The 60,948-nt window shown below is 46.1% G+C and overlaps 1 protein-coding gene across 1 annotated transcript; it reads left to right on the top strand.

Annotated features, from left to right (window-relative positions):
• Window positions 1-15,608: 15,608 nt before the first annotated feature.
• Window positions 15,609-57,385, top strand: Ttc12 (tetratricopeptide repeat domain 12). Its single transcript, XM_038323337.1, has 22 exons — window positions 15,609-15,621; window positions 16,971-17,043; window positions 24,865-25,025; window positions 25,519-25,540; window positions 26,234-26,311; window positions 27,048-27,169; window positions 30,181-30,240; window positions 36,262-36,333; window positions 37,673-37,733; window positions 38,162-38,350; window positions 39,549-39,618; window positions 40,921-41,009; window positions 43,433-43,601; window positions 48,314-48,406; window positions 49,747-49,807; window positions 50,468-50,605; window positions 51,051-51,149; window positions 51,594-51,662; window positions 52,923-53,024; window positions 54,216-54,315; window positions 55,322-55,547; window positions 57,310-57,385. Exons 2-22 carry the CDS (start codon window positions 16,986-16,988, stop codon window positions 57,383-57,385), a joined length of 2,115 nt encoding a protein of 704 aa, XP_038179265.1. The 5' UTR covers window positions 15,609-15,621; window positions 16,971-16,985.
• The last annotated feature ends 3,563 nt before the right edge of the window (window positions 57,386-60,948 follow it).

The following is a 60,948-nucleotide window of genomic DNA, read 5'->3' as shown; positions in this document are numbered from 1 at the left end:
ACTGACCCGAAAGAGCTGGTTTCCAATGATTCCTTCTTCCAAGTTCTTTTCCTCTCAGACCCACTTCAAGTGTGGTGCATCTCTAAAATGTAGCAGTGACCAAATCTGCTCTGATGGAAGCTGCTTTTACATATGAGGAACACACACACACAATCAGCTCCAGTGGAAGCTGCTCTTATGTTTGAGAGTACACACACGTGAACAATCAGCTCCAGTGGAAGGTACATTTATGTATGAGAGTGCACACACCACACACACACTCACACACACACTCACACACACACTCACAATCAGCTCTGGTGGAAGGTACATTTATGTATGAGAGTATATATACACACACACAACACTCACAATTAGCTCTTGTGGAAAGTACGTATATGTATGAGAAACATACACACACAATCAGCTCTGGTGGAAGGTACATTTATGTGTGAGAAACACACACACACACCCCAATGTGGTGGCTGTCAGGATTATTCACCAACACACTCATTCTGCTTTGCCTTCTTCCAGTCACATGGTGGCCTTGTACTACTCTGCTCACAAAGTAGGTATGACTGAGTGACTTACTTTGGCTGAAGAAATATAAGCCGAAGTAAAGTGTGGAATGCCCACATAGGGCTTCGTCAAGTCTTTCCCCCTGTATAGCAGTCAGCAATGCTGCAGGTATCATGACCTGGCCTGAGAGTGAGGAACGCAAACAGGAGATTTATGATGGGCATGGCTTGTATATATGACAGAAACAGGCTTGCAAATAGTTAAGAACAGATCAGGATAGGAGTGTATATTCATATGTTTAGTGTCAGTTTTTCTGATATAATTGTGGTGTGCAAATGAAGTACATGATACTGTAGAGAAACTTCAGACACCCTGTTGATTGAGAATTCTTCAATTCACTTGTGTTGAAGTTGTGTGTCTATAGTTAGCCTATAGTTCCAGTTCATAAATGGGTGTGTTTCCAATCTGAATATTCATTTATTTGCTTACTTGTATTAGGAAGATTTCTCTATAAGAACAGAACCAAAAGACCAAAAGAATCTTTATCTCTCTGTGTTTTGTCTACACACACACACACACACACACACACACACACACACACACACACACACGGTTTATTAGATTAGCTAACACAATAGGAACTGGGTAGTTTTAACAAAGTTAGACACTGAAGGAAGACAGAACCAGATGGCCAGTTAAGGAAGCAGGATGCTCGGCTAACCCAATCCAAAGCTGAAAGGTCCCTGGAGGATCTCAGGTGTTGAGTTCATGTTGAAAAGCCAAGGTAACTGGAGTCTGGTGACAGCAGGAGACACGGTCACTCAGAAAAGAATGGGACATACTGGCCTGTGCTCTCCTTGCTCCTCCCCCACTTCATTCCAGCACTTTGCCCATTCGAGGAGGAGTCTTCTTCCCCTAGCCAAGTTGTGTCTGTCCCTAGGAGTCACTGTCCAGTCTGTCAACCCTCTCTGGAAATGTCTTACTAGACACACAGGTACATTCCGTCAACCCTAGGAAGGTACCTCTCAGCCCAGGCAAGCTGACAGCTCAGACCAACCATCACACATATTTAAGCAAGGGAAAGTGAGATGTGAAGACTAAGTTCAGAACGCCACTCACATACCAGTGATATGAACAACTTCATTGCACTGCGCTTCGGTTCTGAGTATGGTATGTATTTTTTGGCTACTCTCTCAGTGTGTGTGAGTGTGTGCATGTGTATGTATGAGTGTGTGTGTGCTAGTTACATTGTAATGGGTGCCGACATGTCCTCCTTTAAAATTTAATGTGCATTGTAAATATTCTCACTTTAAGTACACACACACACAAACACACACACACACACATACACCTGATTTGTGGCTCTTACTGACTTTAGCAGTGTGCAAACAAGATGGTCGGCTCACCATCACTAGTCTTAAGTTAGGTAAAGCGCACACTGTGTGCGGCCACAATGTAATATTTCTCTCACACAGATACAGCAGCCATAAGTACCTGTAAGGGTGTAGATTACAGTACTATTCAATAATAATAATCATCTAATAGTGGTAGAATAATTAGGAAGCAATGCATAGTAATTACCGTTTATTTCATTTAGCTTTTCTAAAAAAAATGAAAATTTCCTGGAAATTAAACAATTGGTTCTCAGAAGCCAGTGCAAGCTGGTTAACCCCTACATTGTAATCGATTTAATTTGAGGACTTGTTACCATGGTATTATTTACCATATTATTTTGCTAAGTAAAGGAGCAGGGCTAGAGATGACAACAAATCCGAGGACGAGGGGCTGAGGATGTCACTGTTTCGCTCAGAGCATCTGGGATGGAACACTGACCCGCAAGAAGAGAGGACAAAGGCTGTGCCATCGTTTAAAAGACAGCGTCTCAGCACCAGAGGGAAGAGCACATGCAAAGGGCCTGAAGGGAGGACCTCGTTGCTATCTTTGAGGAGAAGCAAGGTGGTCATTGTGGTGAGATCAGACAGTAATTGATCTGGGATGGAAAATAAAAGCACAAGAAGGCCAGGGGTGACCAGGAACTAGATGATAACAGTCTGCAGACCTTGGCTCCACGTTTCCTTCTTCCTGCGAGTGAGATGGACAACCAAGGGAAATCCTGAAGCATAAGTTTGACCTGACTTGAGTTTTTTAATGATCGCTGACTGCTGGGTGGGTCACAGACAGCAGAAGAGCAAGAGAGGACAAGGAACAACAACGTAGATGGGAGGAGGTGGTTCTAGTGGAAGGGAGGCGGACAGTGTTGGACTTTCTTATACACTGAAAACAAAGCCAGGCACACTGGGTAACGTGCTGGACAGGGGTTTGAATGGAGGCATCACGGGGGACTTCCCAATGATGCTCTGGCTATTGAAGGATGGAGCTGTCATTTACCTTGTAAAGGGAATAAAGGAGGGGCAGACCGCAGGTGCCAGACTCAGACACTTTGAATCTGTTGACACCTTGGAAGAGATTCTGAGGTTTAGAACATGAATGCAGTCCCCACAGATAAACCCAGGAACCCTTCTCTTCTGGTTCCTTCCCTCAAGCTTGTAAAGTGGAGAACTGAAGTTTATTAATATTGTGTTTCTGTTCCGACCAGCTATTCCACACTGTTGTGGAAATTTAATCTCCATCAAATTAAGGCTCCACACTTCAACCTTCTTATATATTTAAACAAGATCTTAATCTATAACCCAGGCTGGGCTTAGACACATCCCCCTGCTTCAGCCTCCTGAGTGTGACAGGCCTACATCACACCCAGCGTCAACCCTCTTTGATGCTGCCGATAGGACCCCGGGTCATCTCTCTGTGGTGATCCATTTTAACTGTAAACTCGATGCGATTTAGACTCACCTGGGAAGTGAATTCAATGAGAAATTATCCAGATCATAGAGGCCTATGAGAATTGGGCTTTTTTTCTTAATTGTGTTGAATGAGGTCTGAAGACCCAGCCTGAATGTGGATAGCGTCCTTTCAGGGGCTGAGTGAAGAAATGGAGCCGAGCATGCAAGCATGTGTGTCGTTCTCTCGTTCTCTCTCTGCCCCGACTGTGCATTTGTTGGTCCAAGTTCTGGCCTTGAAATCCTGAGATGATGATGAACCGTAGCCTGAAACTGGGACCTAAAATAAACCTTCTCTTCCCGAGGTTTCTTTTGTCAGGGCTGCTTTTTATCAGAGCCTCCGAAATGAAATCAGGATGTTCTCCAAGCTCCTTCCTGTCACATCTATTCCCCTCACAGCCTGTGTCAAAGAATGATTGGATTTCTTTGGTTGAGCCCTGTTTTCTCCCCCAGTCTGGGGCCTTATATGCCCACATGCTTCTTGCTGTGTTAAAAACAGAACTTCCAGTTCTCCCAGAATGCCCACACCGGCCCTAGGTTCCACCCTTAGCTTTCAGCTGAAGTATCTTTCTGTCGTGCAAGTCCCCCACGCTGTCACTTGATCCAGGATCTGCCCCAGCTATCCAGCTGGCACCTTCCAGTCTGGGGGTCTCCGGCTGTTAAAATATTGAAGTGCTTTTCGCAGTTGTATGCAAGCTGTTGTTGCCCCGGCCACCTGATTCCTGCCATGGACATTTCATGTAGCCCCAAGACCCCACAGTTCAGCCAAGTAGCACCTGGCCTAGAGGAGGCACACAGTTTCATCTCCGGCACAGTGGCTGACGCTAAAGGAACGATCTAACACACCTGTAGCACGCCTTCTGCTGCCGCCCCAAGACCCTCAACTGTTTCATCTTCCACTGATGTATCTCTGTCCTCCTGAACTCCAGGCTCCTCCAGGGCATGTCCTACACCTGTCTTCTTCACGGATTTGATCCAGTGCCTCCATACACAACACCTGCCTCAAAGCAGAGCTTGATAGTTGCCGGCTTCATGATTGACGGATGAGATCCCTCCAAAATTAACATTGGAAACATCTGCCTACTGGTTAACGATTTTGAGGGGCTACTATGTGACGGAACAGCTTTATTTTCCAGTCTAGTCCTCTTAGATACACAAGTGATGTTTAATTCAGAACAAAAGAAGCCAAATGGCCTTTTCCTACCCATTCCTACAATAATAACTAGAGTCAGCAGTCTTCCACAAAATGCTCAAAGTGCTCTTCTTGGTAAGGATGCTCTACCTAGACAATTAACCTGGGACTGCACAGAAGATGATGCATTGGTGTTGCTTAGTCCGTTTGTGCCTTCAAATATTTCTTCTGTATGTTTTAAAAAATTAAGATAATCATGCAGCAGAAGTGAGGAGTGTGATGGAAACAGCCCGAGTCTTCTCGGGGGGCCCCCCAAAATAAGGAATTCTATATTAGCAAATCTGTTCACTCCCATTACATGACTTCTAGTTCAGACTTCTGTGTTTTGCAAATTAATTAATTAATTAAGTCATTGATGGCCTTAGCATAATGGGTGATGTCACCAGCCCAAGACCAAACCATCATTACAAACTATAGCAGTCAACCTGGCTTTAAAAGAGAACTCTAGAGTCTCTTAAGCAGAGGGAGGCAGCCACTGCTCAGAACTGAGAAGAGGCTGGCCAGTTGTATGACTGGAGACTTTATTCTGTTTCTAGATTCCTTTGATAGCAGCCAGACTGAGCTGCCACTGCAGTCTGGAACCCTGAACCCAAGAAAGCAAATGCCAACATGATGAGGGGCATTGTTCAAGGTCACCTACCAAAGTCCAGGGAGTTAACTCGATTGCAAACAGTAGTTGGTAAAGGTCAGACTGCACAGGGAAGCTAGAGGGAGAATGGTGTGTGATGCTGAAGGACCTGAAAAAGAGCTTCAGCCATCAACTCAGCACTTGGTCCCAGAGAAGCCACAGCTAGTCACTCCCCCAAGGCAAGAGAATGTGGAATTTACGCATGCTCATTAATCCATAGTATTTATCAAGCACAAGGCTTATATTGGCATTGTGTTGGGTAACAAGGGCATAGTGATGGATCTGTGGACAGTGTCCTTGCCTTGATGGAGGCTGCAGTGACCACAGGCTGCCAAGCGACGCATCTCCCACTGGAACCTTGACTCTGGTGCTGCCCAGCTGTGATTACATTGCTTCTCCTTGCTGGACACGTTTACCTAATCTATAAAAAGGTGGACCCCTGGCACACAGAACTGCTCCAGATGTAGAGAAGCCTGGGGCTTGTCATGGACACATCAGCATTCACATCTGTTTTACTCAATGGATTTTTAGCTTTGAGCAGCCCACGAGGATTTGGGCTGGTTAAACCAAACAAGGAGTTTATTATGTGGATGTTAGTGGGTGACATGGTTGTGGTAGGGAATTTTCCCCAGGCCTGGAGAATGAGCTTTCCAAAAGCACAGGCTTGTGATAATGTTTCTAACCATATGTTCCTCCCAGCCCTGCCCCCAGCCCCAGCCCCGCCCCTCAAGCCCAAGTCTCACCCACTGCCCCACCTTCACCCTTATCTCCCAGCAAAGCCACCTTTGGATCAAGAATTTGATCTTCCACCTATAGACAACCAATGACAAGTGTCCACTGGTGTCTCCCACTGAAGGTAGACAATAAAGACACACCCAATCTCTTTTCAAAGCTACAAACTGAAGATTTGCCAAAAATTTGCAACGCTGACACACCGCTGAAGTCCTTCGTAGGCGATGATATACCAGTGAGGTCCCCTAAGCCCAGATACAGCCAGCCCCAGACAGGCAAGGAAGCTCAAAGAGGCTAAAGCTCCCCAGGGAAATCAACAACTATTTTCAGTGCTGGGACCTGACTGGGAAGCACACAGAATGGACTAAGGCTGCCATCTAGTGGCTCTATTGAGAATCACAGGCATAAGAAGCTTGCCGGGCAATTTTGGCACACACAGGAGAAGCCATTGCCCCATGAGAGGCCTGAAACAAGAGTTCTTCTTGTGTCTTTCCTCCTTACCTTACCTTCCCACCTGCCTCCTCCTCGGCTAAGCTGTGCACTTTTATGATTCCAAAAGAGATAATGTTATCCAGTGCTCAGTTAGCCCTGTACAGTACAGCACACACTCACATGGAATAAGAATGCATTGTTATTACAGTAACTCTTGCTGGGGGCTTACTATGCACCTCACACTTCAAAACATCTTTGCGGTTTCCACAGCAAGTCTATAGTGGACAAATTCATTTATCTAGGTGAAATTTGTTTCTCTCTCCTTGCCTCCCTCCCCCTCCTCTCGCTTTCACTTTCCCTCTCTCTTCCTTCCTTTTGCTCCACCTCTCCCTCTTCCTCTCTTCCTTACTTTGATTTTCTGTGGTTTCCTTTTATCACTCAGGATGATCTGAATTCACTGCTCAGCTTGGGTTGCCCTCAAACTTGGCATCTTCCTGCCTCTCCTCACAACCCCTGGAACTGTGGGTATGCACCACCACCATGCCTGGCTCCTTACCATTTCTTCTCTTCTCTGAGTATGCATTTTCCCCCCTTCTGGAAGGCTCCTTCCACTCTTAGGTTTGCGGAGGAAGGTTAGTTTCCACTCAGACTCGTGGAAAAATGTTAGTTTCTTTCGTGTATAGGAGTGTTTGCCCGCAGGCGTGTTTGTGCACTATGTGCATACAGTGCCCAAGGAGGCCAAAAAAGGATGCTGGATCCTCAGGAGCTGGAGCTATAGGAAGTTGTGGGCCACCATGTGATGGCAACTGAACCCACATTTTCCGCACAAGCAGCAAGTGCCCATCCATAACGGCTGGGCCATTTCCCTAGCCCCACACTGCTAGGATTGTTATAGAAGCTTAGTTTTTTGTTTGTTTGTTTGTTTATTACATACCAATTCCAGTTCCTCCTCCCTCCTCTCCTCCCGTTCCCCCTCTTCCCCACCCCCCAGAAACTTCTAATATAAAAGAAACAAGTTAACCCAAAGGAAGAGAAGTCTTGAGTTTCCATGTGCTCAAAGAAGCAGGCAGGAAGCAGGGCAAGTCCATCTCGGCCTTAATTCCAGGGATCTGCCTGACTAGAGAAATCTCTGTGCTTTAAAAACTCAGGATAACTGGGCTTCCAAGGTCCAAATGAGGAGCAGAAGGAAGGAGAACATGAGCAAGGAAGTCAGGACCGTGAGGGGTGCGTCCATTCACCGAGACAATGGGACTGATCTAATGGAAGCTCACCAAGGCCAACTGGACTGGGACTGATGGAGCATGTGATCAAACCGGACTCTCTGAACGTGGCTGACAAGGAGGGCTTACTGAGAAATCAAGGACAATGGCACTGGGTTTTGATTCTACTGTATGTACTGGCTTTGTGGGAACCTAGTCTGTTTGGATCCTCACCTTCCTGGACCTGGATGGATGGGGGAGGAACTTGGACTTCCCACAGGGCAGGGAACCCTGACTGCTCCTTGGACTGGAGACGGAGGGGAAGGGGGAGAAGGGGGAGAAGGGAAGTGGGAGAATGGGAGGAGGGGAAAATTTATAAAATTATATAATTTAATAAAAAAATACAGAAGGAAAAAAACTCAGGATAACCAAAACAATCCTGTACAATAAAAAAACTTCTGGAGAAATCACAATCCCTGACTTCAAACTCTACTACAGAGCTACAGTACTGAAAACAGCCTTGTATTGGCATAAGAACAGACAGAAGGACCAATGGAACCGAATAGTAGACACAGATATTAACTCACACACCTTTGAACACTTTATTTTTGACAAAAAAGCAAAAAAATATCAAATGGAAAAAGAAAGCATATTTAACAAGTGGTGCTGGCATATCTGGATATTAACATGTAGAATAATGAAAATAGACCCATATCTATCACCATGCACAAAACTCAAGTCCAAATGGATCAAAGACTTCAACATAAAGCTAGCCACACTGAACCTTATAGAAGAGAAATTGCAGAGTACATTTGAACCCATTGGCACAGGGGACCACTTTCTAAATATAACCCCAGCAGCACAGATACTGAGAGAAACAATTAATAAATGGGGCCTCCTGAAACTGAGAACGCTTCTGTAAAGCAAAGGATACAGTCAACAGGACAAAACAACAGCCTACAGAATGGCCAAAGATCTTCACTAACCCCACATCAGACAGAGGTCTGATCTCCAAAATATACAAAGAATTCAAGAAATTGGTTGTGAAAAGAACAAATAATCCAATAAAAAAAATGGAGTACAGACCTAAACAGAGAACTCTCAACAGAGGATTCTAAAATGGCTGAAAGACTCTTAAGGAAATGTTCAACATCCTTAGTCATCAGAGAAATGCAAATCAAAACAACTCTAAGAGTCCATCTTATACCTGTAAGAATAGCCAAGATCAAAAACACTGATGACAACTTATGCTGGAGAGGTTGTGGGAAAAAAGGAACACTTCTGCATTGCTGGTGGGAATGCAAGCTGGTACAGCCCCTTTGGATATCAGTGTGGTGATTTCTCAGAAAATTAGGAAACCACCTTCCTCAAGACCCAGTAATACCACTTTTGGGTATATATCCAAAGAATGCTCAATCGTGTCACAAGGACATGTGCTCAACTATGTTCATAGCAGCATTGTTTGTCATAGCCAGAACCTGGAGACAACCTAAATGCCCCTCCACTGAAGAATGGATAAGGAACATTTACACAATGGAGTACTATGAAGCAGAAAAAAATAACATCTTGAATTTTATAGGAAAATGGATGGAGCTAGAAAACATTATTTTGAGTGAGGTAACCCAGACACAGAAAGACAATTATCACATGTACTCACTCATAGGTGGTTTTTAAACATAAAGCAAAGAAAGCCAGCCTACAAACCACAATCCCAGAGAACTTAGACAACAATGAGGGCCCTAAGAGAGACTTACATAGATCTAATCTACATGGGAAGTAGAAAAAGACAAGATCTCCTGAGTAAATTGGGAGCATGGGGACCTTGGGGTAGGATTGAAGGAGGGAGGGGAGAGGCAGGGAGGGAAGCAGAGAAAAATGTAGAGCTCAATAAAAATCAATAAAAAGAAAAAAGAAAAAAATCTCTGTGCTTCAATCTCTGGAACCAGTCTCTGTACTTCTCACTAATGTCAGTGTGCATGGGAAGGCTTACTTAAAACCAAAAGAACTCCACAAATCTCTCCCTAATAAATGATGTTAGAATGTGGAGGTAGGGTGTTGCAACAGATAAGCACAGAATTATCAAGGTCGGGGCGGGGAGCGTGCATTCAAAACTGTGCTCGGTCCCTGTGAGCTGTGGTCCCAATGCTTTCTCTCAAAGTTCATGAGTTAGGACCCTAACTCCCAGTGCCATAATTCAGAGGTGAGTTATTGGGCTGGTAAATCAGTCATGAGAGTGAGCCCGGAGAGTTCCCTCACTCCCACTGCCATGTGAGAATCCAGGAGACCATGGCTGTTCAAGGACCAGGAAGTGATCCCTCAGAAGGCATCATCTTCTTTGGCCTTCAAAGTCTTCATAGTCTGAAGACGTCCAGCCTTCAGAATCATAAAACAACAACAACGACAAAAGGTTTATTTATAAACCGTCCAGTTTATATTCATTTGCAACAGCAATTTGAACCGTAAATCCAGCAGAGAGCCCCAAACTAGCTAACTTCCTTGACCTAACTTCCTTTTGAGGAGGCCACAGAAAAACAGTTTGGAACACAGCTGCCGTGCTAAGGATTAAAAGCAGGAACAGGACAGATTCCAACCCTGAGGCTCCTTCTATTGTGTGATCAGAAGACAGGCCAATAGAAAGTCCTGCTACCCTACGGGTTTGGCTCCCAGGGCTACATCACACAGAATCCCTGGTCTTCCTCTCTGCCTACAGTGCCCGGCTTGACTCGCCTGCCGTTTCCTACATCTCTTCCCTCTTTCCCACTGTGTTGAGCGTGCACAAAACTCTTTTTGAGAATCCGTTCCATAACATTCTAAAGGTGCTTCTTTCAGGTTTGCCCTGAAGGCCGTAGGGCCCTTGGGACCATCATTGTCGGATCTTCTCACCGCTGTCTTCACACGCCCTGCCCAGCCTCCAAGGCCTCCTGGTTGCCAATTAGAGCCTGATGGGTGAATGAAAGGCTGAGCGAATACGTCACACCTGGGAGGAGAGGGTCGCCTAGGACAAGAAACGCGAGGGTTTCCTTTTCCCCTCAAACTTCATTTTTTGGAATAGACTCCCAGACATTTATTTCAATGACAGAGCAGAGTTCCCGCAAACCTAGCAGATCACTCAGGCCCTTCTGATGCTCAGAAAAGCTGTGTTGGTGGAACAGTGATACCCTATGGGTTTTGTGAGACGCTCACCAGCTTTTCCATCCGTGTGCCAGGGTGGAACCCAGAGCACGGCACCCATCACGTCATCGCTCAGGTCTCGTTGGTCCCTCGGTGTGTGGAAGTGTCTCAGGTTTTTGGTGTTGTGTTTGTTTGCTTGCTTGCTTGCTTGCTTGCTTGCTTGCTTGCTTGCTTGCTTGTTCATGAAATCTGGCATGGGTGAAGACATTGGTCAGGGTCGATAAAATGTTTTTGCTTCTGTTTTCCTCGTACCTGGACAAGGATCGCGGATTCCAGAGAACGTTGTAGAGATGATGTGCCTTTTGTACAGCACCACGTCAGGGCCTTGTAATGACAAGGATTTATTGCGTGCTGTTGACCTTGGTCCCTTGCAAGCCTGGTCCAGGCCAAGTGTCTTCATTATACAGTCAATGCTCCTTTACTATACTCCTTCCTATACTTTTTGCAACTGAATCACTCTCTTGGGCCAATAAACTCCAAGAGAAAGGGCATTGGGTTCTAAGAGTGAGCAGTATGCACACTGAATCTTGGGAATTATCCTTTAAGAAGAAGAAAAGTATCCTAAACAGTTTTTCTGCTTTGACCCACTAGAAATCATGGGATGTGTATGATATGAACCTCTTCTTGGAAATGTGTTTTTTTTTTAAATTTAACATATTCATTTAAAAATTAAATGCCTGGAGTTAAATAGGGAAATCTTCATATTGATTTACAATTACTAAAAATTTTTAAAGGAATTTGCAGCATGTTAACACATGAATTTCCCTATTAGCGCATTAAGATGCAAGTTCTAGCAGCTTGCCTAAAGACTTCTGTGATGTCAAGCTGCTGAGCTTAAGTGACATCATGGCTGGGCAGTGGACTGTTACCTACATTAACCATAAAATGAGTGCTATACTTCAGTGATATGCTTCTTAAATAAATATATTGTTAAGAAAATGGAAACGTGGACAATTTTTATCATCTATCATTCTAACTGAGCTCAGAGACCCTCAGCTGTATTCACCAACTCTCAGACCCTAGGTTAAGAAACCCGGGTTTAAAGGCTCCCAGATGGCACAGATGGTTCAGGACTGTGCAAAGAGAAAAAAGGGGCTGTGTGAGAACATGCTGTTCCCTGCCGCGCTTCTAGAAGGATCTGGAAAACCCCAGTGTTGGGAGAAGCAGAAGGTTTCCGTCTAAATGCGAAACCCACGCAGAGCAATCCTGTGTGCACTCTTCAGAGCATTCCTCACCTTTTGTACATTAGAAACAAATTAATGCTCGGTGCTAGCGAGGACCTGCCATCCTCACGTGCTACCAGTTAGGATGCCGACTTCACTGTGGCTGTGATCCACCGAGGAGCAGTTCGGAGGCATTAACAAGCGAGGACACGAAAAGACTTCTACTCAGAGATGCTGCTGCTGCAAAATGGAAGGGGAGCTAGAGCTCTGAGACGGTGAGCAGCGTGAATTCGTGGAAATATCGTGCACAGGAGAACGCTTGCCACAACATGCTGACAAGCAGGCGTGTGTGGCGCTGCACAGAAAAGTGGTTTAAAATACGAGGGTAATGAATAATAATGAAAACAAAGTGGCCGGACAGTCCACACTTACAGGAGGCCAGCTACATCAAGCATCCCTCGGAGCCTCTGCTGCTGGCTGTTGAGAGGATGGGGAAACCATCTCTTGAGATTGTTGGGTAGTGTCAGGAGCAACATGTTAAGATCCCCGTGAGGGATCTTCGGAATGTGGCAGCACTTGGAGTGGTGATGGCTAAGTGACCCAAGGCCACATGCAAGCAGTGTAACAGTGTTGTAGTAATTCGCAGGCAAAAGACTGGGGAGGAATAAGGGTGCTTGGGTCAAAGTTTCCGCCTGTGCTTCCAACATGGTATCAAACTGTAGGACCCAAGGGCAAGAGACCCTGCTCACTAGCGACACCCATCTCCAGTCTTCCATAACAGCTGAAATGCGGCCTGCATCAGGACGATGTGTGACTATGGAGTCTTGCAATTCTATGTCTGCCCTTGTCCCACAAACCTTGATGGCAGAGAAGGACCCCACTGAACAAAGTTGATGTGTCATATTTATTTGGTGAGAGCAGTTACCGGTGGATGGATGATCTCGTACCTCAAACAAGCGATTAAATATTAAACTCAACATCCCGAGCTGCTGGCGTTAGTTCTCTATCTGAAGAGGCAGTCTCAGCAGAGCAGCTGTAGAAGGCGCCTTGCCAAGTATGTGTACACAGTAGGTGTTCAGTTAACATTAAATATATTTAAGAAAAATACAAGAATGCCTGAGCACTGTCTAGGTGCCTTACAGCCTTTCCCTGCCGTGGCATCGGCCAATCACAGCCACGCAGTCCACAAGATGGCAGTGCGACTCCACACCATGCAGGAATGGGTGCTGTTCGCATTTGCCGTGGGAGTCGCCACTTCTCTTCCCTTTCTAGCAGAGAAGCCTCATGGTTCACCGGGAAAGTCTCTAAAGAAAGGCATTGGTGGAATCACCTTACTTTTTGAATGGATTCAGGGGCATGTCCCTTTGGAGAGGAAGTTAGACCTGCCTGTGGCAAGCGTGGAGCAGACTTCTTTACATGCCTGGGGAGCAAAGCCTAGGCTTAGAGAAACTCGCAAAGTGGCTGCTGACTGCAGAAGTTTGAAACCAAAGCTTTCCACAAGGGTTGTTCATGGGATGAAGGAGTTGAAGTAGGGTATCTATGAGGGCACAGATCAAGACTCAGGTCTTGCTCGGCCCCTGACTAGCCTCAGACCCTTGTGACTGTGTGCTCTTGACTTAAGAAATGGGAACAAGCAGAACATTTCAATAAAGTCATGTGTGTGCCTGGTACACAGCTGCTCGGCAAGTGTTTCTCGGGACTGCTATTATAATCGTGGTTAATATTTTCCATGCCATTACTTCAGCACAGAAATTTCAAGGGAGACTCTTGTCCCCTGGAGACACCTGAGCTTGGGTCCTGAAATTACCCCTTTCAACAGCAAAGGGTTGGAATGGAAACAGTAGGTGCCAGTCCGAGGGGCAGGGATTTTCAGCTCCTTATTTTCTCTCCTATAAGGACACATGTTTAAGAGAAAGAAATGAAGCAGGATTTTATAAGTGTCCTTGAGGATACAAGAGACCCAGACAAACCCTGCTGACCTTTTCCTTTCTGAACCTTGAAGCCAAAGTTAGCAAGTTAACTGTCTCCCACAGCTGAGGGATTTCTTACAGACGTCTTAAGAGTTGGGCTTCTGGATTCTAGTGGACTTGTCTGCACCATTTAGTCTCAGCAGGCAAAGGTAATTTCTTTCACTCTACATGTGGCTGGGGAATTTTTTTCAATCTATTCTAAGTTTGTAAAATGCAATTGATGAGAAAGATCAAGGAGCTAGGATTATTTGCATGGTGGGGAGTGAGCTGAGTAAAAGGGGGCAGCGAAGGCTTCTATTAATCTCTAAGTCCCAAGTTTATGATACGGGGTAGGCTGACCAAATGTTCCTCCATTTTTATTGAAGACATAAAAACAAAACTGAAGTCCCACACATGGGGACTTGGGTTTGATGAAAGTAAAGTCATTCTCTAAATATAGCTCATTAATGCTTTCAAGGAGTCTCTGTACAGGTTAACAGCTACAAATACATGCGGACACTGACGTTAACATCTAACAATGGTGATCCTAATCTACACAAACTCAACCACAAGGTCCCTGGATTTGGGCATAGTATCGAATGAAGACCAGGTAGCCTGGATGGCTGAATCCGGTGAGATGGGCGTGTTCTGTTATGCTGTGGTGACAAGCCTACCCCAAATGTTGACACATTATCATCTCTTGCTCACTCATTATACACATCCATCAAATGCAGAGTGATTTCTGAGTTCCATTAATGCTCACTTGGGAGCTCAAACCTCCATTGGCTTTAAGCAGGAAGAAAAGAAAGAAAGAAAAATATGGCAGGGGCTTAAATAGGAGATCTCTCTTCCCCTTTGGGCTGCTCTCCATTGGCAAGTACTCTTGCTAGGCTGCCTCTGCACCCCATGTCCATGGAGGCTTCAAATGATCCTTCTATTGTCTGTGAGCTATAGAATCTTGCCATCTGTGTTGGAAGTGGCTGGCTCTGCCTGGACCTCTTTGGCCTCCTGGTAGGTGCTGAGGACCCCTGGGCTCCTATCACACATTCTGTAAAAGCACCCACAACTTTTACTGGGGTCATCAGCTCAATCTTGTTCCCATCAAACTTCTCACCTACAAAGACCTAGTGCATCGCATGTTGAAACATGCTTAAAGAACAGATTAGTGCTGCATCTGATGGCATGTAACTCTAATTCCTGCCCTCAGTAGGCTGAGGTCAGAGGATAGGAGTTTGAGGCCAGGTTGGGCTACACAGTGATAACCCTGATTCGTGTGGCTGGGGTGCGGTGGAGGTTGGGGGGAGAGGTCTCTTTAAAGGTATATATTTTGAATGTGAATTAATGTGTCCCAAGCTCACGCTGCCCTAAATCCTACTAGGGTTCGCTGCATAACATTTATGTTAGGATCCAGGCCTCGTAATTATAATAACCCAAGGAGAAAGTGCCGTTTTTTCCACTTTGTGAGAAAAATTGAGAAGCAAGGAGAGTACGCTACTGCCTTAGAGACCACACATTGGTCATTAAACAAAGCCGGACTCACACAGAAGTACGCTGGATGGAAACTTTGACTTTGTGGGCGAAAGATATGAAACCAATTGGTACTGAAATCCCGCGATCCTCAAAAGCAAAAGGGCTTTAGAGACCAGTGCTTAGCTACTTAAGTTTCTGGCTCTGGGTGGGACGTCCCAGGTACAAACTGGGCAGTGCGTTCGGGGAGTCATAAGAAGCCCCGCCCCGCCAGGCCCCGCCTCTCCCCCCTGTAGAGGCCAGTCACAGTTTGCTCTCCACTTCCACTTCCTGTCCGATCTTGGGCGCTGCAGGTCAGTTCAACTGGGTGGCCCTGGGGTCTACCCTGGGACTTGTCCTGGCCTGGCCTCAGAGTTGAACAAAGGCCACTGGCTTGGGACCCTGAGGAGGTGGCAGGTACCAGCTGCAGGCTGGGACCAACACTGAGGGTACAAGGCCAGGTCGCTGGGGAGCGGTTGCTAAGCAACGTTGCAGCTGTCCCCGCCCTCCAATGCAGGACGGAGGGGCGGGGCGCGGGTGTACGTCGTTCTCTGCGCCCTGCCCAGGAGCTGTGGCTCTAGGCAGCTGTGGACCCCTATGACTTTGGTTAACCGCTCTGGAAAGATTGGCTGTCTCTGTCTGTGAAGCGCCTGGCTGGTGCTAGCCTCGTACCCTTGGACGGGTTTCCAAGGAAGGTTAACTGTTTGAGCCTTGTGCAAGGCTGTTTCCTAGATAAGGAAGCCTCACTAATAACCCACCAAGTCCCAGTTGCTGAAGTCAATCCCGTGGTGTCCTCCGGGTTCGCATTTTGGTTTCCATAGCATGCACAGAGAAACTGCATAATTGTCCGTGACAGAGTTCTAATTCATAGTTGTCTTAAATATCACCGCGTAGTGTATTTAAAAGATACATCCCTGGGGAGCAACTCCTGTGTGAGCCTAGACTCGTTGTGGACCAAAGCTGGGCAAATCTGTTTTACAAGCTTCAGGTAATCTTTAGCTGTGTGGATAAACCTTTGAGTACCACTAAGTTTATCTTGTAGTCTTCATGTTCAAAACCAAGTGTAATAAAGCCAATGTACTTCGGTAAGGATGGAGTTGGGGTGGAGGTGTTGGAAAGCCGGCCCTGGTGTAATTTGACACCTTTTTGACAATTTGTGCCTTCCCTTCCTCCTCAGAAACAAGCCAGAGCCATAGGTTTTAAGCAAGCGTGGACTTGTATATGCAGATAGTCCCCTCTCTACTTACCTGATGCACTACCTGGCCCTAGCTTCTGACTAGGCATGCCTGTCATGGCCAAAGTTGGACATTACCCTCCTCCTCTAGCCCCGACAGTCCATCGGCTGCTCTCCCAGCTTCCTTTGCCTCTGATTCCTAAATTACAGTGGTCGATGTTGCCTTTGGAGGAATTATGGTAGAGCAATTTCCCCAGCAGAAGCAGGGCTGGCAGCTCTCCGGAAGTATTGTCACAAGTAATGAGTGTCCCTTGGCCTTAAACAGCAGCCAGAGAAAAATGGCTTTGGCCTGCTGTTATTCATGACATTTACAAACACAAATCGGCCTTAATAATAATCACTTGGCTCTTAGTCTTAGACAGATAATAAGCCCGACGGTTCTGTTTAGTGTTTTATTATTAATTTCATAATTTATACTGCCTTCCTTAGAGATTTGTGTCTGCAATGGCTGATGATCAAGAGAGAGACTTGCAGAGATTTCTGGAAAATGTGGATGAAATCAGTAAGTAGCTGTAAATCAGTAGACTGAGTTCTGCTTTGGGGAGGTGGAATGGTAAGGAGAAAATGATCACTCTAAGTTAATCCTGGCTTGTCTGACAGGTTTATGACTCTCTCTCAAAAAAAAAAAGTGTAATTGAAATTAAACAGAAAGGCTATTGAGAATTCACTTACAGCCTTGGGGCAGTATTTTCTGCCTGTTAATTGGTATCATAGAAGCTGTTTCGGTCTCTCTGAAATTCAGGCTGACAGCTCTCCTCCATGCACCTTTCTGTTCAACCAGAGCTGGTGTTTCCATGTTGTCAGGGAGTCTAGATGTTTGCTCTGCATCACTGGAGAGTCTGTGTGGTCATTTGGGTCCCTCTTGTTGTAGGCAGGGGGCAAGAGTGTGTGGCTTTCCCTCCAGATCCACCAATAACATGAATGGCTTATGACTTTCATTTTCTCTCTCCCTCTGGCCTAGAACACTCTTCCCGAGCTCAAGCAGGTAGGATATATATTCTTCAGAGAATATACTCTGAACCCATACAGGACATGGAAGAGATTCCAAACTAGTACACCCCTTCCCAGATTTTACAGAGCTTGTTTGAGGCTAAGAAGAACCAGATTTAGAAATGGGGTAACCTCATGTGGATGCACACCTGTGTGTTCTTTGCATTCCTCGCCGGCCTCTCCTCCACTCCCTCCTGAATGAATACCTTTGTGGCCTTGGTACACTGCTTACCCATCTCTTCATGCAAACCCACCTGTTTGCTGGTGTCTCTACTGCCTCTCTGTCTCCTCAGGCTCCATGGCTAATTGCCAAATGGACTCTAAATCACAATTGCTTCCAACTTAATGCGTCCAGAATTGAGTCATTATCTCTTACTTTCTCTCCTTTCCCCTTCCTAAATCAAACTTCCCTCTCTGCTGTCTCCTTCTGCTCTCAGTTGGTGGCACTGTCACCCCCAAATCTACAAGCCAGTGGGACTCCTCCCTCCTTTACCTCGCTCTATCCAATCAGACTTCGGGTTGGGTTCCCCTGCCCCACCCACTGTCCATCTAGTCTGAGCCGCCCTTTGTTCTGGTTCCTCTCTGCAGACTCTTAACAACCTCTAATCTTTATTCCTGCCGTCAGGCCTATACTCCCCACAGAGTAATGTATCTAAACTGCAGATCTGGCCAGACACTTCTCTGCTTGTGTTCTCAGTGGCAATAAATCAGGAGCTCTCGTCGGGACTAAGTCCTCACGTGACCTTGTCTGTGAACCCTCTCATCTCTCTCACCTCACACTTGAGCAGCAATAAGCTGCTTATGGTGTGCTCCCCATACTCTGGCATTTCATCTCTGCACTTGGATTTTGTCATTTCCCCATCTTTTTTTTTTCCTATTTAGACTTTATTCTCAATTTACCCAGGTATCTTTTATATTAGCATCATGCAATTGAATTTTCTACAATGATCCAAATGGTCACTGTGGTAACTGTTGGACACCCTGAGCCGTGGGAAGGTGACCAAATTGCTAATCCTAATGCATTTTTAACTTAATTTAAATGGCTACATGTATATAGATTCTATGCATCCATTCCTCAGGCTCCTGCTGTGTGTAATTCCTAAGTAGTACACAAGGTAGTAAAAGAATCACTTTTTTATGGCATGCATAGCTTAGTGGGAAAGTAGATATTAAACAAATAATTCCAAGGTGATGTGTGGAAGGAAGAGAGAGTTGAAAAGTGCAGAAGAATCTGACCCAGCTTAGGCAGTTGTCAGACAGGACTGTTATCAGAGAGTACCAGAGGCTAGGTGAATTAAACAGGGGAAATATATTTTATTTTATCACTGTTCTTGAAACTCGGCTGTAAGAACAAAGGGTTGACAGGATGGGTTTTTCCTTAGACCTCTGCATTTGACATTGGAGAAGGCCACTTCTCATTTTGTATTTACAGCATATGTTGTGTGTGTGTGTGTGTGTGTGTGTGTGTGTGTGTGTGTGTGCGCGTGCGCGCCCGCGTGTGTGTATGTGTTTATATGCAGGTGTGTGTTCGTGTTCATGAGTAGGAAAACACATGTATCTACTTTATTTTTTTATTTTAGGTAGGGTTTCACACTGGGACCTGAGGCTCACCAGTTAGGCTACAGTCCCTAACCAACAAGCCCCAGGGACCCACCTGTATCTGTCTCCCACGCACTGGAATTAGAGATGGACTGCTACATCCAGCTCTTTGCAAGGGCATTGAGGATCAAGCTCAGATGCTCTGATCCTTAGATTTGTGTAAAGGCAAGCACTTTACCAATGAAGCTTTCTCCCTAGCCTTTCCTGTATATCCTTTTTTTTGGGGGGGGGGGTTCTTTTTCCCTTTCCAGTGAGTAAGAACTATCATGTACGTACCTAAATCCACCTTTACTACCCAGAGAGAGCCAAGGAGAGGGAGTCAGATACACGACAGGTTTTCCTAGGAAAGGTACCTTCTGCTTGGCCATTGTCCCAGGTTGAGAACCAGAATATGGATGGAGTAGCAAGGCTTGAACTCACACAGGCACCGCTCAGGAACGGCTCCATCACCCCTTTTCTCAGTCATAGCCTTCTCCCAGTCATGGAAGTCCAAGTAGTTCTGAGTCTGGTTCCGGTTAGGGGAGCAGCTATCGAAAGGGGCAGTTTTGCAGTTCTTGATTATATTCTTGATGCCTTTGCCTAAGGTGCTGATTCCTAAAGATAGCCCTGAAGCAGAGCACAGCTCAGTGTGACTCTTCACAAAGACCCATATCAGTAAGAACATATTCTTATTAAGACACCCATTATATTGGATTGGAGCCCACTCTTACAATATCACTTAAAGACCAAATACTGAGGTGTAGGGCGTCAGCATAGATCAGATAGGACAGAGTATATGCATCCTAACTGTCGCAACTGTCATATTTTCTCTCAAGAAGTGACACGTAGATAAATCTAAAGGGTCAGCAGGAGTTGACCCTTGTGACAGATGTGAAGGAATGTTCTAGTTGGGAAGTGAGGAGATGGCAAATCTGGGTGCTAAGGAGACAGTGTGGTGCTTCCTAGAAGCAGAAGGACTGAAAAAGCCTGAAGGGGTGCAGAGACATCAGCAAAGAGAGAAGGGTCCATCAGAGGGAGGAGAGGCCAGAAGACCGGAGCTGAGAGGGAGGAGAGGCAGGAAGACAGGAGCTGAGGAAGCTGCAGCCCAGAGCTCACATTTACAGAGAACAATGCTTTAGAGGCCCCTTGAGGAGAATCCTTAAAACTGGAGCATTCGCATCTTAGAGAATTGCTGTGTTGGGTGTGTAATGTGGATCGGAGTGGGGGAAATAGGGTGCTGAGGCTCTGGCCAAGAGGCTTTCCCAAGTCCCGCAGGGGATAGAAGCCATCAGCAGGGCTCAGAGTTGAGGCAGTGGGAACAGAGAGAGTACTTAATAGAAACACACTTAGAAGATATTCTTGACAAGCTTTGGTGTTCTTGGCTGTGGGGGCTGAGAGAGAACGAGAACTCATGGATATGTCCTGAGAGCAGAGTGGCAGGTAGGAGGTCAGTGATTTGCTGAGCTGGGGCATTTGATTTGAGGCAGAGCTGACATAGAAGAAGGATGGGTGTGTCAACATCCCAGAGGAGATATTCAGTGTGTGGTAACCTTTAGTCTTGAGACTAGAGAGACATATCTACAAGACAGAGGTAAAAGGAGTGCTTAAAAATGTAGAAATATTTACCAAGAAAATACTATGCAAAGAAGGTAGATGCCAAACATTAATGTCATACAAAATGGACTTTAAAACAAACGTCTTCCTAAGTTTTATTTAACAAAATTTTACATATTTATGATGGATATAATATTTTGTACATATTATGAACTAATTAAGCCACTCAAATTAACCTGCCAAAGCACATACCCGAGACCTCTTTTGGCGAGTACATTAAAGCTCTACACTCCTAGCCGTTATCACGTGTACAGCGCATGACTTTCACTGTAGTTCACGGCTCTGGGTAGTACAATGGAAGCAGGCATTCCTCCTGTTTGGCTACAGCCAGCCCCAAACAACCTCCTGTGACCACCCTTCTACCCTGCTTCTGTGAGCTGGGGCGCAGGCACCATTCTCCTGTCTAGTCTCCGAGTGATCCTATATGTGTCTATCAGGACTAACACTAACAAGTATGGGAGTGCCAAGAACTCCGCGTAGACTGAGTTTATTTCCTTTGTATTCATACCTTGAAATGAGATTTCTGCATTTTGGCCTCAGGAAAGCTGCATTTCAATATGAAAATAAAACTGTCAAAATATATTTAAGATCTTTGTGGAGAGAATTATAAAAATTTAATTGAAAGAGCTCCCGGTGGGGGAAATGGGGACAATATGAGCAACAGAACAAACAACATAGGTTTACATTATAATCCAAAGTAGAAAATAAATATCCATGAATTCACACTGACGTGAATGAGACTGGATAAGTAAGTAGGCAAATGAATCAAACAATTCTCCCACCCAGGTGAGTTCCTGATGACTTGTGTTTCCTTCAGGGAGCCGGAGCATACCTCTCCTCCTGTTAAATGCGAGATTCATTAAGGCTTGTTGCAAAGCCTGCGGTGTGGAAAGTAATTCAACAGTAGAGAGAAGCTGGCAGACACAAACTTTCACAAATTGTCACGGTTCCCATCATGATAAATCATAGTGATATCTTGTACCCTACAATGCTCTGCTGTTTTCTTCCTCCCAAGTCGATCTATCCTGAGAAACACACCAAATAAACCAAAATAGAAAGATACTGCAAAACAGTTGCCCTGGTACCTTTGGAAACTGCCACGGACCAGCTCAGAAGAGCCACTCAGACCGTGGGAGAAGCAGGGTCTACACTGGAGTTGGTGTGGCAGGAAACTGTTCAAGTGAAGTGAAGAGATGACTCAGTGGGGGATGGTGCTTGCTGCCCAGGCTGATGGACTGTCTGATTCCCAGAACTGTAGCCTCAGAACCCACCTGGTGGGAGGAGAGAACCAACTCCCACCATCCTTTGACCTCTGTGGAACCTGCACATTCACCTACCTCACCCCCCTGTAACCACAACCATTAAATAAATGTTAAGACCAACAAATAAAAATCGTAGAAGTCTTCAAAAACATGGAAGGCTTGACAGACAGCCACACCCCTAAAAAAATCTAAGGAAACAAAGGCCGCAACCTGCTGCTCTTGATGAGATCCAGGACCTGAGGAAGGAAGTTAGGGATAAGCTAACTGAATTGGGGTGAAGTATGGGGCTTGGTCAATACAGATTGTATTAAAAGACATAAGAGAACATCTGTATAAAAAGACATGCATTTTTTCCTTCAGGTATCATTTGGCAAAGACAACAGTTGTCCCCAAATTCTTTTGCACCATTATTTTAAATCAAAATCCCCAAAGTGGTCTGTGTTCAGATTCAACAAATTGGCCCAAAGGTCCATGTGGAAGAACAAAGGACCAATAATTACCAGGAAAATTTCACAGGGAAACAAAATGGTGATCTAACTCTCCAGTGTTTGAGATTTAAAAAAAACAAAACAAAGCAAAACGAAGCAAAATTAAAAAAACCCTTTGGTGATCTATGTGAGGATGTGAGCGTGCTAGAAAGTGCAGACAGTGCAGTAGAAGGTGTGAAGAGTGTGGAACGGATTGCACATCTATAAAAGGGAGGACAAAACTGGGGAAGACTCTTCATCCTCGGCCAGCTGTGCTCCCACCTTGCACGAGATTCAAGTGTGCACAGGGATCTCACGCAGTGACGAGGAGAGAAAATAACCAAACTGCAGATTTGTTTTTATGTGTAAGCGTGTGTCTGTGTGAGCGTGTGTCTGTGTGAGCGAGTATCTCTGTGAGCGTGTATCTCTGTGAGCGTGTATCTGTGTGAGCGTGTATCTGTGTAAGCGTGTATCTGTGTGAGCGTATATGCAGGTGCCCAAGGGGCTGGAAGAGGATGTTAGATCAATCCAAGCCTACATAAAAACAAATGAACCCAAGGGGATTTTTAAAAATCCATGTGACCAGAATTTATATAGATGTCACTTATATCAATGCGAAGGGGACAAATGCCTTAGTAGAAAATGGGCCAAGAATAATAATAAGCATAGTAGGATAAGGACTAATAAGATATTCAGGTCAATCATAACCAGCAAAGTGAAAAATAACATGTTAATGCGATTCCAATCTCATTCTTTACGATGGCAGCGACTTTAGAAGTTTGTCGATAGCAGGTGTTGACAACAATGTGAAGGAGTTCAGCCTCTTTAGATTTATTTGCTTATTTAATTTCCTTCGTTCTTTCGACTTATTCCATTTACTTCATAAAAACTTTTGGTTAGTTTTACAAGGTCTAGGGCTTCATCATGAGATCTTTTAAAATTACACTTATTTGTTTACCAGTGAGAGGGAATGTGCATGCTCGCGTGAGGGTCAGGGGGCAACTTTCAGAAGTCACTTCCTTCCTTTTACCCTGTGGATCTTGGGGATGGAATTCAGGCCATCAGCCTTGGCAGCAGGCACCTTTATCTACTTAACCATTTGGCCAGCCTAGAGACTCTTTATTATAAACTACTTATAGCTGTGAAACTTGACACAGTCATAACCTGAAGACTATGTAGCATGCACATATAGGTATTCAACTCAGCATTTATCTACTGTCTGAAACATAAAAAATAATCCACATGGATATCTATCAGTACTAAACTGGATTACCTTTGACTCATGGTGCCCACACTGCCTAGAACCGCAGGTACCATGCAAAATCTTTTAAGCATATTACAAATAAAATGTAGGCTACACACTAATTCACATTTTCCAAAACCGTGTATCAAGCATGTTCAGATAGATAGCAAAACTGGCCACAAATGACTTTTCTTCGCTTCTAGAGTAGAATTCATTTTTCAACCCCCTTGCACAAGCAGAAGCTCAAACCTCATACAAGAGAGACAGCATCCCTCTGTGGTGAGAACCAAAGATGGATGCAGATGTGCGCAGCTGTGTGAGTTTAACAGCATGACCTTAAAAGAGCTCATCCCTGATGTCATCCCTTCCCTCCTTGAATTAATAAGTAATATCCTCTGTTTGGAATGATCAGATTGAGGTTGCCCCAAACTTGAAACTCTTTGCGAGAATAATAGACTGCCTACCCTAGGATGACATAATGGGATTGCTACAAGTGTGAGGGTTGCTGGCGGTCCAGTCAAACTGGGACCAGATTCCCTGGGTGTTTGCCTGTCTTTCTCCATCAATATTCAGCATCTCTAGTCAAGGCTGCTAGATATGGATAGTTAGATCAATCTGAAGTTGGAGTGAGATGAGCAGATTCATCGGGTAGGTGGGATGGGAGGGCAGAGGAGAGTAATCCCTCTGACTGGCAGTCTGTGGATGCCAATCTGGGTAGACCGTGCAGTGAGGAGAGGCAGGGAGGCAGTGAAAGGCTGTTGCTTTGTGAATCTCAAAACTGCTCCTGTTATATTTGTCTCCCATGCAAGATCACGAGCTTTTCAAACCAAACAAAGGGATATTTTTTATTCATCATTTTTCTCTAATATTCATCAAAATACACAACTCCTAATAAACAATCCACAAATTACTGCTGTGTTGAGCAGCAGTTTTAAAACTCTATTTCGTGAAGCCCAGCATTAAATTATCTTGCCATTTGTTCCCCCCACCCCCCAGATAAAACTAATGTTATTCATATTAGTCCCAGTGACTCATTGGGCTTCCTATTACCTTCTTCTCCTATCTTAAGATTGACCTTATCAGTTTTCAACACCATCCTTTCCAACAGATGGAGTCTTTTTCCCTTTGAAGAACTTGTTCGATTGAGTCGCATGTGATTTCTCCTCTAGCCAATTTAATTCAAGAGATGAATTCCGATGATCCCGTCATACAGCAGAAAGCTGTCCTGGAGACGGAAAAGAGGCTGCAGCTGATGGAGAGGGATCAAGAAGAGGACGGGTGCAGGACCACCTTGAACAAGACCATGATCAGCCCCCCGAGAGCACCCGAGGTTTCCCTTTCTGCTATCAAGTTCTATATGTAGATTCAGTCAGGAGACCTGGTGTGATCTCAGACTGTCCAATGAAGCTGGAGTAGTGTTGTATTCAGGCTTGCTAGATCTGTTTTCCATATGGAAAGTAAAAACTCTGTGGGTGCCTTCTTCTCCTCCTTTAGTGAAAACCCAACCTCTCTACCCCCTGAACTTGAGTGTCGTGTTACTAAACTCATATTCATATTTCTAACACAGTCATAGGTTGGGAGGTGGGGTCCCTTGACGTGGGTCATCTTGATTCTACAGGATCAGGCCCAGAATTATGCCCACAGTTACAGCTCCAGCTTTAAAGCAAGCCCTGTAAATTTGGGAGCCATCAGTATTGGTGGTAAAGGAAATGACCTGACTGCTCCTTTGCGGTTGCTTTGTTCTCTTGGCTGATAAACACATTTATCAGAGACTGAGTTTTAAACTTTGTTTCTTTGTTTTTATGATGACCCGTGCCTTGAAGAATGCAGATGAAATGAACCCAGGTAAGGGCAGCATCTCTCTTCTAATAGGTTTTATTCATTTAGGATCAGTTTTTTGTTTCTTGTTTGTTTGTTTTAAGAATGTAAATTCCAAACCCTTAAATTATAGTCTCTGGGCTCACAAATAACCCAGGAACAAAACTCTTCTAATCACCAAGGTATGGATGCTCTGGTCTGAGGAGGCAGCATCTAGAGACTTTCCTGAGTTTGGTGTTTGGTTTTTGTTTTCTCCTGGCCAATCTTTTGTAAACTGAATTCCGTTATTCCTTATGATCCAATTTACCCTTCCCTGCCTAGGGGATGCTGGTGTTTTCCATGTTGCTCAGCTCTGAGGCTCATTATACCAAACAGAACAACAACAAAAGGTCTCCCTTCAAAGGAAAAACTCTCTTAAAAGACATACTTCAAATCTGAAGCATAGACAGCCATCACACATAATAATCCACACAAAAATCAGCATTTAATGGCAAATTAAGAAAGTGACATTTTAGCTGCCTCAGAAATGTATGTACTGGTGTGTGTTTATGAATGCATGTGTGCATGTACACACATGTGCATTCATGTGTGTGCCTGCATTTATATGCATAAAAGGTACAACTGTAAAGTCCCAGAGTAGCTTCCTTTGAATTGAGAACTAAAGGACTGACTGGATTATGTGGATTTTTTTTTTTATGCTGTAAACTGCTTTGCTGTCAGAGGCCTTCTTGGCATCGGTGGAGAAGGATGCAAAGGAACGAGCCAAGAGAAGACGAGAAAACAGAGCCCTAGCAGATGGTAATTGCCGGTCCTTACATTTCACTAGCTAGGATGACTCAAGCTGGAAAGAGCCCTTGAAAGTCTGTGTGCTGATGCATGAGGACGTTGGGTGCCCTGGGGGGTGGGTTCACGATGAACTGATGGACCCGCAGTCAAAGGACCTGACCAGGCAGAAATCATTGGTGGTTCGTCCTTTGTTCTTACTAACACGCAGTGAGCAGTATACAACCTCAGCCGGCAGGTAGACTAAGTCAATCAGATTTCTGAATGGTGCTTGGGAAGTAGGAAAGAAGGGAGACTCCACAGGCTAGCCTGGGGTAAAGGTGTGGTCAGAATGAAAAGAGAAACAGGAGAAGGGGGATATGAAATAAATGAAAAGGAATAAAGAGATGCGCTATCTTTGGGGCTGGGTACGTGAAGGTACTGAGTGTGTTCTGGACTATCCTCAGCACCTGATGGTATGTGTAATACAGACCTTGCCCATTCCGTAGTTGCTTAAAGATTATGGGGCACTTGCCGTGGTCAAAAGTAACTAAAATTGGGAGGAGCAGACGTAAGCCTCAGTTCCGAAAAATGTTGTTTCTCTGAGGAAAACTCGACATAGACTTGAAGGGGAAAATAAACACTTAAAGAAATTGGACCTTGAATAGCTGCAGAGAAAACTAAGTGGCAACGCACTGAACTGGAAAGTCTGCAATCTGGAAGGACCTTGTGACCTGTGAGGAGGGCTCACTGTTGCCTTTTATTCTCCTAGCCCTGAAGGAGAAGGGGAATGAGGCCTTTGTCAAGGGCGACTATGAGACAGCCATCCTCTGCTACAGTGAGGGTTTGGGGAAGCTGAAGGACATGAAGGTGCTGTACACCAACCGAGCCCAGGTAGGTGACCCACGCCAGGGTCCACGGTGGCGACTCAGGAACAGGTGCCAAGCCTGTCGAAACAGAAGGTAGACAGTATCATTGGTGGGCTGGTAAATGCTTACCAACCAGCTCTTGTGGTTTTATGTTGCCTGTGCCAGTTTCCATGGCAGAAATACTTGCCATCATCAGTCTTCAGACATCTGCGTGACTGAGTCTGGGGAGAGCAGCGCATAACCAGCGTTCTCCACCGTGCAAGATGGCTCCTGCACGCCACTCATGATGGCCAGGACCTGTATCCCATGTGGATAGGAGAAACTAGGAGACTGAAGTAGCCTGTGAGAACTTGGAATCTGCCACCCTTTCGGTGGACTCTCGAAGGCTGCTCTCCTAACTAGTTTTCTGCTCATTGTATCAGAGCTGCTTTTTGATTGTGTGACTGGGTAGCCTGCATCCAGTTTCTCAGGAGTTCAGAGTTTCTGAAGCTCTTTCCCTTTAGGTTTATGTCACAAGCAACCTCAGTTTCTCAAAACACCAGGCCTGACCCTCCCCCAACACGCCATGTTTCCAACCTGCTACTTAATGAAGGCAGGAGGCTGATATCTATCATTTGAAACCAAACATCACGAGTAACCTCATCTTTGAGACACAGTGAAGTTTGGGATGGCAGCTCGGTGGACGTGATCCCATGACAGACAGGACCTGTCATCAGAACCTCCGTGAGACAGACTTGATGCCACGTCGTTTACCAGAGAGGGAGGCATCCGCAGAGGCCTCGTCAGCTCCAATCTCCCTAACTCAAGAATGCCTGTCTGGGCTTTGTGGAAGAGAAGCATTCAAAGCAAGAGGCAGGATAGTTGAAGCCCGGAGAGTCTGGAGAGTCACACTGATTTAATGACAAATAAATCCAAGAGCAGTACAGCCTCGTTACCTTAGCAGTTTGCATGCATCTGACTAGAGCCCAGGAGTCCTTTCCCACCCTCATTTGTGGCAAAAAAAAAAAAAAAAATTTATAAGGAAGCAAGTCCGTAGAAAAAGATGGCCAGAAGGCACCTTAGCAGTGCCCGTCTGATTGCCCTAACAAGATTATAAATATGAAGTTATTAAGGACAGAATCACCATGTATTTGCCCCCAATGCTCTGTCACAGTTTTCCAGGATCCCATTACTTACATAACACTGCAGCCATACGTCCCATTTAAAGAATTCAGAAAATCACTTAAGTGTAAGCAGTCAATACAATGATTACTTTTCCTTCTTAGTCGGCACCAAATTTTGTCTTGGAAAATATCTACCTACTGGTGCTCGTTCAGGCTAGTTACCCCGAAGTGATTAGAAAGCAATGGAGTTTGAATTGCTTTGAAACTGTTGCATAATTCAGACTTGGATCTAGTGCAGGTTGCCCACCCGCCTCCCATGCATCTAGATTAGTTGGATTTTTACCGTGTTCAATTTTAAGTCACCCTTTGGTTAGTCATAAGAATCACATTAAGAGTGACTGAAGATAAATACAAGGAAGCGCACCGAGAAGCTTTGGGGAAGCAATTTCTTCCAGCTCTCCCAGCCCTCTCTCCAAGAGCTTGCATTCTGAGGCAAATAAACCCAGAATGAGCTGCCTGGTATTAGGAATCACTTGGGCCACTGACTATTTTTAAAATGCCTCTGCTGTTTGCAGGCAGTGCTGGAAAGCAATAAGGATGCTGGGAACTGAGTATTGCTTATTAAGGAAAAAAAGAAAAGCCTACCCCCTCGTTGCCTTTGTTTCTCCCCTACAGCTAATGTTATAATCAAGATTGCTGGTGTTCACTAGATAAATCTGGAATTTAATGGCCATTTAGGAAAACTAGTTCTTCTGAAAAAGGGAGAAAGCAAAGGAGGATGGAGATGACACAGGGTGTCAGGAAGGAAAGGAAGGAAAGAAGAGAGAAAGGAAGGAAGTAAAAAGCTGCCTGAGATAAATTGTTGAAGCTCATGGTGACGCCTTCAGGGTTGTTGGGACCTTAACTCACAGTGCCGTAGCCATGGTCACGACTGTCATGGAGAATGGTGCTGACTTCTTCCTCCCTTATGGTTGTCAAGCGTGACTCAGGACCATAGAGGGGTGTGGCCGTCCTGCAGAGCCCAGGAGCCAGCTGCTGCCTGCCTGCCCCCACTTTGACTGCATGCGCCGGCTCCCCAAGAGTTACACCTGTGATTGGCCTTTTCATGGAAAAAGCTCATCTTATTGCTAAAAATCTCACAGTCCCTTGAGAAAGTTTGGGCTATGAGTAAACCTAGATGTGGGGCCAGCTCTCTTCTTGGTGGCAGATGGGACCCTAGAGAATCACTTCTCCTCCTGGTGCTTGGTTTTCCTTTCTTACATGGGATGACAATTTCTGTTTCTTCTGGAACTTTCCAAAAGAAAAGTATATATATATATATATGGATATATTCCTTATCTCTTTCTCCCAATTTTACTATTAGTAAGTATTAATTATTTTGAAAAGTGGTTTCTTGGCTACATGACCTACACCCATACTTACCTATATACAAATGTATACACACGTACATTTAAAGCTAGGATCCACATTTGAGAGAGAACATGTGGTATTTGTCTTTTTGCCCCTTTTATATACTTCCCAGACCTATCAATTTCCCTGAAAATTTTATGTTTTCTTATGGCTGAATAAAACCTCATTGTGTATGTGTATCATATTTTTATTACCCATTTATATGTTGGTAGACATCTGGACTGGTTCCGTCTCCTTGCTAAATGTGCATGCAAGTATCTCTGTGGCAGGGTGTGGAGTCCGTTGAGGAAGTACCTGGAAGTGTTATAATTGGGTCATTTGAGAGGATCCTCCACACTGACTTCCATACTGGTTGCGCCAGGCTGTACCTCCTACCTGTGAATAAGGTTCCCCACTATCCCCATATCCTCAAATCCATTTTCTGTTCTTTCTTTACTTGCTGATATGAGCTGTTCTTTCTGTACTGACTATCGACTCCTTGATACAGAGCTGTGTCTGATATCAGGTGTTTGTGTCATTTCAGGCTTATATAAAGCTTGGGGACTATGAGAAGGCTCTCATGGATTGTGACTGGGCTCTGAAGGTGAGAAACTGTTTCCCTCCCCACATGACAGTACTGGGTTTGCTCGGGCCCCATGTCTGAATTCTGAAGTGTATAGAAAGCAGCTCCATGTGTGTCATCTGAAGGGCATGACCTTCAAAAGGAGCCCCAGTTTCCTCATCTATAAAATGGGGTGGAATCGAGTTGCTATGAGGGTTGGAACAATGCACGCAGTGTGCCTGGCTCATGCATGCACTCCAGAGATGCTACCGCCATTGATCTCGGGAAGTTTTGTGCTGCGCTAGCCCCTTGAAGCCGGCAAATGCTTTGCGCCATGTCATAGTGGAAACATCACCTCCTCTCCTCCAGCACCAGCCACAAGAGCCGGTTTCTACAATGTCATCTTCCCCAGCAGTCTGGGCCTTTTCCTTTTAGCTGTAATCATTTGGAAGAAGATTATACCCTCTTCTATTTGTAGAGGGATGTTGGAAGTGTCAACTGCTATTTTGCTTTGTTTGCTTCCTGCTCCCTCCAAGAGCATACACATGGAGAGTCAAAGGTGCAGGGAAGCAAGAACTGCTCGGCTCTCAGATGCCACAATTTGTCCTGGGGACATGATTTCAGACAACCAACTGTTTAAACAACCCTAAATCCAAGCTTCTCTATCTTACTTCGTCACATGGGCCTTTAAAAAAAATTACCCACACTCTTCTCAAAGACGAGTGCACATGAGCCCACAAAGGGTCTGGAAACAAGAAGCATTTTTGTCTTCAAAATGCTTGCAGATTTTGTGTGGCACTCCATAAAAATATGAACCTATCTTTCTCCCTCTCTGTCTCTGTCCCTGCCGTATCGCTCTACCCCACTGTCTCTGTGTCTCTCTCACACACCCTCATTCTTGTTCTCGCTCTCTCTATCCTAGATCTTTTTACATATGAGGCAAGAATCCCGCCACTTAGCCACACCCGCAAGCCTTTCACATTTTGAGACAAGGTCTCACTGGTCTAGCCCTGAACCTGCTGTCCTCCTGCCTGCCTCAGCCTCCCTGATGGTGCAGGCCTCCTAAGATTATAGGCCGAGACCATCAGGCTGACCTCATAAAATGTATATCATTTTTTGTAATGGGACCACATTGTTTTAAACAACTTACAGTCGGGTAAGATTGAAATGCTAGGAGAATAATCCAGGTGTGTCCTGTGCCTCTAATTCCCCAGGAGAGCACACTTAGCCTAATGACCGTGACCTAAACCAGGAGTGCACATTCACAGCCACATACTGGGGATATTCTCTTGATAATCTTTAAACTTGTGTGTGTGTGTGTGTGTGTGTGTGTGTGTGTGTGTGTGTGCATGTATCTATGCATGACATGTGTGAGTGTGCACGTCATAGCACATGGGTAGAAGTGAGAGGATGTCTCTGGAGCTGGTGGGATCCTTCCACCTTTAGGAAGTTTCCAGGGTTTAGACTGTTGTCACCAGGCTTGTGTGGCAAGCGCCTCTACCTGCTGAGCCATCTCCATGGCTCCTCTTGCTTACTTTTATTGCTGAGGGTGTAAGCAAGGGAAATAGGAGTGAATTAGACAATCCTTCGATTCCATTAGATCATAAAACATGTGTGAACCTGCAGGTCACCTGAAGGACCTGATTGTGTCATCCCCCAGAAGGCACAGAGTGGGGGAAACACTGCTCGATTATGCTGGGCAGGTCTTTCAGTCATGAGAGCGGCCCCATGCTGATGCCAGCATCGTACCTCCAGCATAGGCGTGCTCACCCACACTGTCACCTTGTTTGCTCACAGTTTCTTTTTCTGTCACCAGTCATTAGGAGAAAAGAGACCCAGAGTGTTTGCCTTGGCTGTTTCAATGGTGACAGCAGAAAACATTGCTGCAGGCTCACAGCTTATATTCTGTTCGGTGCCACTAGTTTCCACGTTTGTGTGGCTAAAAACTGAAGCCTCAGAGATGAACTAAGCAATTTACTCAGAATCACAAAGCCAGGGATCACACAAACTGTACTCTTAACTATCTACTGTAAAAAGCTCCTGCCAGGAAACCCTAAACCCCATGATCCATGAGAGCAGATCCCATTCCTTCCTGAGAAAGGAAAGGAACGGGATCTCCTCATACAACCCTCCAGAGTATCTTTTCTGTCAGTCAAGGACAAAGAGGTAGACACACCCAGTGCTGACCTGGCTGGCACACTGGCTCCAATGTTGAATGAAGCTCAGCATAATTAACTTCATGGTGACAGCAGAGCAGAGCAGGCCCAGTGGAGCAGGCACTAGAAATACTCACTGACGTGCAGAGGCCTGTCTTGTTAAAGGTCCGGTGAGGCTCCCAGCTGCAGAGGTTTGGGTCGACACAAAAGGAATTTGAAAACTGGTGGTTTCCCTCTTTGCAGAAGCTGCAACTTCCAAGGAAAGGTCTGGCCTTTTTAAAACTCGTTAAATCTCACTAGCATTTTATTATTAATAGCAGGGGACTTTTGTGCCAATTTAACATTTTTTGACACTTTTAAATTGGAAGAGACCAGACCAAGTGATATTTCAGGACTGATGTTCCTCATCAAAGCAGATAAGGGCAGCAAAGCTGTTTTCAATTAGGGGCAGACACATGTCGTCTTCGGCAGGACACTTCCCTCACAATGAAATCCACCACGCTTTGAAAGCTACACTCCTTCAAAGAGAGTGTGGGCTTCATTGTAATAAATGCATGTGACAGACGGCTCTTGGTTAGACTGGACGGATCCAATCCTAAGAAGATCTATTAGTTGCTCTTTGTGGGTGGAGGAGGAAGGTGATGTCATGTTAAATCCAGGTCTCTGTGCTACACCCAAATAGGTCACGGTCTTCGGTTTATAGACTCGCGTGTCCCAGCTGTATAACCCTGGTATTCCTGCCGTGACTATGCTCTGAATATTGGGTTCTCATGAGTGGATGTGGAGAGCATCTTCCCTTCCCCTTGGTCATTCCTCTCCTGCTTCCTGGATTTGATCCTTTGTGAACGTGGGATGCTCACCACTCTGCTTGCTTCCTCCTTGGCTCTACAGTTGTGTCTTCTAAGGTCCCCATCCTCTCAAGACCCCCTTCTCCCCTCATGGACGCATCTGTCACCTGTGCTAGGAGCTTTCAGACCTGTTTCCCCAGCTCCTCCTGTCTCCCAGCTCCGGATCCATCTCAGCCACCTCATACAGGTTTCCACTTGGTTGACTTGGCACTGCCCCCCTCAACACACACACCTAGGAAGTCTACAAGCTGACTCTGTCTGTCCACTCAGGCAGCTTGTCTTCTCTCTGCCCCTCCTGGCCTCTTTCTGTTAAGGGCACACATGCCTTCCAGGTGTCTCTTCTCCGTTCTGACTTCTCATTTGCGCTGCTCTTTTTCTTCAATGCAGCTCTGCTGTCTGCGCTTCCCTTCCTGCCACTGTCCCCAGAATTTCAGGCATCAATCCTCCTTCCCACTGGCTGTCTGGACTGCTCGCTCATCTCCCTACCTCTCTCTGCTCTGCTCACTACTGCCTGCCACCTCCAGACTATCTTGCCTCCTCACCCCACTGATAGTGCGTCCTCCTCTCTCATAGTCGGAGCCTCCTGTGGCATCTTTTCAGCTTGCCCTTCCAGCCCTGTTGTTTCTCTACCCAGTCCTCCAATCCCAGCCGTGCTGACCATAAAGACTCCTCAACTCTGCTGCCTCTGGACTCTTCCCTTTCCCTTCCCTATCATCCTCCCTTCGGCTCTTCCATTCACTCAAGCCCTTCCCCTGTTTGCCTGCTCCATTTAAGACCCCCTCTCTTTAGTCTCCTCTACTAAACCTGTATGTCGGGCATTTCCTGTAGAGTCTATGTTTGTTTGTTTGTTTGTTTGTTTTTTCCATAGCATATTTCTGAAAGGGATTTGGTTTTATTTGTTGTTGTTTGGGGTATTAGATTTAAACCCAGGGTCTTGGGTATATTAGACAAGCTACATCCCCAGTCCTGATAACATTTTAAAAGCCCTTGTGTGCTGGAATGAAGTGGTCAGATTTCAAATTCTAGCTCCTCCATGTAGCAGTTATCCAGTGTCAAGCCTCTCTTGCTCTGGTTTCCTTGTCTGAGGGATGGGGGTGACTGGGCCTGCTTTGTTGCATCTCTGTGAGGCTCACAGAAGACATTCATAAAAACCATCAAGATGGATGGTAGCTCATGGAACAGACCGGTCCTCCTGGCCCTCATTCTTCTCTCCATCCCTCCCAGTCACTGAGCAGTGGATCAGAAAATATTATACATAAAGGCACGCCTGTAAAATTTTCCCCAGCACTGACTGTTCCCTCTTTTACTATGATTTAGCTTTCTTTAGATTACATTTGCTGTGAAATATATTCTTGCTGCTGTAACCACAGCAACAGCAGCTAATGGAGTATTACCAAGCAGAGTGCTATGTGCTAAGTGATTCTTCCAACAGTGAGAGAGAATGAATGAATGAATGAATGAATGAATTACTATCTCTAAACTTTAAAGGATGTCTCACCTGACTCAATATCTTGCTTATAATGGGATCAGTCAAGGTTAATTAGCTGGTGTTTCAAATTTTAGTCCATATATCTGTGCTCCCTGCAACAGGAGCAGGCAGGGGTAGGGCCTTCTGTGAATGGCATATCCTTAGCTGTATACTTAAAGCCTCCCTTTTGTAGGGCCTAGATTTTAAGTGATACTGAGGTGAATTCCTGGTTGTTCTATAAGGTCCAAAGAAATGATCTACAATAGCTGTACTTTCTGATTTGAAAGAGTGAATTTATGAGTGACTAACAAGCGAAGCCAAAGTCAGAAGAAAAAATAGGGAGAATGAGAGAGAAAGAGCATGGGGGAGGGGAGAGAGGGGGGAGAGAAAGAGCATGGGGGAGGGGAGAGGGGGGGAGAGAAAGAGCATGGGGGAGAGGAGAGAGGGGGGAGAGAAAGAGCATGGGAGAGGGAAGAGAAAGGAAGGGAAAGAAAGAGCATGGGAGAGAGCAAGTGTCAAATTTGGTTCTCAGAAGCATCCAGCAGAAGTTGACTGGAGAAAGCTCTTCAAGACAGGCAGCTGGAGTTCTTGATGGAGCGTCCCAGTCAGAGAGGAGTATCTGAGTAAAAGAACAAATAGCTACAGGGAGAGCTAACGTCAAGTCAGGCCCTCAGGACATCCTGCAGAAGTTGGCAGGGGAAGTGAGGCAGTCACCTGGAGTTCTGGATTGAGCTCCCTCTCACAGAGCAGCTTCCCACGGTGGAAGCCGTGGAACCCGCAGTCTCTCTTTTCCACCACAAGCATGCCCATCCGATAACCAGTAGTAAGCTCAGCTGGAAATGCTCTCTCCACCTTCCAGCTGTCCTCAAGGGTACAGTGTTCTTCCTCTTGGTCTGTCCTGCTGTTCTCTCTCCCCATCACAGAGTTAGGATGGCCACCCCATCCCCGGACAGGAGCCATGGAGGGCACTTTGTGACAAACACACTTGGGTCTGAAATGGAGTGGGAGGCAACCCCACTTCAAGACCCAGCTGCCACCTCAGTGAGCTCAGTGAACATATGACAGCTGACCAATATAATGTGCACTGTAACGTTGTTCAGGCTGTGGCTTATTTGCAAAAAAAGAACCCGCTTCCTACTAAGATGCACTGGTAACCATAGTTGTTTTCCCAAGGAATCCTGTCTGCTAATAAACCAGCAAATCTCAAACTTAGCTATTCAGTTGTATCAACCAAAAAGCTGAAGAATTTTATCTGACTGGACCCCATTTAGATTGTGATGTAATTGGTCCAGGGGCAGCCAGGTCAGGACATATATGAGCCTTCCAGGTGATTCTAACATTCAACCAATGTTGAGGGGTCTTGCTTTACTTCTTGAGCAAATCTCTACATGGAAGTGAGAGCTGGTGGCATCACTAATTTGGAGGAGAGCAATTAGCTTGATCACAAATGCCCAGAAAAATCTTAATTGTCAGCTCTGGTAGCTGTCCTGAGAACCAAAGTACTGCTGGCACTGTTAACGAGGCAGGCAGGGGCGTGCCTAATGGCTTCAGATCCTCTGAACCATCTGATCAGATATTCTCTTTCACACAGTGTGATGAAAACTGCACAAAAGCCTATTTCCACATGGGGAAAGCCCACCTGGCCATGAAGAATTACAGCAAGGTAAGTTCTTAGTGAGGTGTAAGTTAGCTCACAAGTTGGTTGGATGTTAGTTCACCTTTTAGTGTTTTCTGAAGTCCTGAAATAATACAGTTGGGAAGGATGTTGGATGAAATCTGGGACAGTCCCTCCAGCTGTGGGACTCATGTCAGCAGAATCCTCTGCTTGTACTGATTCAGCCTCCACAGAGAACAGACATGAGCAGAAAGAAAACAAAATTCACTTGCAGTCTTGTTTCTGTATGTGCATGCCCACTACAACATCATATAATTAATCCTAGTGTTGATGGCAGTGGAGGTGACGGGCTCCTAGGTCCCAAGCCGACGGAAATCATTCATAGGTTGGATCTGGGGCTAAGGAGTTGTTGGGTTGAACACACATAGACTTATCCGGAATAGTGTTCTTTTTTATTTTTATCTTTTACTGCGATAGTTTTCATTGTGTTCATTCTCTTTTTGTTATTGTGTGTTCATGAGCTTGATGTGGCACAGAGGTCACAGAGGACAACTCTGTGCTGTTGTTTCCCTCCTTCCATGGATTCCAGGGACCAACTCAAGCCTCGAGTTACCAAGCTTGGGTGACAAGCTCCATCACCTGCTAAACCATCTATCTCTCCAATCCTCTTCTGTTCATTCTTAACCCCAGTGTTCTAGAGGAGCCTTGATAAACCGTGAAGACATGAGTGTTTATTTTCTTAGTTTTTCTCTTGGAAACTGGCTGGGTGCTCTTTGGTGATTATATATATTTGAGTGAAACTATTTTCACCCCCAAATCTCCCTGAACTAGTCTTTCTTTTTCTAGATACTTTTTATCTAACCACTTCCTCAGCAAGAGCTCGCTGTCAAGCTCTCTAGCTCAGTCTGAAGCAGCCAGTGACTGGAGCCTTCGCTGCCTATTATCTCTCCAGGCTTTTCTCTTCTATCCCCGGGTCTCAGTCAACACAGTCTCCAGATTTGCTGATTTCCCAGCTCCCCTGGGCATAGCTGACAGGCTCTTAGTGCAAATATCAAATCTAAATTTAGCATATACATTATGATTATTCTTACCTCCAGCAGGCATGAGCCACAAAAAATTCAAGACTGGGTAGTAGACATTGCAGTTTGTATTTAACAAACAAGTTTTTAAAATGAAATTTTGAAACAGTACCTGTAGTGCCGCAGAACCTGAGAAGCCCAAACAAAAATATCAAAAGCTTCCTGCTCTCACTGGCTGCCTCTAGTGCTGGCAGCAGGGGGCAAGATAAGAAGGGGTGATGAAGGAACCAAGCCCTTGGATGCCCGTCTCTGCCCTCTAATCACCTTTACCCTTGACCACCTTTCAAGGTTTTGTTTCTGTTTTCCAGTCTAGAGAGTGTTATCAGAAGATCAGAGAGATAAACCCCAAGCTGCAGACTCAGGTGAAAGGTGAGACTGTCACTGCTGGTGTCCAAATCCAGTTTGTCTTTGCTGGATGCCTCCCACCCTGGTCAAGGCCACAGCCTTACCTTTCCTGCGCTGCCCAGCCCTTGGTGTTTGCAGGCTGCGGTGCTCATCTTCCCTCTGTTCTCATGTTCAGACTCCTCCGTTTCTTTTCTTCCATGCCATCTTCCCATAGACTTCTAGATAGCCCCAAATTTCCAAGATGGCTTAAGACTCGGTTTAGATTTGTCTTTGCTCCTAAACGGTTGCTTCCTGAAGAGGAGTCTGAATTATTTTCTTGCTTTGGACTTCCCATCCTTGAAAGGAAGAAAAGAAGGGAGTGGGCAAGGGTGGGGGAGAGATGGGGGGATCTTCTATATGGTTCTTTCGATTGTTAGGGTGTTTATTTTGCTTTCTTTTGCTTGGTTTGCTAGAATACCTAAATCAAGTCACTCTTCGAGAAAAGGCGGATCTTCAAGAGAAGGAAGCTCGTGAGTCTCTGGATTCCAGAAAGAAAACAGCAATGACGACTAGAAATCTCCTGGAGACCCTCTCCAAGCCTGACCAGACACCCTTGTTCTATGCAGGAGGCATTGAGATCCTGACAGAAATGATGACAGACTGTAAGTTAGACACGTGTGTGGTCTCATGAGCATTGTCCTTGGGAAGGCATGGGGCCAGGGGTCTGAGTCTGTGAGACAAAGATCTCCTCCCTTCTGTAAATATTGATTGAAAGTCTATGCTAATATAGGTGCAAAAAAGGGTCTGGAAGATATATACCTCGCCCTGTGCCCCATCCTCTTCAGAGAATGCACTGACTCAACACTCACGCAGTAAACACCACTCACAGCACAAGACACACATGGTGTCCAACTGCTCCCCATGCCTCTATTACATACTCATACCACACACAGCCCATGTTTATATTTAATTAAATATAAATATTAAATATATCCGTGTACTGATTCTGTAAACTTTCCCTCATGTGTGTTCCCCACGTCTTGCTCACATCCATTCTTAACACCCTATGCCATGTAGAAAGAGAAGAAATGATAACTATAGGGATCGCCCCAGATGCACTTAACACCTGCTTGGAACATGAAAATAGTTTCAGAGGAAATATTTCTGTCTTGTAACGAGAGCATGTCATTCTGTTACCAGTTCCTGTAAACACTGATGGCAGAACTTAAACAACTTTGGTTGCTCAGTGATAGAATGTCATTTGTACAAATGGATGGAGTCAGGCCGGGCGGTGGTGGCACACGCCTTTAATCCCAGCACTCGGGAGGCAGAGGCAGGCGGATCTCTGTGAGTTCGAGGCCAGCCTGGTCTACAAGAGCTAGTTCCAGGACAGGCTCTAGAAACTACAGGGAAACCCTGTCTCAAAAAAACAAAACAGAAACAAAACAAAACAAAACAAAAAACAAATGGATGGAGTCTGTGGTCCTGCTTTAGTATAGACCAGAGAGGCAGCCCAGGTGACCCCCTCGACCACTTCTTAGAAACTGTTAAGTTCTTCTCCAGAGACTGGAAATGGCCTCAAAATAAACATTGAGAATCAGATGGCTTTCTGGTTTTCCCAGCTCCTATATGCCCTCTAAAGATTGCAGAGGGATGAGTTGAGACGCTGACATTTTCTAAGAAGTCCCTCTGACTGTGACACATTGAACAGCTGATGGCAGTTGCGTTTCTCAGAGTGTGATGGTCCAGCTAGATTTTTGATGATCACACTGGGATCTGGTGATCAGCTTGGCCATGCTGCAGCTGGACGCCAACCTGGTAGATCAGAATCCTGACTTGGTTCTTGTGATTTTGTTTCAGGCACAGAACGGACCTTGTTCAGAACGTATGGTGGATTCAACACCATCAGTGACCATGCGATCATAAGAAGGTAGGGATATTTGGAAAGCTGTGGCGCACCACGTCTGTCTGCGCTCTATGCGCCACCATACAATTCGTGAGCCTGGCAAGGGGCTGGAGACTAAAACACACAAAAACTCACAGACAAGAGACACAGGTCATCCTTGACGCCAGAATGCCCTCCTTTATTGTGTCCAGGGGCAGCTTATATAGGGATAGCCACACCCCAGCCAAACGCACCAGAAACCATTCCCCTGCCATCAGGAACTCCTGAGGGTCTCATGCTCAGAGCAGCTGTAGGCACTCATGCTAGGGGAAAACAAGTTGTTTACAAGAAATTCAGGATCTGGGGGTTCACAGCTCCCAAGAGAAAGAGTCAGATGTCTATCAAGAAAAGGCAGATAGCCATGTGTGTGAAAGCAGTTACTGGCCACACAGGCAAGGCCTTTGGACTCTTTGTCCTTCTTCCTCAGTCAGCAGGGTGACCCTTGAAAGAGCACATGCTAATTGCCTTGAGCTCTCGGGTCTTTGGCATCACGTTGCAGCTGACAGAGTGAGCCTGTCACAGGCCCTCTCCATACTCCCCAGCCAGACAAACAGCATTCCAACTGCTTTCTCAGCACCATTTGTAAGATTTTCATTGCCCTCATTTTTCATTCTCTGGTCATTTTAAGCAAGTAGAAGCAGCTGGGTCCTGGTTGACTCCATTTAGAATTTTATCTAAAACAAGACCTACATGGAAGGTGGTGGTATGTGTTTATTTAGTGTTGTGCTAGGATGATCCAGGAGGCTGAAGAACCTGGTGTGGATTTAATGTTTGCATGTTGACTCATCACTTGGCTGTCCACCCTTCTCTGTGTTCCCATCCCTGTGTTTTTAGCCTTTGCCTTTGATCTGGAACTTTGGAATCAGTGATGGGCAGCCCCTAGGTTGTGGTGACCTGTGGATACACCTTTCTTTCTTTCTTTCTTTCTTTCTTTCTTTCTTTCTTTCTTTCTTTCTTTCTTTCTTTCTTTCTGTCTGTCTGTCTGTCTGTCTGTCTGTCTGTCTGTCTGTCTTCCTTTGAGAGAGAAAGAGATATTGAGAGATCACTATGTAGCCCTGGCTGGTCACTCTGTATGTAGACCACACTGGCCTTGAACTCACAGAGACCTACTTGCCTCTGCCTCCTGGGTGGTGGAATTAAAGATGTGCACCACCATGTCCAACTTGGATATGCATGAAAAAAAAATCTCTTAACTATCCATTTGATTGATGAGTCTGGGGGCAGAACTCAGGGAAAAGAAAACAAGACTAGTACCAGATTCCACATTGCTCTCCCTGTCTTCTCTAGGTGCCTCTTCTCAGCAGGGAAAGATGCAGTTGAGGAGGTTCTCTGCGTGGCTGTTTTAAAGCTATGGCAAGCAGTGTGTAGTGACAATGGTAAGCCCGGTTCTTCACTGTTACTTGCTAACTGTACATCTCAGAAGGAAGAAGTGCATGGTTTAGTCTGGGAGTTCTCCCCAAAGGCCAGCCCTGGGAGAACTGACGTCTACATCCCATGCTTTTTCTTCCCCCAAAGTATGTGGATCCCAAAAGCAAGTTCTATACTGCATTCCCCAGCCCCCACCTCATCTTCTTCCTCTTTTGCTCCCCCTTTCTCCTATTTATCTTCCTCCTAGTCCTTTTTCTCCTTATTCTCATTGTCCTCCTCCTCTTCCCCTCCCCACCTCAGGACACTGGAATGGAGAGTGGACAAGATCACTGTCAGCATAACGAGTGCTTTCCCCTCCGCTCCCCACCACCGCCCGTTCCTCTCCCTGCTCTGCGGACTAATGACTTCTGCTCATGTCGTGAGCAATGGAGATCATTTCCTTTCTCATCTGTTTGAAAATACTTTGGTTTTGCTGACCATGGCGCCCCTTGCAGCATCTTGAGATATACGGCCACCAGCCAGCATCTTTGGACCCTGATTAGTGTCTGTTACTGAAATAGGAAAATGCCAGACGGATTTTCTTTTGTCAACTCTTACCTTTCTTGATACAATGTTCTCTGGAGATCATTACGTTCTTGCACAGTCTTCCCTTTGTGACTTCCGTGTATATCAGGATTTTAAGTTTTTTCCTTCCTCTCAAAGAAATGTGTTTCACAAGAATAGATTTGCTCTTTGGACAGGAAACACTAGAAATGAGGACAATGGCAGGGTGGAGCCTGCAGAATGTGTGTACCGTACCAGCTGGGTGTGAGGAAGCCATCCCGTTTCATTTGGTAGATGGAAGGACAGAGAACTTAAAGTGGGCTGTAGAAAACCAGCCTATCAGGAAGCCCAGTTACTGGACAGGTCAGTCGGTACAGTCAAGCTCCTCAGTTTATCTCAGAACCCACATTAACAACAACAGAAAGAAACAAAAACAGGTGTGGTGGCATGCTGGGAATGTGGAGACAGGTAAACCCCAGGGCTTGAAGGTCAGCCAGCATGGCCTAGTTGGTGATGTCGAGGTCAGTGAAGGCCCTGATCAAAGAGAAAGGAAGAAAGGCTTGAATGATGCCTGAGTATGACATGTGAGTTATCCTCTGGCCTCTGTCCATACGCACACACACACACACACACACACACACACACACACACACACACACATGGACATGCATGTACGTGCACACACACACAGACCCCAAAACCAAGAATTATCAAAGTTCCTTGCTCAGGGCTGTGTGTTTGCCAAGATTCCCGAAGGAAGCTGAGAAAGGCATAACTTGGTGGCTGTCCTTACTCTCTGTGAGTTAGGCATAATAACCCAGATACTTTTGCTTCTGCAAGCTTTGGAGTCGCTTTAATATCTGAGAAATATTGCCACCTGGAGTCTGCACATGCTGGGTCTCAGGCTCATGAACTCTTGACATGCCCAACTCAATACACACAAGCCATTTTTTTTTTAAGAAGCAGAGAATGAGCAAACGCAGAAACATGAGTGGCATATTGTTGAGTCAGAGAGAGAAGTCACTTCCGGCATATCCACAGTGACATACCTCTTTCAACAAGGTCACACCTCCTAATCCTTCCCAAACAGTTCCATCTGGGGACCAAGCCTTCAAACACGTGAACCTATGGGGACCACTCGCATTCAAACCACCACATCTTGAGAATCATTACTTCCAAAAGCCAGGCAGCCAAAACCTTTAACGCAGGAACCTTTGCATATATTTCCGATTCAAACCAGGACACCCTCCCTCTGGTCTGCGCTACTGTGTTTCATTTCTTATGCTCACACTCCTGCCATGCCCTGTCTGCTCCTACATGCCTGCTCAGAGCACAAAGCAAGCAAAATCTAGTGTCTCTATGGGAAGAGCACACAGTCTATTATATTTTGGAGGTGTACTTCTCCCGTGATATCATAGTTCCTTAGGAAGAATAAAAATGGTTGCTCTGGCCACCGCCTAAAGGCTGATGCTCTGATTATATTTCAGTTAAGCCAAATACTTTTCCTTCATTCATTTCCACATTCCACCCACTGAGAAAGCTTTTATAAGAATGATAATAGTGTAACTAATCTCTGAGAGCCAGTCTCTGTCTGACACCAGCAAGCAGTGGCTCACTGAAACCTCATTAAAAACTTTAGCAGGTGGGTCATTGTCCTCATCTTACTGATGAGGAAGCGGAGGGCCACAGGAGTTAGTGACTGGCAAAGGGCATCACTCTGCATAGTCAGACACAGAAGGTTGGCCACGGAGTCCAGTTCTTATAAGTCTTTATCCTGCCTGGAAAATGTGTTAAGAATGAGCCAGCTTCCTGTTAGGTGGTGGGTGACAGAACTCGCTTCAATGCCATCAATGGCAGCTCCAGGCAGATTAACACCTGTGTTCTGCAGAGGAAAACCAGCGCCTGCTTGTGACCCACCCAGACATGGCCACCCTGTTGCCTTCCTTCATGACCTGCAGAGTCCTGATTATCCAGCAGCAGAGCCTGGCCCTGCTACTGCAGCTCACCCAGACGGAGAACGGCAGAAACCAGGTCATCAAGCACCTCGACCTGATCCGGTAAGCCTGTGCCTTTGGGATCTTTGGCCCCTCGGGTCACCACTGTGTAGATGAAATCAAGCTGCCCATCCCTCCTGCTGTCGCTGGTGTGTGTTACCACCAGGCTGGCATGGGTCTTCATGAAAGAAAATAACAGAAGGAGACTCTGAGGGAAACCCTATCAGGAAGGTGTCTCGACGAGCTCCTGGTTGAACCCAGAACCATGCCCAGTTTTGATTCTTCACAAGCAGAGACCATTGAACTTGACAGGGCAGCACCTCCACAGGCAGACAGGGGACCCAGCCTGGAAATGGACCACTTGCTTCTGCCTCATTAGACTCAGGCTGTTCCTCCCCTGGCTTTTCCTATGTTCTTCTGTTTGACACAATGCTAGAATTTCGTTTTGCATGTCTCTTAGGCATTTCTTAAGTGTATATTAAGAGTATAATTTCATAAAACAAGTCCATTTGTGTGGGGTTTTTGCAAAGACTGAGACACATGGGGATAGTATATGCCTGACTTCTAAAGGGATTTTCTAAAACAACTTACCTGGACCACAGTGACTCTTTCTGTTTGTTTGCTTATTACCTATTTGTGTATGGACAGATGTATCGTTGTATATCTGTGTGTGTGTGTGTGTGTGTGTGTGTGTGTGTATGTGTGTGTGTATGTACCGAGGGTGGGTGTGGTTGCACTTGTATGTACAGGTGCACAAGTATATGCATGCTTGTGGAGGTCAGAGGTCAATCTTGGGTGTTGCTCCTTAGGAACCATCTACTTGTGAGGCCATAGCCCTGTCACTAGGACCAGAGACCTCTGGTTAGGCAAGGCAGGCCAGCTAGCAACCATTAGTGATCTATCCGTCTCTGCCTCCCTGTGCTGGGATCACTAGAGTGGCTACCATGACCCACTTCTTCAGGTGTGCTGCAGATCAGACTTGGTTCTCAGGCTCGGGCGGTAAGCTCTGTAACTGACTGAGCTCTCTCAGCCCATATTTTTATTTATTTTTCAATTTACGTTGCTTACTTGTCTTCTGGTTATAAATATGACCATTTGAAATTGACATGCAATTTTTTTTTTAGATCAGAAAGGTTGAACATCAACCTTTTCCTATGGTTTAAAGTGATAGAAATAACTTTCACCATGGCCTGCTTTGTAAACGTTTCAGAGTAACTTTGGAGCAGAAGTTAATCTGTTAATTTCTTCACTGCTGTAACATTTTATCTCCCGTGGTAACTTGGGGGAGTGTTACTCCCTGGTCACAGAGTGGGCCAGAGATGCTGCAGCAAATAAGGCCACACCAGCCAGCCATTCCCTGGAGCCCAGGTCCTATCTCTTTCCTCTGTAAGAAAAGTAGCCAATCTCTCTGGACCAGGCTGAGCCCTCTCACCTATCTAGTAAGGAGTCCACTGTGTGCCAAGGACAATGTGTCCTCTGTGGGTAATGAGAGTGGTTTAGGAGAGGTGTTTTGTCACATGGTGAGGGAGCTTTCTTGTTTATGTCTCCTAAGACTAAACCAGGATGACCCTGGCTGTTGTCTGTCCTTGGTGCTATTCAGGTTCATCAGCATTCATCTTCAGGACCACGAAAATAGAGTTAAATTGGTGTAGGAGGAATTTGGACCAACTCCAAAGAAAATTATTTCTGATGGATGAGCGCTAGAGTACACTCTTGAGGAAGTCAAGGATTTGCAGAGGCTTGAGAACACCTGAGCTCTAGACACCATCTAGCCCATCCCCATCCAGCATGGGTGCCCCTCTGCAGTGCTCCAACCCCGTCCATGCACGCTCCCCTCTAGGGAAGACCCAACACTTTCACTGTGTCTGTTTCCTTTCGACTTGGGCCAGGCATTAAGACAGCTCAGAGACTGGAGGTCTTCCCAGCTAAGGAGGATGTGATACACCTCCCCCCCAGGTAATCCACCTACTGCCAGAATTACCCTATGAGTTGCCTATCCCATGGCTCTCTGACCCAGGGACAGCCCAGATGATGGAGGGTGTGAAGAATACATCAAATTCTGCCACTTTCCAGCACTAGGGGCCACACACTAGGCTTTTCGAATTCAAGCACCCCACTTCCTATATCAATTCTTGGGTGATTCAGCCCTTCCCAGAACAATCTGCTAAACACACTCTGTCCCTTAAAAGTGAGTGCCTGCTACACTCCCAAATAGCCAACCCATAGGCTATTTCCTGTCTTGCTGTTACCCCATTGCCCTGAGGCATGGTCCTTTTGACCAGACCCTTCTGGAAACATCATACCATGGCTGTCAGGATATCATATATCCTGTAATTGGAGACTTTTCTGTCCCACCCTGTCCTGCAGTCATTTCCAAATAAGAGACTTAGAGACTTAATAGTAATTGTAAATGTTTGGTTGGTGGCTCAGGGTTATTACTAGCAAGCTTTATATTTATATATAGATTTAGATTTAGATTAACCCATGTCTATTCATTTATGTATTACCATGTGGTTTATGACTTACTGGTAGCAAGATGCTCTGGCATCTTGCTCCTTGAGTGGCTGCTGGCGTCTTCCAGACTCCATCCTTCTTCTCATGTATGACTGCTTGGATTTCCTGCCTGGCTCTACCCTGCCTTGCCATAGACTAAAACAGCTTTATTTATTAACCAAAGAGAGCAACACATATTCACAGCGTACAGAAAGACATCCCACAGTACATCCTGTTCCTCCTCCCTCCTTTATAGTTCTTCCTTCATGCTTTCCTATGCCACTCCCTCTTGTGCATGCAAGCCAGCAGCTCCAGGATCCTACACTGGCTGTTTTTCTTGTCTTGGACTTTAAGAGACAGAGACTGTCCTCTCTTGTGGGTTAGATGGAAGCACCCTGTTACTAGATCCTGTCTCCTTCTCTCTGAATAGCATACCAAATAAAATGTGATTTTTTTTTTTTGCCCCTGTCTCTTTCACCTGAATTTTCCGTCTTCACATGGGGCATCCCACTTCCATTTGCCTAGGATTTCTATAGTTGACTTGTAACCACCTTCACCACAGGCAATAAGACAGCAGCTTGCCAGTTCTTGCTCATTAGCATCTCCTGCGTCATTCTTGGTATTCTCCTCTTTGGTCTCTTATCATTTCTTCTCAGTCTTTTAATACCTTCTCCTTTTTAATAGCATCTCTCATGCTGCCACTGCCACAGCCCAGTTCCATGACCTTTATCATCAGGACAAGCACACATCTCCCTGATGGGATTCTCTGTCCCCCTGTCCTACCTTCTCCAATCTGGCCTCCATTAAGCCAGCCAAAAAATGTTTCTAAGATGCACATTGGTCCTGTTGTTTTCCTTTTTAAAATTCTAAAGTGACTCTCCATTGCCTATAAGACTATCTTAAACTCGTGAGATACAATGTCTAGAAGTCACCTGGGGCTTGGCTAAAGTGCAGCCTCCCAGAGATTTGAAGTTTAGAGTTGTCTAGGAATCTGCACCCCACCCTACCCCTATCACTATCATCCAGAAAACTACCTACCCATCACATTTTGGAGAAGGTGAACCTTGGGGGTTGAATCCAAACTTCATCAAAGACTCTAGAAGACCCATCATGAACTGGGCATCATCTAGTTCCTACACCTCCCTGCACCTTATTCTCCTGCATCCTAAGAACTGATGGCAATGAGCTGCTAGATGTCCCCAAAGATGTCTCATGTTCTGAGAGTACCTCAGGGCATTTTGTCTGACATGTCCTGTCCTGTCTCCATGTGTCTGACACTGGTCCACAAGCTTGCCAATGCCAGAACAGTGTCTCGTTTAATCTCTGTGATCCTAGAACCCACCTTGTTGCCTGGACAGTAGTCAGTGGCACATTAGCACAACTGGTTGGTAACTATCACTGTTCTCTGAAGATGGAGCTAAGACATCATCTCTGTGGCAGCAGCCTTTTCATCTTCAGCCCCTGCACAGCTCCTGATGGGTAGACTCTGAGGCCTTAGCATGAGTCTGTTCTAGCACATTCCTAATGCTTTCCTTCATTGTACGTGTGTCACTGTAGACCAGAAACTAAGTGCTGAGCACAGTAGGTAGCATGCCAGAGCTGCTCAGTTTTCTGGAGGGGACTCAAATCTTTCACTTCTGGTGTTCAACAGTAGGTCCTCTTCAGGCAGCTTGAGGTTTCATAGCTTTTTCTGGCAACTGAACTGAACTGCTTTTCCGGGCTCTTTTTACAATCATCTCTAAACCCTTGAACCTTTTCTGCGTCAATCAGTAACCAAAGTGAGTCTTCCAGCTCCGTTCCTCACTTATAATCTCCAGCTCTCGGTGGAGGACTCGAACTCTATTAAACCCATCTGCTAAATTCAGCAGCTCATCAAGATCTTGTGAATATTTATTCCATCGCCTGTCTTATTAGGGGGCCCTCCCACTTTAGTTATGAGCCGATTAGCGAGTGTGCCATGTAGATGTCATCCAAGTTAATACACTTGACCGAGACACAGCCACAGGGCAGAGCTCCAGAAACTCCTTCCTTCCAAGCTGCTGTTTGATAATTGGAGAACTTACATTACTACTGTTTACAATCTGAGAATTCACACGGAGTACTACAGCCATCCTGAAGGATGGTGTCCACAGGTGGGTAAGGACCCAGGTCTCCTGACTGGGCACAGTTGGTTCATCCCTCAGCTTTTCTTTCCTGGACGCCGAGGCTTTACTGGAGACTCTGAGTTTGAAGCTGGCCCATTCAGAGTTATGTGTGCTGTTGTTTTTAATGGCTCTTTGCAGACTGTGTGAAGCGCTGCTGTCGTTTCTTGACTTCTCAGACAAGAAGGCCAATACAGCCATGGGGCTACTCACAGATTTGACTCTAGAAGAAAGGTAATTGTTTTGTTTTGTTTCTATAGAATGACAATTCTTCAGCCCATGTTAAGCTTTGTGGTTTTTGAAAAATGCCACCATCTACAGAGACTAGACAAATCTCCAGGTGAGCATTACAAGATGCGCTGAGCGAGGACACCAATGGCTTCCAGAGGGCAATGGTCATCCGCTCTCAGCCCAGCCCCTCCACGTAGAGGGTGACCCAGTCCTCAGTGGGCGTGGAGGCCATGACACACAGTCATCCTTTCCTTCTATCAGTTCTGCGTGGATTCAATCAACCATGGATCAAAAGTACCTTCTAAAAGTCTATGCTGAACATGCCCTTTCCTTATCATTCCCTAACCAAGACATAGTGGGTATTCACATAGCACTTTATATTGCTCCAGTACCATAGCTACAAATGCTGAGACATGGCTCAGAGTTTCCAGCGGGTTAATAGGTTCTGCAAGTACTGTGTCACTCTGTGGAAGGAACCTGGGCAGCGGCACGGCTTTGTATTTGTAGGGTCCTTGGCCCAGTCTCATGCAGACATCGGGAGGATGGCTACTGAAAACAGTGCTCCTTGCAGTGAGATTCCGGCTGTGGCTCGGGGAAGCTTCCAGCCTCTTGGCCAGTGCCTGGTACATGATAACCGCTGGGAAATTTGTGTTGAATGAATATAAGTGAGCAAGCAGAGGAGAAGGAACAGGGAAACGTAGCCTCCTCTTTGGTTGCCAAAAATACTGAATAGCTAGTTATCTCTTCCTGCCCATTTGTTTTGGTTTTAGCTGCTGGGGGAAGGTGGTAAAAATCCTAGGTTTTTTAGAATTGTTATAAATTCTTAAGTCATTTCTTATGAGCTTTGAAAACATTCGTTGCATCCATTGTGATTCTTGCCTGGAGAGAGTTAGGGAGGAACGAGTTAATAACGCTCACAGGTGGGCTGGCTGGGGGCTGGGAGCATAGCACATGATACCAACACATGGTGATGTACGACTGGGCCTGCTCAGCAGCTGTGATGAGTGAACATGTGTTCCCTGTTCCCACCTGCACTGGGAACATGGGACACATGAACCCAGAGCAGAAAGAAGGGTTGCAGTCAATTTGACAGAGCCAGGGAGTTCCAGCTACTTCTGCTTACAAGAGCTGGTGCCGAAACCTGATGTCTGACATCAAAGATTATTCTCTAGGCTTAGAAAACATGTCACGTGATAATTTTAGGCACACAGAACAAATCATGAGTGCATATTGGAAGTCACATAAGCCCTGTCTGTAGCTCTCTGAGACGTCGCCTGAGATGACAGCCTCGAGGCATACTTTGTGTCATTTAAAACTTACCCTAGCTGATGTTGTCCCCACAGATTCCAAGTCTGGTTCCAGGCCAACCTTCCAGGTGTCCTGCCCGCACTCACAGGTGTTCTGGTGAGCAAACCCCAGTCCTCTCCACGATGGCAGGCACTTCTTAGCCAGGACAGAGCCGCCGAAACACAATTTACATCCCAGCACCCGTGCTGTCTCTCAGCCTGATTAGTCATTTGCCCACAGCTGGAGCTTACACAGTTCTCCGTTATTAAGAGAACTCAACCACTGCAGACAGGACAAATAGCAGGGGCCAAGGGGCAGGACTGGCTGCAGGGGGAAAGATGCTCCATGTGGGTTGTGTCTTACCTGATGGTAGCAAGAGAGCAGCTCTCTACCAGAGTCGTCCTCAGCACAAAGTAGTGTCTTCAGGAAAGGGTGTGACTCTGTCCCCTGGGAGGAAATCACCCCATCAGGACAAGGGTAGCCGTGTGGGGAATGAAGCCTCTCCTGGGGGAGCATGCTGTGTGAGGAGAGCCATAAAAAAAACCCAGGAGACCCCAGGGGAGCATAACCACACCCCAACATCTTGCAGCTGGTTGGTGTAGAAGCCAAGCTTGTGACTCCATCATGTGACCAGGGTGGCTTGATTAATGTCACTGCATGACAGTAGGCTAGGTGTCTGATTCCTAGCCTTTTGGTGAGCAAGAGACACATCTGGAAAGTCCTATGGCATCATTTATCTGCTGTCTGTGACGTCACTGTCTCTGAATTCATTTGTAGAAGCGAGAGCCCAAGTTAACCAACCCCTCAGCCCTCTGCCAATGCATTGCCCTGATGGGAAACATCAGTGCTGAGCCTACTGCCCGAAGACACATGATAGCCTGTGAAGAATTTGGGGATGCCTGTTTGGACCTCCTGGTATCACAGCCTTTCCATTTAAACTTGGTCTCCCATCCTCCAGTGATGCACTGGCTTCTGTTTCCCAGGACCTAGGGACCGTTTGACTTATGGCTGCTATAGCTATAGGCTTGTTTGGGGGGGTGGCCTCCAAAATCCTCTAGATTAAGTCTCCCTGACCCTAGAGTAATTTTGAAGCTTTTCTGATGGAGCTGGTCACCCATTTCCACAGCCCAGTTTTCAGTGCAAGCCCAAGGCCCGCTGAGCCAGAGTGCTATAGCCAAGGTGCCCAAGACACCTTCTATTGCCCCTAAACTGATGCTAATTCCTAGTGTCTGCACTTCCGCCATTCCGTCAAGTCCAAGTATTGACAATACAGGGGCCGTGGGTGTCTCAAGACACTTGTCTAAGGGAAGAGATGACCATGAAAAGCTGAAGAAGGTTGATGAGCTTGTTTTGTTTCCAGGTCAAGTGTGAGGAGGAGATGGATGTGTTCAGAGAGGTTGCGTATACTCTCCTAGGGCTCATCATGAACTTGTGTCTTGAGGGTCCCTTCCTCTCTCAGGTACAGTGTTCTTGTCACTCTCCCTGGAGCCCTGGGACAGACATGTTGTGTTGGCTCATTCATGTATTCATGAAGTGAACAGAAGCGTGTGGCCCAGAACAGTCACAGAATAGGAATATGGAGGGCTGGAGGGATGCTCTGTCCCGCTGAGGGCAAGAGTCTCTCTCGTCTTCATTCAGAAAGCTGTGCATGTGTGCAGAACAGTCCCTACCAGGGCTGCATTTCAAGAGTCAAATAAACTGTGTTCTCTGCTATGGAATCACTGTCCAGAATTAGAGGAGACACACATGGGAGCAATAAAAGAAGCCCCTGTGAGAGAAATGGGGACATGAATATTGTGGTTTCAAGAGGGAGTAGTTGGCTCTGTTTGATTGCTTGGAAGACACTCTCCAGAAGATTCTATTTGAACTATAAAAATGCCTCCTCCCTTCCCCATGATTATAGATGTGGGCGGTGGACATGAGCCGGAAGTGCCTTTCTCTACTGAACAGCCAGGATGGAGGAATCCTGACAGTAAGTTTCTCTAGGGAGCGGACTGACAGTTTCTTGTTCTAGTGCTGTTTTCATATTAACAGGTCGTACCCTATCTGCAGTCACCATCTTTGAAGTCTCTGTAACTCTGAAGTACATTGTGGGTGAACTCCTCAGAGCCGTGCCCACAAACACACAAATGACAAATTCTGCCTTCAGTCTGAGAGGATTTGGTGACTGGTCCGCATACATGTGCACGTGAACCTTGTAGAGTCCAGAAACCCACTTTAAGAATGTCTTGACTGTGTGGTCTAGAATCCAGCCATTGAATGCAATCTTTATTATATTTTAAGAGATCCTTCAGCGGCATGTGCCAGAATGATTCCTTAATTCTGTTCTAACACTTGGCTGAGCAAACCGAAGACAGTCCCGTGGGTAGGGCAGTGCACGTGGAGAAGAGTGTTAGCATGATTCTGGAGGCCTTTGGGCGCCATCTTAGGGCACACTCTTCACTTACTCGTGTTTCTGTCAGTGCGGGACCTAAAACCTGGACAGACAAGGTGACATTCAGGACAGGTGTCAGAAAACAGTCCCTTAAAAACTGCAGGCAGAGGGATTGGCTTCAGACCTCCCCAAGTTGTCCTCTGACCTGACCCCCATGCGAGCATTGTGGCAGGCAGACACACACACACACACACACACACACACACACACACATGCACTCATACACACAAAAACAAACACAAACACACACTAATATACACATACACTCACACATATAAACAACACACACAATAATAAATAATTATAATTTTAAGATTGTTAAAATGAAACAAGAGCTGGGAAATAAAACAAATGAAATCTCCCAGGAAGTTGAACCAAAAGCCAGAGACTTGGAAAGGTAAAGATAAATGAAAACTGAAACTCCAAAGGTCCTGAAAGTGGAGGTTTCTAGGGAGGACCCTACTGACCCTGAGGGCTGGGAGGCACCTGAAAGGACTGATTATCAGGGTTGAGATCCGGTATAAAGCTGAACTGCTCTGGGTCTCTGTACAAGGAAGCAGTATTTCCAGGCCTTTGAACTGCCTGCCTGGCAGGTTTATTTAAAAAAAAAAAAAAAAAAAAAAAAAAAAAAAAAAAAAAAAAAAAACTGTTTGCTGTGTGTTCCTTGGCCATTATATTATTCAAAAATCAAGGAATAGATTTTTTTTTTTTGCCTAATCAAACTCCTCCCCATTAACCTTTAAAGGTCGTCAGCATTTCTGGAAGAGGTGTTTAATCATCCTCTCTGTGTCCCCTCAGAGAGCCGCAGGTGTTCTGAGCCGGACCCTCTGTTCCTCTCTAACCATCGTGGAGGAGGCGCTGGCAGCAGGTGTGGTGAAGAAGATGATTAAATTCCTGCAGGTACAGTAACCCGACTGCTTACACCTCCTTGAATGTCCTGAGACACCTGTTCAACTCAGGAGAGCAGGATGAAGGTGGGCTTTGTTCAGTTAACGTGCCGCGAGGTTATCCCCACTGGACTAGCGAGCCTCTTCCGCCTGTCTGCCTGGACAGTGCCCTGGACAGCGACAAAGACCGTTGAACGAATAAGCAAACTGATGATGAAAATTGCTTGCCCTCCAAGCCCAGCTTCAAAACACACAGTCTCTGTCCTTGAGCAAGGTGCTTTGAATGCCTTTCTGCGAGGCTTCTTAGGCCAATTGTTTTATTCACGGACTCCTTCTGTCCGTATCTGGAGTGCATTGGTGGTGACTCCATCTGTGAACTACGGAGGCTGCAGAGTCCTCGTGTGACCAAAGGATGTTGGAATTTCCTGAATGAATTGAGGGCCGTGAATCCAAGAGAGGAACTAGATTCACCTGGGAAGGCAGAGCAAATTATCAGGTGGCAGCTGCTGCCTCTAGATACCACTCGTGCTCTGCAAGGCTCACCCACGGTAGTGCTGCAAGGGTACTAAACCTTGGGCTGAGCAGGGCAGGAAGCAAACTCTACAGTGGACAAGATGCTGCCAGGCTAGGGCAGATGACAAGGGGGCAGAAGGAAGGAGCTCAGTTAAAACCGATACTTGATCACTACCTGTCATTGTTGCTACTTTGGGCACTGTGCCAGAGACTGCTGAATGCACGCGCACACATCCACACACATCCTGAAGACCCTGATATTGAGGGTTACGAATGCATAATCATTACCTCTCATAATGGTCTTGGTTAACAAGTCTTCATAGAGACTGTCAACCCTTATTCTCCAAAGGCCAAAGGACCCGGAAGAGTCATTTGCTTCCCTTAGGGGAAACATCTCTTAAACAGCAGATGTTTATATATAAATCACTGTTATCTAAACAGTCTTTCATAAACCCCCCAGTGGTGTACAGGGGACAGGCCTGCGTTTCTACCTGGGTAACGGGGCTAGGTTTACAAATGCGTACAAGTGACACTCCATCCTTGCTCACCTAAGATGCACACGCATTGCTTCATCTAATTATCTCACAGAAACCAAGAAGGCCCCTGGCACCATTATGATGATCACTGAGGTGTCTAGGAATGAATGGTCATCACCTTGATTTTGCTTTTCTGATTCTGTTCTGAATTGCAGACGGGAGGCCAGACTGCATCCCGTTACGCCATAAAGACACTGGCTGTCTGCACAAACAGCTGCCATTCAGCTCGGGAAGAAGTGACGAGACTTGATAAAAGTAAGTGACAGTTTGGTTAAGGGAGCCCACGCTTCTGTGGGGGACCCACCCTGGAAGCTGCAGAGAGAACCGAGGCTGAGGAGGGAGGAGAGGCCTAGGCAGCATCACTCCCTTGTAGCGTTTACACCACCGGATGTCAGTTCATCTCCCATCACAAAGTGTTCCGCTGACCTTTTGGCTGCACTTGGTAAAATGCCAGGCAGCTCAAATATCACAGGGCAGAAGCAGGATAGCTCCCTCCTCTCCCCGCAACTTAACCTGGAATTGTTTCTATAGTGATGCTTGAACGGACCTAGCACCAGCTCTCCTCCTTCGTGGATGGAGGGGAGAACAAAGCACCTTCAGCCATCAGAGAACAGTGGGAACTGTGGCTCTGAGCTCAGCTTAATTCACTAAGAAGGCTTTACCAAGTTAATCTGGAGTGTGTTAGATGTCTCTCCATTCTTGAGATAGGTGCCGAGGCTGCAGAGTTTCCATGTGACCAAAGAATGCTCTGCTCTAATTTCCCATGATATAACTTACGTCCTAAATCCTCTGCAGTTTTCAAAGAGGGGGCTCCCAACAGATGAAGCCTCCTAATGCCCTTCACACCTCCTCACTGTACCCTGAAGGGGACTAACCAGACGGGGCAAACCTTCCTTCTGAAAAGATACATTGCCTCTCGGTCAGACTGGCAGGTGACCGAGAGTGTGGGTCACCATGAGGACAGACTTTTCTGACACTCAAATCCGTTTTTAAGATAGTCTCATTTGTAGCTCTAGCTAGCCTGGAACTTGTCACGTGGACCATGCTGGCCTCGAACTCACAGAGAACTACTTATCTCCACCCCACCCCACCCCCCGAGTGCTAGGATTTTTATACCTCAGAGCATGGACACAGGGAGAGCTCATATGCTCCCAGGTTTCTAGAGAAGCTTGCCATCTACCCCTTCAGCCTCTCATGCCCCCTCATCAGCCCTTTTAGGCTGTCCATTGGAACTGCTCCTTGTGGCCATATTTCCCTGCAGAGTTCAACATTTTGATATCGCTGCTTGGCGCAGAGGATGAAATACTGGTGGGCAACGCTGCCCTCTGCCTTGGCAACTGCATGGAGGTGCCCAGTGCTGCCTCGTCCCTGCTGAAGACGGACATTGTGAAAGTGTTGTTGAAGCTGGCAGGCAGCGACTCCCAGAGGACAGGCGTGCAGCTGAATGCAGGCATTGCTCTGGGGAAGCTATGTACAGCCGAGCCCAGGTTTGTCGTGGTCACCACTGACCCAGGCCACCCATGTGGTGGTCACATCTCGGAAAGAGTGGGGCAAGCTCAGCACTGTGTGAAGAGCTCCATGCGGGTACCTCCTGCCTTCTCCATGGATGGGGGGTACCCCATGCCTATAGGGGCTCCATGAGCTGAGTCTCTGGAAGAAGGGTCCTTTGGGGGAACCACAACCTCTAGCCTGAGAAATGGAATGCATTTGACAGGGCTTGGTTCCATGCATATGGTCACCATCTTCTTGCCATTCCCTCCTCCAACCTGCTCCATTTTGCTTGCCCCTCCTTCCCCCCCCCCCACACACACACACATACACACACACACACACACACACACATATACACACACACACACACACACACACTCGTTCCATCTCTTCTCTCTCCCTTTGTTATTCAGATTTCTGTCACTGTGACAGAAAGTCCACTTACAGAAAGGTTTCCTTTAGCTTAAGGCCTCAAAGGCTTCAGTCTCCAGGTTCTTGTTGCTTTGGTTCTGTTAGCAGCACAGCGTCTGGTGTTGGGTACATGTGCTAGAGGGGCCTCTTCACTCACTTCGTGGTGACCAAGATGCCAAGAAGGACACAGGAAGGGCCCAATTCCCCGACTGCCTTTTGAGAACACTGTGGCCTAAATTCCTCCCACTAAGCCCAATGTACTAAAGGTTCTATCATCTTATCACATGAACTGGGATCAAGGCCTTAGCATATGGACATTGGGCAGACATTTAATATCCAAACTATAACATATCCTGTCTTTGCCTTGCCCCCGCCCCCCCCTCTCTTCTCTCCTCTCTTTCCTTCTTTATCTCTTCCTCCATTCGTCCCTTCCTCTTCATCTTCTTTTTTCCCCCTAGTTGGCCTAGAACTCACTTTATAGCTCAGGTTGATCACAATCCCCCTGCCTCTGCCTCACTAATGCCTGAGATTATGGGCATGCACTACCATGCATAGCTTCTCATCTCTGTCTTTTCTTTTCTGGAACAGACTTCTACTTCTTTGCTGATTGATTGCCTGATTGATTGATTAACTTGGATCTAGGCAAACAGAGGACTGTCGGTGTGGGTGACAGTCTCCTGCTGGAGAGACAGCTGCATGACAACACTCTGATGCCCCCCGCAAGAGACTTGCAGTTGAACTCTGCCCAGTGGTTATCATTTAGCTCTGCTTCCTGTTCCGGATCTGTTATGTGCTTAATCACCCACAGTGCATGTTTTGGGGTGTTCCCATACAGCCGTGCCATGATCCTTTGGAGAGAAGTGGGGGAGACCTTAGGGACAGGCTTGAGCACTGCTCCTGCCTTACAGCTGCACACCTCTCTTTTCTGCCCTCCCCCTATTCCCCGGAAAATGAGGGCTTGGATGACACTGAAAACACTTTCAAACTCTCTCTGATTGATCAAGTGGAAGAAAAAGATAAAATCTGTCTTCCACAGAAAGCAAAGCACATTAGCTATCGTGAGTTCAAAGTGGCAACCTGCTGGGGTGGGATAGAGGGGTTTCCCAAGAGCACAGCTTCATCTGCAGCCTGTCACACCTGACACTCAAGAAGTGTGTCTCCAGTATTGTGTGGGTTCCCCCAGAGCCCGACTTACCCTCTTTGATCTTTAGGGCTCCCCAGTGCCACCGTCACTTCCCCCTTCTACCGAGAGTGCTATGGCCCGTGTTTGTGGCCAGCCTCAATCTGCAGAGGTAACTGTGAAACGTGACACGTATCGACCTGAATTTTGTGTCCTGATTGCCACAGGTTTGCTGCCCAACTTCGAGAGCTTCACGGGCTAGAAATTCTCAACTCTACAATGAAATACATGAATGATTCCTGAGGGGCACGGTGCCTTGCATAGTCTGTGAACACACAACTGTGTGTCAGGGGTCATCGCTCTGATAATAAAGTCTTTCTAAGTACCCACTCCAGAGTGTCATGTCTGCTGGGTTTCCACCAGGAAGAAGAGAGCGGGTGGCCACCGCAGTAGAAATTGCTGCTGCTCACTCTAGCACACTTCACTGATGCTCTGAACTGTGCCCTCGTTTTCTACTGAGACCAGAAACCAGACAACCAAAAGCCTCATTTCCCAGATGCCCTTGCAGCAGCACCACTATCAGAGCACTAGACCCCGAGGAAAACATCAGGGGTATTTGGCAATGGTACTTCAGCATCTGCCTGCAGCTCTCAGACCATTAAGAGACTGGTGGCAGCACCAGGGTGATGTGACAATAGCTCCCTGAATCCCAGCTGCAGCTGTGACATGAGCTTTCATAATCTGTGGGTTGAGTGGTGATGGGTGGCTCCCTGTCGGAGCTCTTTCCAGTCCTGGGCCTGAGGGTCAGCATCACCACCTGGCTGCATTTTATAAGTGCTCGGTTTTCTATGTAAGGTGGTTCTGGACTTCCAGTGTTGGAGCACAGGCTTCTATTTACCAAAACTCAAATCATGCCCATTTATGTCCCTAACTCACCTCATACTCCTGTTTAGCTCTTTCCTAAAGATGCTGCTTCCTTTTCTGAGAGCTGGGATCACCTGTGGGCTCACTAATGAAAGATTTAATAAATGACAGTTCTCTGTCTTCTCAGTGCAATCACGGGCTGAAGCATTTCCGGGAAAGAGGCAGAATCTACACTGTACAGTAAGACAAGAATCTCCAAACCAAAGTTCCCAAGAATGGTGCCCCCTACCTCCTGCCCACTGTGTTCCTGTGTGTTGTGAAATATTATTCTAATTAGTCAAAGATGTGTTACATTTGTTTATGCTGCAGATAGTATTACTTTAACTGTGTAAAGATGTGTTGCATTTGTTTCACCTTGCCTGCCTAAAGCATCTGATTGGTCTGATAAAGAGTTGAACGGCCAATAGCTAGGCAGAAGAGGGATAGGAGAGGCTGGTAGGCAGAGAGAATAAATAGGAGAAATCTAGGCCTGAGAGGAGAAGAATGAGGTAAGAGAAGAGAGAATGAGGGAGTTGCCTGGGGCCAGCCAGGCAGCCTCTAGCCAGGAGAAACAAGAAACAGTGAGAGTAAGATATACAAAAAGAAGGGAGGAAGGTAAAAAGCCTGAAGCAAAAGGTAGATAAAGAGAAGCAGGTTAAAAGTTAAAGAGCTAGCCAGAATCGAGCCTAAGCTAGGCGATCATTCATAAATAATAAGAAGTCTCTGTGTCATGATTTGGGAGCTGGTTGGTGGCCCCCCCAAAAAAAAGCCTGGTACAACTGTGTGAGCTGCTTAACCTCTGTGAGATTTTCTGATCCATCAGGAAAACCTAGAATAATACATATCCAACCTACCTATGTTGTGAAGGTTATGTGGGATCCAGAATCTTCCCCCAAAGACCCCAGAGTTAAAGGCTTGGTGCCCAGCTTGAAGCTTATGGATGGGTAGTGAAAACTTTGTTGGAGCCTAGTTAGAGATACTTGGTTCTCTGGGAGTATACATTTGCAAAGGCTTGTGGGGTCTTGATCTCTTCTGCTTCCCAGACAGGTGATGGGCAGTTTGCTTTGCAGCTTGTTCCTACCATGAAGTGTGGTTCCCACTGAGAGAAGCCTGAAATGCATAGACCCACCTAGTCATAACCTAAAGCTTCTAAAACTGTAAGCCAAACCAGCCTTTTCCCTCTCTAAGTTCATTGTTATGTGTGCTTGCTTCAGTAGCAGAAAGCTAGCTGACATTAGAGATCACGGTATCTTAGGAGCTATTCTGCTGCACAAACATGATAGGTTCCATTCTGAGGCTGGAGACATTGACTGACATCCTGTCTACTAACGTTTGAGATTGGGGGGGGGGTGGTGGTGAAAAAGCTCATGTCCTTTAAGGGATTAAAGCCAGATATTGTCTGAAATATGCAAAAAAGAAAACACTCCTCTAGGAAGATTTTATTCAACATATCGCTAAAGAAAATTCTTCACTGGTAGGACAGCTCTTAGCTTAAATTAGGAGCTCTGTTCCTGAAATGAAATGGAAAGTTGCGTGTTGGAAGTCTGGATGAAAATCACTAAACCAGAGCCCTCTTGGTGGGATCAGTGAACTGTGGGCGCTGGCAAGAGCTCACTGGAGCACTCTTTGATGGTGCTGTAACAGTCTCCCAGGGCGGCACAGAGGTGACAGGTCTCAGCTGAGAAGTGGGACCTGCCTATTCGGTGCCTTCATGGAAACAGACCTCCTTGAAGCAGCCAAATTGCAAGGGAGATGTCTGATGCTAAACAGAGCACAGAGGAAAATTAGAGGCTGCAGAAGCTGCTGCTTCCACAGCACTCCGCGGGGCTCAGAAGAAGACAACAGCACACAGAATCAGCAGGCTGCTCTCTGATTCAAAGTTCAAGCCTCTCTCTAACTCTGCTACACTCCTCTCCAGCTCTGGAAATGGTTGTTATGAGTAAGATCCCATCCCCCAAAGGGTGGGAAATGTCACATTCTATTGTGCTTGAGGGGACCTGCAGGAGGCTATGATCTTCACATTGGAGGTGGGGCCACTGTACACCCTCCTCAGGGTGGGGAGAAATACTTTACAAACCAGCAATTTTACAGTGTTCTGGAGTCTCACAAAGACACCATGAGGCAGATCCTGTCTTCACTACAGAAGTAAAGGAACTACGACTTTCCTGCCTGGGCTCATGTAAATAGAGGAGTTGGAATTTAACCTCAGACTGTGTGTGTGTTTGTTCCTTAACTTTTTCTATAGGTTAAACATTTCTGTCCTTATTGAATGTGACTTTCAGGAAACCTCTCTCTCTCTCTCTCTCTCTCTCTCTCTCTCTCTCTCTCTCTCTCTCTCTCTCTCTCTCTCTCTCTCTCTCTCTCCTCTTTCTTCCCTGTGAAATAAGAGTAACAGTTCCGTCTGACATTCTGAGGTTTGAATATGCACAATGTGCCTAGCATGAGGTGGGAGTAAGGATTAGTTTAATGACCATGATGAACCAGAAATGCTCCCTTCCCTCCTCTGCCCTGTCCATTCTGCTCTGCCCTGCTCTGCCCTGCTCTGCTCTGCTCTGCCCTGCCCTGCCCTGCCCTGCCCTGCTCCTCTCCTCTCCTCTCCTCTCCTCTCCTCTCCTCTCCTCTCCTCTCTTCTCTCTCTTCTCCTCTCCTCTCCTTTCCTCTCCCCTCCCCTCCCCTCCCCTCCCCTCCCCTCTTCTTTCTTTCTTTCTTTCTTTCTTTCTTTCTTTCTTTCTTTCTTTCTAAGACAGGGTTTCTTTGAACTAGCTCCATAGTCCAGGCTGGCCTTGAACTCAGGGATCCACCAGAGAAGAGAAGAGAAGAGAAGAGGAGAGGAGACGAGGGGAGGGGAGGGGAGGGAAGGGGAGAAAGAGAAAGGGAAAGAGAAAGAGAAAGAGAAAGAGAAAGAGAAAGAGAAAGAGAAAGAGAAAGAGACAGAGAAAGAGAAATGTCAGTCCCAGCAGGAC

This window comes from Arvicola amphibius, chromosome 3 (assembly GCF_903992535.2).
Source record: "Arvicola amphibius chromosome 3, mArvAmp1.2, whole genome shotgun sequence".
NCBI classification, from domain to species: domain Eukaryota; kingdom Metazoa; phylum Chordata; class Mammalia; order Rodentia; family Cricetidae; genus Arvicola; species Arvicola amphibius.
This window is presented reverse-complemented; position numbering and strand designations above follow the sequence as displayed.

Excerpts from the sequence above, each read along its gene's own strand:
- Ttc12 (XM_038323337.1), top strand. The coding sequence starts at position 16,986 with ATGGCTGATGATCAAGAGAGAGACTTGCAGAGATTTCTGGAAAATGTG. Across the intron at positions 51,663-52,922 it reads AGGATGGAGGAATCCTGACA|AGAGCCGCAGGTGTTCTGAG; the intron begins GTAAGTTTCTCT and ends GTGTCCCCTCAG. Across the intron at positions 54,316-55,321 it reads AGTGACGAGACTTGATAAAA|AGTTCAACATTTTGATATCG; the intron begins GTAAGTGACAGT and ends ATTTCCCTGCAG.